This window comes from Macaca nemestrina, chromosome 7, assembly GCF_043159975.1.
Source record: "Macaca nemestrina isolate mMacNem1 chromosome 7, mMacNem.hap1, whole genome shotgun sequence".
NCBI classification, from domain to species: Eukaryota; Metazoa; Chordata; class Mammalia; order Primates; family Cercopithecidae; genus Macaca; species Macaca nemestrina.
In genome coordinates this window covers 1579325-1647257 of record NC_092131.1, presented here as the reverse complement: position 1 = coordinate 1647257, position 67933 = coordinate 1579325, and the positions used below count along the sequence as shown (strand labels likewise).

The following is a 67933-nucleotide window of genomic DNA, read 5'->3' as shown; positions in this document are numbered from 1 at the left end:
ATTGATCCCAAACACCGGTTTATGTAATTCTCTTCACAGGAAAGCAAAAACAGCAAAAGGCCCTGCTCAGGCTCTGCCTGCATCCCCTCTTGCACACTCACCAAAGCTCTTTCCTTGGGGCCTGTGCCAGCTTCCCCAGCTGCCTCTCATTTTCTGTTTACTCTGCTCACTGGCTGGTGGGGTGATGTCTTGGCGGGGAGTCTGGGGCATTTTGTACATTGATGGACACCCCTAGGCCCTATTTCCCAGATGCTGCCCCAGCCCCTAAGTCCCAGAGTGGGTGTGTTTGCAGTAGGGCTTTGGGAATGGGGCTGTGTCACTGTGGGCGTAGCAGACACCACGACTACAATATGCTCACAGTGACACGAGCCCCCACAAAATCCTCCTGTCCCTGCGGTGTCACCGAGTCCCGTCTTGCTGACTCTGGCCTGGCTCTCCTGCTGAGACTGTGCCTCCCAGGGGGTTTTTGTCTGAAACTCAGGGTGCCTTGGAGAGGACTCTGAGCCCAGTGCTGTACAGGGGGCTCCTCCTTTGTCCTGGGGGAGTTTCATGGACCCTGTTTCTGGTCAAGGCAAGCGCTTGCTGGTGGAGGAGACCTTCCCTCCTCTCTTTCTCAGGAACCCCCTCTGATGGTGTTGCCTGGTGTTTCTCAGGGCTGGTTCTGGGGACTTGGCAGAGTCTACCCTGTTCCAGGTGGGACTGTGGGTCTGTTCTGTTTCCACGGGGTGTTGTGGGGCCACCAGTGAGGGGCTCGGGATGTCAGCAGCTAGTCTCTCTCCCTGTGGTCTGGGCTCTGGCTCACAGCTCCCCTGCCCTCCAGGTCAGTCACTGACTCAGTTACTATCCAGCCGGCTCCATGGCTGTTTGGTGGTGGCTGCAGGTCTCTTCCCAGGAGAGGCCTGTGAGAGGACCGGGATGTCTGGGAGCCCTGCATTCTCCCGTGATGTTGCTGCCTGGATCCCTCGTCTTTGAAGGGAGAGCTGAGCCTCCCTGCAGGTGTGGGCGGTGACCGACACAGGCGGACGTGCTCAAGGCGCTGGAGGCCGATTTGTTTCAGTGCCCTCTGCCTGTGGCAAGTCTGAGCTCCCTGCTTCTGTGCACAGGAGGCTGCCCTGTAACCGGGCAGTGAGGGCAAGGGTCCAGGCCTGCATGGCAAAGACTTGGGTGAGACTTTGTCTTGGAAGTGCCAGGGTCGGGCCTGAGAGGGGATCGGGGCTGGAGTGGCCAGGAGGAAGGTGAGGGCATGGGCAGTGTGTGGGTGGGAGTGCAGGGTCAGTGTCATGGCTCAGGGGCCCCCGAAGACGAAGAGATCACTTTGTGGGCAGGTGGGGGCAGGGGGTGGGCACAGGCGGGAGAAACTGAGGCTCTGGCAGCAGGAGAGAGGAGGGCCTGCAGGGGCAGGGTTGGCCTAGTAGGGGTGTCTGGAGTGAGGGACGGGGTCTGGGTGGGGACCAGGGTGGGGACTGCAGGCACCGGGCCGCAGGGTTGTCTGGGTTGGCAGTAAGAGCAGCAGGGTTGGAAGGGCCGAGACAGGGTCGGGTCCCCCCAGGGTGTGGGCTGCAGGGAAGGGCTGCACCGGGTGTTTCCCTGAAGGAGGGAGGAGGGAGGGAGCACAGAGGCACTGGGAGCGAATGGAGAAGGAGATGGCAGTGACCTGAGAGCCAAGTGGTCCCGGTTTGGGGTTGGACTGTGTGGGAACAGCTCGCTGAGCTGTGTGTAAGTGGTCAGGGGAGGCATGGAGGTCTGGGCTACAAGCAGTGGCAGGAAGCCAGGTCCTGGCCCTCGGGGTCTGGAGCTTATCTTCCTCCTGTGAGCTGGGTGTGGGTGGCTCTTGTGGTCAGTGCCCTGACCTGTGGTCTGGTGGAGCCCAGGCTTCCCAGGAATGGCAGTGCTGACTGGGCTGCAGCAGCCTTAGGGGCCAGGTCAGGGTAGCCCTGGGGCCACTGCCTCCAGCTGTGTCCAGCGCTGCAGGGATCTGGGCATGAGGCCTCTTCTCCCAGGATGGGAGGTGCATGAGTGAGACCCTAAGTCCATACCCCATGGGGGCTTGAGCCTCCTGCAGAGGGGCTGAGCAGTGGTACGTGGCTGTGTGCAGATGGGGGGTGGGAGGTGGGAAGCTCAGCCCCTCGAAGACGCACCCGGCTCTGCTCCAGGGTGTGTGCTTGGGCGCTGCAGGATGGCTGGGCCTGGCCTGCCTGGGGTGCCTGAGGTGGCTGCATTCCCAGAGCCGGGACTGAGGCCCAGTGGGGTCTGGGGAGGAGTCTGAAGGGGGCTCCATGGAGGACGTGCCGTGGACGGCACCCCTATCTTGGGGAGGACCTGGGATCCAGTTGGGAGGAACAGGCGTGGACCACCTCCTGGGGGCCTTCCTGGGGCCACTTCAGCCTGGGGGCTCTGTGCTTGGCCACCAGCCAGTAGTTCTTCCCCGGCCAGACCCCAAAGTCTGTGCTGCCTCAGGAAAGGAAGGAAGGGTCTGTGGCCTTGTCAAAGTCGGGGCCCACAGTGGTGTCCCCTAAGCCCGAGTCTGCTCCCAAGTGCTGGCCCCGCAGGAGGCCCTGAGTAAGGGACAGAGACAGGGGCGGGGCCTTTGGTCCTGGTGGACTCTGGGGCGGATTCCAGTGGGGAGACATCAGCGTCAGGGTCCCCCAGGGTATTGAGGCGTCTCTGCTCCTGGAGTCGACTCTGGATGTGGGTTTGTGCCTGGGCTGCCTGGGGTTGATGTTGGGAGGCGCTGCTGATCTCTGACTCTCTGAGGATGTTTGTCAGAAGGGTCAGCTCCAGCCAGGGGCCCTGGGCCAGGGCAGAAGGATGGGATCAAGCCCCTGCCCGGACCTGCCAGAGCCCCCGGCCCTTGTCCTCCCATCCAGTGGGGACACCATGGGGCTCTGGGTGCCGGGGGTCATGGGAGCCGGCAGGACATGGGTTCGGGCGGCTGCTCCCCTCTCTGGCTGGGCCTCCGGCAGTGGCCGGGAGACAGTTTTGGACGCAGCTTTTCTCACAGGGGTCGTTCCAGGTGTTCCTGCTGTGACTCGGGGCTGTTGAGAATCTGAGGAGCTGCCCTGAGCTCTGGGGCCTCCTGGGTGGGGGCTGGGCTGCTGGGCGGGGTCTCCTTCAGGGGCTCATTTTAGGTGTGGGGTGAGCACTGGGAGCCCCAGCTCGCAGAACACGCACAGAGACCGGGGCCTGCACACATTCCGCCCCAGTGTGCGGGCCCAGGCCCCTCCAGGCAGGTCAGCCTCAATGAGGAGGGTGCTCAGGTCCTGCCTGGCTCCTCCTTGGGGGTAGAGGGGGCCCATCTCCTGGCCCTGGACTCCCTCAGGCTGCACCTGTTCTAGTAGGAACGCAGGACAGTGGAGGGTGCCCTGGAGGGGAGACGTGTGCTGGCCTGGGTGTCAGGTGCGGCCTCAGACCCTGAACATGTCCTCCCTGCTCTCTCTGCCTCCGCTGACTAGGGACGGGGTTTCTGGCCCAGCAAGTGTCACTGTGGGACCAGCCACCGCTATACCCCACTGTGACACAGACACCTTCGGAAACCTCCTGGTCTGTTTGGAGGCCTTCCCTTGCTGGGCTCAGCGCCACTTGGTCTTGTCTGGCCTTGACGGAGTGTCCCACAACCCTGGTTCTGGGGGGCCTGCCCCTCTGTCTGGTGTCTGGAGTGGGGGGTCCAAGGCAGAGGCCAACTGCCTCCCAGCCTGCAGGGGCCAGAGACAGGTGTTCCTCCCAGGGTGGGACCGGAGGTCCTGGATGGAGCTGAGGTCTGTGCCTGTATCAGGGGCCCCATATCCTGCTCCTTCATGGCTCTGAGCTCCCCCTGGCAGGACATCATAGGGGTGCTGGGTTCATCCTGTTTGGGAGGGCCTGCTTCCAGGCCCGGCACTGCAGTGCAGGCCTCACTGAAGGGCTTTTGGGTCTGGCCTGAGCCGCTGTGGGGGTATTCCACTGTGAGAGGGTCCTGCAGAGAATCTCCCATCCTGATTGTCCTCCCAGAGCCTGGAGGGGGCTGGATCTGGGGATCCGAGAGGAGGATCCTGGACCCAGGGGAGGGGGCCCTCTTCACTGACCTCCTCTCCTTCCATCCCTCCCTCCCGCAAGCTGGCCTGTTCAGCCCTCCTGCACCCCAGCCTCTGTCTGCACTGGCTCTGCTGGCTCTGGTGTAGGTGGGACTTAGGATGTATGGACAACCTGTGGCCAGGGTGGAGAGGAGGTGGGCAGGTGGGAGAGGAGATGGGTAAAGGGGGAGGCTCAGTGAGGATGGAGGAGCACTCCGTGGGGCCCTGAGCCCTTCCCCACACCGTCCCTGGTCCATCCCCGCAGCCTGCCACTGTGGGAGCCCTTGGCAGGGTGGAGCATACCCTCTAGGAGGCTGGCACTTCCCTGGGTTCACAAAGACGGAGCCTCCCGCCTGGTGGTGCGGCAGCCCTGCTTCTTCCCTCAGCCCTTTCTGATGGCTTCCTGGGGATTCCCGATACCCATGGGATGATGAGAGGAGAGCAGAGGGGAGAAGGGGCAGGACTGTGTCCTGGGGAAGGGGATGCTCGGGTTGGGGTCCCTGGAGAGAAGTTCTGGGTTCCTGGGGGCCAATCAGGCAGGCGTCCTTTGTGTCCACACACTGGCTCCCGGCAGGAGCCAGATGGGAGAACAGTAAGGAGAGGGCCTGTGTCCTGTCCTCCCCAGTCCTCTAGACAGGGTGGGGGCTGAGGGATCCTCCCCAGGGCAGCGCCAGGCAGTGACTGTGATGTGGGGCCCTGGTCGTGGTGGACTGGCTTGGGGGGTGCAGGGTGCAGAGCGGGGGTGCAGACTCTGTTGGGGGATGGCCTGGTCATCCCTGTGTTCATGCCATTTCCTGTCCTGGTCACCAGCAGTGAACCCTGGCAAGGAGGGGCTGGCCTCCCAGCCTGCAGCCTGCCTGGGATCTGCTCTGGCCCTAGAACTGGGGATGGGAGCCATCCTGGCAGTCAGCAGCCTCCTAGGACAGCAGGACACCAGGCCAGCCCCTATCAGGGGAGGCAGTGGGGATTTTGGCAAGGACTGCGTGGTTTCGGAGCCAGTGCCCCACTAGGCACAGTGACAGATACCCCAAGAGTATGTCCTTTCCCCACCAGGCTGCCCACCCTATCTTAGCCGCAGTGTGTAAGGGTGCTGTGCCCCTGGCAGGCCCAGCCCTTGACCTTCCATGCAGGAATGAGGCCCTGGGAAACTGAAAACAGACCTCCTACTGAGGGAACCCTCCCCACAGAGGGCCAAAGGGCAGACAACAGCAGCCTTGAGAGCCCCGGGAGAGGCGGGTGAGCTGGAGGCCTGGGACTGCGCGGCAGGGGCCCATCTACCTGGCCTGGTTGCTGCTATGGGCGGCACCACTGTGGTAACCGTAGCTATATCCACCACAGTCTGACACCCCCTGACAATAACCACACCTGGAACTGGAGGCAGGGCTGTGAGGAGGAGCTTCCCAGGGAACAGGGAGGGTCCAGACAGCTGTGCCAGGGGCCCACAGGGCTGGGGAGGCGGGGGGCTGCTTAAGTACCAGATGCACAGTGTCCCCCTAGAGAGGCCTTTGCAGCCTCCTGGGCTCCGGGACAGGCCTCCGGTCAGCAAGAGGCTGGGTGCTCCCCCAGGATGTGCTCTCCTGTCCTCCTCACCAGTGAGCTCCTATGCTACCCAGTGCGGGCCCAGCTCCAGCATCCACTCCCTGCCTGGCCGAGGGTCCAGGCAGAACTGGGCATGGCTCCTTCTTAGGTCCCTCAGAGACTCTCTACGGTTGTACCTGGGGCTGGGGGCTCCATAAATGGTCTTTGCGAGGTGGGGATGTCAAAGGCAGACATTTCTATAGTGGCAGGTGAGGGGGACTTTCCGGGGCCTGGCCCTACGGAGCACAGTGGCCTCTCAGAGGAGGGTGTGTGGGAGTCCTGCCTGTTGGGAGCCTGGGGGGCGCTGCCCTGTTGATTCCAGCCAGGCAATTGGCAGGAGGTTCTGGAACAAGGCTGGTGTCTACAATGATTCTGGGCCCCAGGAATTGACTGTTGGAACCGGGCCAGCCGTTGGGACAGGGTCTGGTGCAGCTAGCTGGCAGGGAAGGGACCAGGGAACCTGTGGTCATCAGTGAGGTCACCTCAGAGTCCTCTGAAGCCCCTGTTTGGGGGTACACGGTGTGCGGGGCACCAGCCTGTGGGCTGAGATGGCCCGGGTGTCCCTAGAGGCCGAGGGTCTGGGCACAAACCGTTGGGCCTGGCTATCGTGGTCCCGGAGAGCTCCGAGCTGAGGAGTGTGCATGGCCCCTGGGTGTCCGGAGAGTTTTTGCCGCTGGGTTCATCACTGTGGTAGTTACCGTAGTCACACAGTAGGAGGGCCCTTCACAAAAAGCCCCTGAGTGTGGCTAGAGGCCTTTCCCACACAGGCCCTGGTCCAGGCGTCTGGGGCCCCCACTAAGAGTGGTGCTGTGTCCTGGGGATCTCAGGCCTTTCTGAATCTTCCACACCTGCCATCCAGGGCAGGTGGATCTGACTCACCTCCCAGGCTCCTGTCCCCTCCAGGAGGGGCTGAGGTGACATCCGGCCAGAGGGTGTGCAGGAGTCAGGCCTCCTGGAGTTTGAGCCCTGGGGCAGGTGCAGGGGGTGGGACGCCTTTTAGGGGTCTGGGAAGGGCTGGGCTGTGGGGCTGTCCCCATGGGCCATCTTGTGTTCTGGGGGCCGTCCCGATCCAGATGTGGGTTCCCACTGTGATGCCACCAAGGACTGTCCTATAAGAGGGTGGCCACTGGGGAGAGAGAAAGCGATTTCTGGAAGGTTCTTTGTCTCTGACTGTGGGAGGTGAGTCCTCTGTTGGCCTCCCCGGTGAGATCTGGAAACCAGCAGGACTCAGGACGGCCAGGCAGGATGAGTGATGCCCAGTTCCGGCTGTCCCCGGGAATGTCTTCTGTGTTGGAAATGACCCAGGAGAGGCTCAGGCCTCAGGGCCAGGCAGGCCAGGGACCACAGGGGCAGGGACAGTGCACAGGGCCAGTCCCCCATTCCTGTTGTACTCAGACATGGGGGTCTCTCAGGGTCCAGACATGTGGCCCAGCCTTGAGGGAGGGGCTTCCAGGACCGCTGGCCGGACAGCTGCTGATGGTGCTGTGGGGTCGACCCTGTCCCCATCTGGATCGGTGTTGGAGGGCAGCAGCAGTGCGGACCCCTCGCAGCCAGGTCTGGATGACCTTTAGGGTGACCTGGCCATCTGTTTCCTGGTCTCTGGGGCTGGTGGGCTGGAGCCCAGCGTGGCCACTCGTGGGCCTGTCTGTCATGCCTGCTGCCCTGTGGGTTTGGGTCAGGTGTTGTAGTGCTTTGGCAGCCACCACACCTGTGGTGCTGTGACCCCGATAAAACATCCTGTGACAAAGGCACGCAGCAGTGCCCCGCAGGGAGGGCTGTGGCGGGAAGCTCCCAGGGATGGGATTTTGATGGACTCCGTGACACTGTGGTCATAATAATCACCCCAGTACCACAGTGACACAGACCTCACTCCAAACCCACCCAGGCCTGGGGAAACCCAGGATGTCCAGGGCTGACCTGAGGAGGCAGCAAGGCCCCGAGGGGAGGCTGTGGGCCCAGCGCTCTCAGGTCTGCTGCGGGGACACTCGGGTCTGCCCCTCGCTTAGGTGGACAGTGTCCGTGGCCACCTGTGTCCTGGGGTTCCTCCTCAGTCTTGCGTCAGTCGCTACCCGCCCCGTTGCCGTGTCCTTTCGGGTTCATAAATTGCCCACAAGTCACGCAGGCATCACTCTGGGGCTTTTTATGTTCCCAGGGAACCAGGTGCCTCCACCCAGAAAGGTCAGATGTAGGGGAGTTCCAGAGTCATTCCCCAACCCTGGATGGACCCCTGCAGCCTCAGTGCTACTCAGGTTCCAGCCAGACCTGGAGCATGTGCAGGTGAGGCCCCAGGCAAGGTGAATCCCAGGCCAGGTGAGGTCCAGGCCAGTGAGGCCCAGGTCAGGTGATGTCCAGGCCAGGTAAGGTCCCAGCCAGGTGAGGCCCAGGACAGGTGAGGCCAAGGTCAGCTTAAGCCCATGTCAGGTGAGGCCCAAGCCACGTGAGGTCCAGGTCAGGGGAGGCCAGGTGGACGTGTGAGGCTTCTGTAGTTTACCTCTGTGCCGAGCCTTTCTGGTGTCCCTGCCCCTCCTCCCAGCCCACGCTCTGTGCCTGCCAGATGGCAGCCCCTGCCCAGGTGGTGCTGGCTGTGGAGGAGCTGGGCTCTGCCTCCCTGTGCATGGGTGTCCCTCTCGGGCTCTGGCCGGGAGTGTGGCTGAGCTGCTTCTCTCCAGAATGCACCGACTGTGCCGTCATCAGGGGGATACAGCTCTGTGCTTGCTCCACATCAGGCCCCAGGAGCTGCTAGCAGGTACCGGGCTGCCCTGCCACACGGTGAGCCTGCAGCCTGTTCGGGGATGCCCAGGGAGGTGAGTGCTACCACACATCAGGCCTTTTCTCTTTAAAGTCCTTTCTTCAGGGATGCATCATAGATGTCTCATATATTAAATATATGTCTGTATCGTTGTGCAATTGCCTGTGTCATCATTTTATTTATCCCATCTGGGTTAATGTCTTTGCTATTGTGAACAGTGCTGGAGTGAGAATTTTCTAAACACAGCTGTGTGCATTTTCCTCTTCTTGTGATTTAGAAGTTTAACTGGTGTTTTTAAGGTACTGTAATGTGTTTGTTCTGTTCTTGTTAGGAGACTTGCCAACCCTGTGCGTCTCAGTTCATACCCTCTTCCTTCCCCAGTGGAAGTAACCACAACTGTGTTTATGTGATCCTCATTTTCTTGATTTTCCTTGTAGTTTTTCTAGTGGAAAGTTTATCCCTTAAGAAAGTAATTCATTTTGCCGGGTGTAAATTTTATTTAGAAGAAAACATATTGAAAGTATTTTTTGGAGTTTCCTTTGTTACTCCAATTACTCAGCATTGTCATGAACTCAACCACAGAGTCACACGTAACTCTCTACTCTTGTCATTGTCGCTGTCCTAGTTTGCGTTGCATGAACCTGCCATCGTTTATTTGCCTGTTTTCCTTCAGATGGACGTTTGCTTCGTTCTCAGTTTGGGCCTGTGACAGTCAATTTTTCTGCACATCTTTGCCCATGAGGCTCTCAGGGAGGGCTCTGGGGCTGGCATTGCCTGCAGGGTTCTGCTTTGTCATGGGGAGTTCCTGCCAGTGCTTTTCAGAGTGTCTGTGCCCAGCAGCAATGCCTGAAGGTGCCCACTGAACTTTGCCCTTGCATCAGGCACTTTCTGTGTGCTTGCTTCTGTGCTGCTCCACATTGAGGAGAATTTATTCAGGTCTGTGCTGCAAATCCATCCCACTGATTCTCTCTTTAGCTGTGTCTACACCAGCTGTTAAGCATCCCATGATGCAGCAGTGTGGGTACAGGGCAAACTTTCGAATGATGACAGTGTAGGATAGAGGCTGCTCCTCCTTCCCTCTGCCCTTCCCACAGACTGTCCTTCTGGGTTCACTCCCAGCCATTGATCCCAAACTCCAGTTTATGCAATTATCTGCACAGGAAAGCAGAAACAGCAAAAGGCCCTGCTCAGGCTCTGCCAGCATCCCCTCTTGCACACTCACCAAGGCTCTTTCCTTGGGGCCTGTGCAAGCTTCCCAGCTGCCTCTCATTTTCTGTTTACTCTGTCGATGACCGGTGGGGGTAATGTATCGGGGGGGTATGGTGCATTTTGGACATTGATGGACACCCCAGGCCCTACTTCCGAGATGCTGCCCCCAGCCCCTCAGCCCCAGAAGTGGGTGAGTTTGCAGTAGGGCTTAGGGACTGGAGCTGTGTCACTGTGGGAGGAGCAGCCACTATCACTACAGTGTGCTCACAGTGACACGAGCCCCCACAAAATCCTCCTGTCCCTTCGGGTGTCACCGAGTCCCCTCTTTCTGGCTCTGGCCCGGCTCTCCTGCTGAGACTGTGCCTCCCAGAGGATTTTTGTCTGAAACTCAGGGTGCCTTGGAGAGGACTCTGAGCCCAGTGCTGTACAGGGGGTTCCTCCTTTGTCCTGGGGGAGTTGCGTGGACCCTGTTTCTGGTCAAGGGAAGCGCTTGCTGGTGGAGGAGACCTTCCCTCCTCTCTTTCTCAGGAGCCCCCGCTGATGCTGTTGCCTGATGTTTCTCAGGGCTGGTTCTGGGGACTCAGCAGTGTCTGCCCTGTTCCAGTTGGGACTGTAGGTCTATTCTGTCTCCTTGAGGTGTTGTGGGGCAACTAGTGAGGGGCTTGGGACGTCAGCGGCTGGTCTCTGTCCCTGCGGTCTGGGCTCCAGCTCACAGCTCCCCTGCCCTCCAGGTCGGTCACTGACTCAGTTACTATCCAGCTCCATGACTGTTCTGTGGTGGCTGCAGGTCTCTTCCCAGGAGAGGCCTGTGAGAGGACCGGGATGTCTGGGAGCCCTGCATTCTCCCGTGATGTTGCTGCCTGGGTCCCTCATCTTTGAAGGGAGAGCCGAGCCTCCCTGCAGGTGCGGGCGGTGACAGACACAGGCGGACGTGCGTCAAGGCGCTGGAGGCCGATTTGTTTCAGTGCCTTCTGCCTGTGGAAGGGCTGAGCTCCCTGCTTCTGTCACAGGGGGCTGCCCTGTAACCGGGCAGTGAGGGCAAGGGCCCAGGCCTGCATGGCAAAGACTTGGGTGAGCCTTCGTCCTGGAAGTACAACAACTGGGCCTGAGATGTGGGGTACAGGGAGGAGCTGCACAGGGAGTTCTCCCGAAGGAGGGAGGAGGGAGGGAGCACACAGGTGCTGGGAGCAAATGGAGAAGGAAACAGCAGTGACCTGATGGCCAGGCGGTCCCGGTTTGGGATTGAACTGTGTGGGAACGGCTTCCTGGCCTGTGTGTAAGTGAAAGGGGGAGGGTGCCGAGGTCTGGGGCAGGAAGCCGGGGTAGTAACCAGGTCCCGGCCCTGGGGGTCTGGAGCTTATCTTCTTCCTGTGAGCTGTGTGTGGGCGGCACCTGCGGGAGGTGCTCTGGACCTGTGGTCTGGTGGAGCCCAGGCCTCCCAGGGACAGCAGGACAGCCGGGGCTGGAGGAGCCTGAGGGATCAGGTCAGGGTAGCCCTGGGGCACTGCCTCCACCTGTGAATAGTGCTACTGTGGGGATCTGGGCATGAGGCCCCTTCACTCAGGAGGCGTGAGTGAGACCCTAAGTCCGTACCCCATGGGGGGCTCTGACCCTCCTGCAGAGGGGCTGGGCAGGGGTGGGTGGCTGGGTGCAGGTGAGGTGGGGAGCCCAGTCCTTCCCAGACGCACCCTGCTCTGCTCCAGGGTATGTGCTCGGGCACTGCAGGGTGGCTGGGCCTGGGCTGCCTCGTGTGCACGTGGTGGTTGCATTCCCAGAACTGGGACTGAGGCCCAGTGGGATCCGTGGAGGAATCTGAAAGGGGCTCCGCGGAGGACCTGCCTTGGATGACACTCCTATCTTGGGGAAGACATGGGGTCCAGCTGGGAGGAAGGTGAGTGTGAGGGTCTTCCTGGGACCCTCTCAGCCTGGGGGCTCTGTGCTTGGCGACCTCCCAGAAGTTCCCCAGAAGTGGGGAGTCATCAGCGTTGGGGTCCCCCAGGGTATTGGGGCGTCTCTGCGCCTGGAGTCAGCTCTGGATGTGGGTTTGTGCCTGTTCTGCCTGGGGTTGATGTTGGGAGGCGCCGCTGATCCCCGTCTCTCTGAGGACACTTGCAGAAAGGTCAGCTCCAGCCAGGAGCCCTGGGGCCAGGGCAGAAGGATGGGATCAAGCCCCTGCCCCGACCTGCCGGAGCCCCCAGCCCTTGTCCTCCCATCCAGTGGGGACATCGTGGGGCTCTGGGTGCTGGGGGTCATGGGAGCTGGCAGGACATGGGCTCGGGTGGCTGCTCCCCTCTCTGGCTGGGCCTCTGGCAGTGGCCACGGGACAGTTTTGGACACAGCTTTTCGCACAGGGGTCATTCCAGTTATACCCACCGTGACTTGGGGCTGTTCAGAACCTGACGAGGCGCCCTGAGCTCTGGGGCCTTCTGGGTGGGGGCTGGGCTTGTGGGCGGGGTCCCCTGTGGGGGCTCCAGAGGCTGTGACTCGTTTTAAGTATGGGGTGAGCACTGGGAACCCCAGCTAGCGGAGCACCCACAGAACTGGGGCCTGCACACATTCTGCCCAGTGTGTGGGCTGGGCCCAGGCCCCTCTGGGCAGGTCGGCCTCAACGGGGAGGGTGCTCAGGTCCTGCCTGGCTCCTCCTTGGGGTAGAGGGGACCCATCTCCTGGCCCTGGACCTCGTCAGGCTGCCCCTGTTCTTGCAGAAATGCAGGACGGTGGAGAGTGCCCCAGAGGGGAGATGTCTGCTGGCCTGGGTGTCAGGTGCGGCCTCAGATCCTAAACGTGTCCCTGCTCTCTCTGGGTTCTGCTGACTTGGGACGGGGTTTCCGCCCTGGTGAGTGTCACTGTGGTACCAGCCGCTGCTATACCCCACTGTGACACAGACACCTTCAGAAACCTCCTGGTCTGTTTGGGGGCCTTCCCTTACTGGGCTCAGCACCCCCTGGTCTGGTCTGGCCTTGACGGGGCATCCCTGAACTCTGGTTCTGGGGGGCCTGCCCCTCTGTCTGGTGTCTGGAGTGGGGGGTCTGAGGCAGAGGCCAGCTGCCTAATTGCCTGCAGGGACTGGAGACAGGCCTTCCTCCCAGGGCAGGACCAGCGGTCCTGGATGGAGCTGAGGTCTGTGCCTGTATCGGGGCCCCATATCCTGCTCCTTCATGGCTCTGAGCTCCCCCTGGCAGGACCTCCTTGGGGTGCTGGGTTCATCCTGTTTGGGAGGGGCTGCCCCCCAGTCCCAAGACTCTAGCGGAGAGCTCACTGAGGGGCTTTTGGGTCTGGCCTGGGCTGCTGTGGGGCATTCCACTGTGAGAGGGTCCCACAGAGAATCTCCCATCCTGCTTGTCCTCTCAGAGCCTGGAGGGGGCTGGATCTGGGGATCCGAGAGGAGGATCCTGGACCCAGGGGAGGGGGGCCTCTTCACTGACCTCCCCTCCCTCCATCCTTCCCTCCCCGAAGCTGCTCTGGCAGCCCCCCTGCACCCCAGCCTCTGTCTGCACTGGCTCTGCCGGCTCTGGTGTAGGTGGGACTTAGGAAGGTGTGGATGACCTGTGGCTAGGGTGGAAAGGAGGTGGGCAGGTCAGTGGGTCACCGGCCGTGGGGTGGGCTCATCCAGGACAGTGGAGCACCCGTGGAGCCCTGAGCCCTCCCGACACCATCCCTGGTCTTTCTCCGCAGCCTGCCACTGTGGGAGCCCTCGGCAGGGTGGACATACCCTCTAGGAGGCTGGTACTTCCCTGGGTTCATGAAGTCAGAGCCTCCCGCCCAGTGGTGCAGGAGGCTTCATCCCTCCGCCCTTCCTGATGGCTCCCTGGGGATTCCGGATTCCCATGAGTTGATGAGGGGAGAGCAGAGGGGAGGAGGGGCAGGCTGGGTCCTGGGTTAGGGAGCACTCGGGCTGGGGTCCCTGGAAAGAAGTTCCTGGTTCCTGGGGGCCAACCAGGCAGGCGTCCTTTCTGTCCACACACTGAGGGTCCCGGCAGGAGCCACTTGGGGGAATGGTAAGGAGAGGGCCTCTGTCCTGTCCTCCCCAGTCCTCCAGACAGGGTGGGGGCTGAGGGGTCCTCCCCAGGGCAGGGCCAGGCAGTGACTGTGGTGTGGGGTTGTTGGACGTTGTGCACTGGCCTGGGGGGTGCGGGGTGCAGAGCAAGAGGGGCGGACTCAGGTGTGGGATGGCCCGGTCATCCCTGTGTTCATGCCATTTCCTGCCCTGGGCACCTGTACTGAACTGCAGCAAGGATGGGGGTGGCCTCCCAGCCTACAGCCTGCCTGGGATCTGCTCTGGGCCTGGAACTGGGGACAGGAGCCATCCTGGAGGTCAGCAGCCTCCTCGGACAGCAGGAGGAGACCAGGGCCACCCCTAGCAGGGGAGGCAGTGGGGATTTGGGCAGGGACTGTGTTATGGGAGCCAATACCCAGAAGGTACAGTGACAGATGCCCCAGCCGTGCGTCCTGTCCACAGCCGCCTGCCCACCTTGTCTCAGCCGCGGCCTGGGAGGGTGCTGTGTTTCTGGCAGGCCCAGCCCTTGACCTTCCTTGCAGGGATGAGGCCCTGAGAAGCTGAGCTGCTGGTGGTTCTCGAAGAGGTCTCCAGGGTAGGGGGATGGGATTAATTGAGTGGCCTGGGTGGGGTCGGACCCTTCTGCCACTCAGGGTTTGGCATCTCTGGCTGATCCCTGTACCCAGGTACTGCCGGGTACACACAATGCTCCAGGCCCACTGCCTGGGCTCACAGCCTCATTTCCAGGGGGTTGGGTGGTGCTCCAAGCCTCAGTTTCCCCACTGTGGAGGGGATGCTGCTGGAGGGATGAGGATCATAGAGCACAGCCTGGCAGCTTCTGTGCCCGCTGTCCCTGCGGACCTGGGCTGTGGGACGGGCAGGCTTCCCCATCAGGGCTGGGCCTGCCAGGGGCACAGCACCCTCACGTGCCCACACTGGGGGCTCCGTGGCTCTGGCTCCGTAGTGCTGCCTGCACCTCTCAGGGCTGGAAGCTGCCTGTCCCCGCCAGCCTTTGCTTTCTATCTCAGTCATCCCTGCCCTGGAGCACAGACCTCCCACTGAGGGAGCCTCCCCACAGAGGGCCAGAGGGCAGACAGCGGCAGCCTTGAGAGCCCCAGGAGAAGCAGGTGAGCTGGAGGCCTGGGGCTGCGCGGCAGGGGCCCATCTACTTGGCCTGGTTGCTGTTATGGTGGCACCACTGTGGTAACTGTACCCACTGTATCCCCCACAGCCTGACACCCCCTGACAATAACCACACCTGGAACTGGAGGTGAGGCTGTCAGGAGGAGCTTCCCAGGGAACGGGGAGGGTCCAGACAGCTGTGCCAGGACCCCCCAGGGCTGGGGAGGTGGGGGGGCTGCTCAGGTACCAGACATGCACGGTGTCCCCCTGGAGAGGCCTCTACAGCCTTCTGGGCTCTGGGACAGGCCTCCGGTCAGCAAGAGGCTGGGTGCTCCCCCGGCATGTGCTCTCCTGTCTCCTCACCGGTGAGCTCCTATGCAGCCCAGTGCGGGCCCAGCTCCAGCGTCCACTCCTGTCAGCCTGGCTGAGGGTCCAGGCAGAACTGGGCATGAACTCCATTTTAGGGGCCTCGGAGACTCTCTACGGCTCTACCTGGGGCTGGGGGCTCCATGAGTGGTCTTTGCCAGGTGGGGACATCAGTGGCAGGTGTGTCTGTAGTGGCAGGTGAGGGGGACTGTCTGGGGCCTGACCCTACAGAGCACAGTGTCCTCTCAGAGGAGGGAGTGTGGGAGTCCTGCCTGTTGGGAGCCTGGGGGATGCTGTCCTCTTGATTCCAGCCAGGATGGGAATCCAGACAATTGACAGGAGCTGCTGAAAGGGGGCTGGTGTCTATAGCAATTCCAGGCCCCAGGAGTTGGCTGTTGGAACCGGGCCAGCTCTCAGGACAGGGTCTGGTGCAGCTGGCAGGGAAGGGCCAAGACACCTGTGGTCATCAGTGAGGTCACCTCAGAGCCCTCTGAAGCCCCTGTTTGGGGGCATACAGTGTGCGGGGCACCAGCCCACGGGCTGAGATGACCCGGGTGTCCCTAGAGGCCGAGGGTCTGGGCAAAACTCTCAGACCCGGCTCTTCTGGTCCTGGACAGCTCCGAGCCGAGGAGTGTGTGTAAACCCTGGGTGTCCGGCTGGTTTTTGCCACTGGGTTCATCACTGTGGTAGTTGCTACCGTAGTCACACAGTAAGAAGGCCTTTCACAAAAAGCCCCTGAGTGTGGCGAGAGGCCTTTCCCACCCAGGCCTTCTTCCAGGTGTCCGGGGCCCTCATTGACAGTGGTGCTGCATCCTGGGGATCTCAGACCTTTCTGAATCTTTTCCGTCTGCCATCGAGGGCAGGTGGATCTGACTCACCTCCCGAGCTCCTGTCCCCTCCAGGAGAGGCTGAGGTGACGTCCAGTGGAGAGTGTGCAGGAGTCAGGCCTCCTGGAGTTTGAGCCCTGGGGCAGGTGCAGGGGGTGGGACGCCTTTTAGGGGCTGGGAAGGGCTGGGCTGTGGGGCTGTCCCCATGGGCCATCTTGTGCTCTGGGGCCGTCCTGATCCAGATGTGGGTTCCTGCTGTGATGCCACCGAGGACTGTCCTGGAAGAGGGTGACCACTGGGGAGAGAGATTGGGATTTCTGGAAGGTTCTTTGTCTCTGACTGTGGGAGGTGAGTCCTCTGTTGGCCTCCCCGGTGAGGTCAGGAAACGAGCAGGACTCAGGATGGCCGGGCAGGATGAGTGACGCCCAGCTCCGGCTGTCCCCGGGAATGTCTTCTGTGTTGGAAATGACCCAGGAGAGGCTCAGGCATCAGGGCCAGGCAGGCCGGGGACCACAGGGTCAGGGACAGTGCACAGGGCCAGCCCCACCCTCCTGGTGCCCCTACTCAGACATGAGGGGCTCACAGGCTCTACACATGTGGCCCAGCCTTGAGGGAGGGGCTTCCGGGACCGATGGCCGAACGGCAGGAGATGGTGCTGTGGGGCCGGCCCTGTCCCCATCTGGACTGATGTTGGAGGGCAGCAGCGGTGCGGACCCCTTGGAGCAAGGTCTGGCTGACCTGTGGGGTGACCTTGACCATCTGTTTCATGGTCTCTGGGGCTGGCGGGCTGGAGCCCAGTGTGGTCACTCGTGGGCCTGTCCATTGTGCCTGCCGCCCTGTGGGTTTGGGTCACAGGCTGCACTGCTGTGGTGGCCACCACACCCATGGTGCTGTGTCCTTGATCAAAACCCTAACATGGCACGCGGCAGACCTCCGCGGGGAGGGCTGTGGCGGGAGGCTCCCAGGGTTGGGTTTTTGATGGACTCTGTGATGCTGTGGGTGTAATAACCACTACCATAGTAATACCACTGTGACACAGACCTTACTCCAAACCTACCGCCAGGCCCGAGGAAACCCGGGATGTTCAGGGCTGACCTGAGGAGGCAGCGGAGCCCTGAGGGGAGGCTGTGGGCCCAGCGTTCTCAGGTCTGCTGCGGGGACACCCGGGACTGCCCCTCGCTGTGGTGGACAGTGTCCGTGCCCACCTGTGTCCTGAGGCTCCATTTCAGGCTGACATCTGTTCCTACTGTCCCTACCCACCCCATGGCCTTGTCCTTTTGGGTTCATAAATTGCCCACAAATCACGCAGGCATCATTCTGGGGCTTTTTATATTCCGAGGGCCACCAGGTGCCTCCACCCAGAAAGGTGAGATGTGGAAGAGTTCCAGAGTCATTCCCCAACCCTGGATGAGCTTCTGCAGCCTCAGTGCTACTCATGTTTCAGCAAGACCTGGAGCATGTGCAGGTGAGGCCCGAGGCCAGGTGAGTTCCAGTCTGGTGAGGCCCATGCCAGGTGAGTTCCAGGACAGGTTAAACACAGGTCCAGAGAGGTCCAGGTGAGTTGAGGCCCAGGTCAGGTGAAGCTCGGTACAGGCAAGGTCCAGGCCAGGTGAGGCCCAGGTCAGGTGAAGCCCATGTCAAGTGAGGTCCAGGTCAGGGGAGTCTGAGGTGGATGTGTGAGGTTTCTGCAGTTTTCTCTGGGTGCTGACCCTGCCTGGTGTCCCTGCCCCTCCTCCCAGCCCCTGCTCTGTGCCTGCCAGACGGCGGCCCCTGCCCAGGTGGTGCTGGCTGTGGAGGAGCTGGGCTCTGCCTCCCTGTGCACGGGCGTCCCTCTCGGGCTCTGGCGGGGGAGTGTGGCTGAGTTGCTTATCTCTGGAGTTCACTGACTGTGCCATCCTCGGGGATATACATCCTCGGGTTCTGCGCTTGCTCCACGTCAGTCCCCAGGAGCTGCCAGCAGGTACCGGGCTGCCCTGCCACACGGTGAGCCTGCAGCCTGTCCGGGGATGCCCAGGGAGGTGAGTGTTGCCACACATCAGGACATCAGGCCTTTTCTCTTTAAAGTCGTTTCTTTGGGGGATACATCATCGATGACTCATGTACTAAATGTACATCTGTGTCATCGTACAATTGCCTGCGTCATCATTTGTTTATCCAGCCTGGGTTAATGTCTTTATTATGAACAGTGCTGGAGTGAGAATTTTCTAAACACAGCTGTGTGCATTTTCCTCTTGCAATTTAGAAATTTAACTACTGTTTTCAGATACTGTAATGTAATTGTTCTGTTCTTGTTAGGAGACTTGCCAACCCTATGTCTCAGTTCATACCCTCTTCCTTCCCCAGTGGAAGTAACCACTACTTTGATTATGTGATTATTATGTTCTTGGTTTTCTTTATGGTTTTCTAACTGGAAAATGTATCCCTTAAGAAGATAGTTCATTTAGCTGGGCGTACATTTTATTTAGAAGAAATCACATTGAAAGTATTTTTTGGAGTTTCTGTTGTTACTCCAATTACTCAGCATTGTCGTGAACTCAACTGCAGAGTCGCTCATAAGCCTGTACTGTTGTCCTCGTGGCTGTCTGGGTTTGCATTGCATGAACCTGCCATTGTTCATTTGCCTGTTCTCCTTCAGATGAATGTTTGCTTTGTTCTCAATTTGGGCCTATGACAATCAGTTGTTCTGCACATCTTTGCCATGAGGCTCTCAGGGAGGGCTCTGGGGCTGGCATTGCCTGCAGGGTTCTGCTTTGTCACGGGGAGTTCCTGCCAGTGCTTTTCAGAGTGTCTGTGCCCAGCAGCAATGCCTGAAGGTGCCCACTGAACTTTGCTGTTGCATCAGGCACTTTCTGTGTGCTTGCTTCTGTGCTGCTCCACATTCAGGAGAATTTATTCAGATCTGTTCTGCAAATCCACCTCACTGATTCTCTCTTCAGCTGTGTCTACATCAGCTGTTAAGCATCCCATGATGCAGCAGTGTGGGCACAGGGCAAACTTTTGAATGATGACAGCGTAGGATAGAGGCTGCTCCTCCTTCCCCCTGCCCTTCCCACAGACTGTCCTCCTGGGCTCACTCTCAGTCATTGATCCCAAACTGCAGTTTATGGAATTATCTGCACAGGAAAGCAGAAGCAGCAAAAGGCCCTGCTCAGGCTCTGCCAGCATCCCCTCTTGCACACCCACCAAACCTTCCTTGGGGCCTGTGCCATCTTCCCCAGGTGCCTCTCATTTTCTGTTTCCTCGCTGGCTGGTGGGGGTGATATGTGGGGGGGAGTCTGGTGTGTTTTGGGCATTGATGGCCACCCCTAGACCCTACTTCCCGGAAGCTGCCCCCAGCCCCTCAGCCCCAGAAGTGGGTAGTGTTTGCAGTAGGGCTTTGGGACTGGGACTGTGTCACTGTGGGAGGAGCAGTAAGTACTACTACAATATTCTCACAGTGACACGAGCCCCCACAAAATCCTCCTGTTTCTGCGGGTGTCACCGAGTCCCGTCTTGCTGGCTCTGGCCCGGCTCTCCTGCTGAGACTGTGCATTCCAGGGGGTTTTTGTCTGAAACTCGTGTGTCTTAGAGAGGACTCTGAGCCCAGCGCTGTACAGGGGGCTCCTCCTTTGTCCTGGGGGAGTTGCATGGACCCTGTTTCTGGTCAAGGCAAGCGCTTGCTGGTGGAGGAGACCTCCCCTCCTCTGTTCTGCAGGAGCCCCCGCTGATGCCGTTACCTGGTGTTTCTTGGTACTGGTGCTGGGGGCTCAGCAGTCTCCGCCCTGGTCCAGCTGGGAATGTGGGTCTGTCCTGTTTACACGGGTGTTGTGGGGCCACCAGTGAGGGGCTCGGGATGTCAGGCGGCTGGTCTCTGTCCGTATAGTCTGGGCTCCAGCTCACTGCTCCCCTGCCCAGGGTCTGGCAGTGACTCCGTTAGTATCATCCACCTCCAGGGATGTTTTTTGGTGTTAGACTCCGTTGACTGGGTGGCTGCAGGTCTCTTCCCAGGAGAGGCCTGTGAGAGGGCTGGGATTGTCTGGGAGCCCTGCATTCTCCCGTGATGTTGCTGCCTGGGTCCCTCATCTTTGAAGGGAGAGCCGAGCCTCCCTGCAGGTGCGGGCGGTGACAGACACAGGCGGACGTGCGTCAAGGCGCTGGAGGCCGATTTGTTTCAGTGCCTTCTGCCTGTGGAAGGGCTGAGCTCCCTGCTTCTGTGCACAGGAGGCTGCCCTGTAAATGGGCAGCGAGGGCAAGGGCCCAGGCCTGCATGGCAAAGACTTGGGTGAGCCTTTGTCCTGGAAGTACAAGGGCCAGGCCTGAGAGGGGATCGGGGCCGGAGTGGCCGGAGGAAGGTGAGGGCATGGGCAGTGTGTGGGTGGGGAGTGCAGGGTCAGTGCCATGGCTCAGGGGCCCCAGGAGAGGAAGAGCTTGAGTTGTGGACAGGAGGGGGCAAGGGATGGGCACAGGCGGGAGAAACTGAGGCTCTGCAGCAGAACAGGGGAGGGCCTGCAGGTGCAGGGTTGGCCTAGTGGGAGTGTCTGGAGGGAGGACAGGGGTCTGGGTGGAGACCAGGGTGGGGATTACAGGGACAGGACCCCAGGGTTGTCTGTGTGGGCGGCAAGAGCAGTGGGGTAGAAAGGGCTGGGGGCAGCGTCCGGTCTTCTCAGGGTGTGGGCTGCAAGGATGGGACCCCAGGGTTGTCTGTGTGGGCGGCAAGAGCAGTGGGGTAGAAAGGGCTGGGGGCAGGGTTGGGTCTCCCCAGGGTGTGGGCTGCAGGGAGGGGCTGCACAGGGTGCTCCCCCGAAGGAGGGAGGAGGGAGGGAGCACAGAGGCACTGGGAGCAAACGGAGAAGGAAACGGCAGTGACCTGAGTGCCAGGTGGTCCCGGTTTGGGGTTGAACTGTGTGGGAACAGCTTCCTGGCCTGTGTGTAAGTGGAAGGGGGAGGGCGCCGAGGTCTGGGGCAGGAAGCAGTGGTAGCAAGGCAGGTCCTGGCCCTGCGGGTCTGGGGCTTCTCTTCTTCCTGTGAGCTGTGTTGGTGGCTCCTGCGGGTGGTGCCCTGGACCTGTGGTCTGGTGGAGCCCAGGCCTCCCAGGGACAGCAGGGCAGCCTGGGCTGGAGGAACCTTAGGGGCCAGGTCAGGGTGGCCCTGAACCACTGCCTCCACCTGTGACCAGGGCTGCTGTGGGGATCTCGGCATGAGACCCCTTTTCCGAGGAGGGGAGGCACGTGAGTGAGACCCTAAGTCCATACCCCATGGGGGCTTGTCCCCCTGCAGAGCCGCTGGGCAGGGGTGGGTGTGGTGTGCAGGTGGGGGTGGGGGTGGGGAGCCCAGACCCTCCCAGATGCACCCTGCTCTGCTCCAGAGTGTGTGCTTGGGCACTGCAGGGTGGCTGGGCCTGGGCTGCCTGGGGTGCCCGAGGCAGCTGCATTTCCATAGTGGGGACTGAGGCCCAGTGGGGTCTGGGGAGGAGCCTGAAGGGGGCTCTGTGGAGGACCTGCCTCGGATGACACCCCTCTCTTGGGGAGGACATGGGGTCCAGCTGGGAGGAAGGGGAGGGGGCCTCCTCCTGGGGGTCTTCCTGCGGCCACCTCAGCCTGGGGGCTCTGTGCTTGGCGACCTGCCAGAAGTTCCTCCCGGCCCAGACCCCAGAGTCTGTGCTGCACCAGGGCAGGAAGGAAGGGTCTGTGGCCTGGTCGAGGTTGGGGCCACAGTGGTGTCCCCTAAGCCCGAGTCTGCTCCCAAGTGCTCGCCCCGCAGGAGGCCCTGAGTGAGGGACAGAGACAGGGGCGGGGCCTTTGGTCCTGGTGGACTCTGGGGCGGATTCCAGTGGGGAGTCATCAGCGTCGGGGTCCCCCAGGGTATTGGGGCGTCTCTGCTCCTGGAGTCGGCTCTGGATGTGGGTTTGTGCCTGGGCTGCCTGGGGTTGATGTTGGGAGGAGCCGCTGATCCCCGTCTCTCTGAGGACACTTGTCAGAAGGGTCAGCTCCAGCCGGGGGCACTGGCCAGGGCAGAAGGATGGGATCAAGCCCCTGCCCCGACCTGCCGGAGCCCCCGGCCCTTGTCCTCCCATCCAGTGGGACACCGTGGGGCTCTGAGTGCTGGGGGTCACTGGAGCCGGCAGGACGTGGGTTCGGGCGGCTGCTCCCCTCTCTGGCTGGGCCTCCGGCAGTGGTCATGGGACAGTTTTGGACGCAACTTTTCTCATAGGGGTAGTTCCAGTATACCCACCATGACTCGAGACTGTTCAGAATCCAACCAGATGACCTGAGCTTTGGGGCCTCCTGTGGGGGCTGGGCTGCTGGGTGGGGTCTCCTTTGTGGGCTTTGGAGGCTGTGGCTTGTTTTAGGTGTGGGGTGAGCACTGGGGGCCCCAGCTAGCTGGAGACCCACAGAGACCGGGGCCCGCACACATTCCGCCCCAGTGTGTGCAGTTGGCCCAGGCCCCTCCGGGCAGGTCAGCCTCAATGGGGAGGGTGCTCGGGCCCTGCCAGCTCCTCCTTGGGGTAGAGGGGACCCATCTCCTCGCCCTAGATCCCCCCAGGCTGCCCCTGTTCTTGCAGAAATGCAGGACAGGGTGTGGTGCCCTAGAGGGGAGACATCTGATGCCTGGGTGTCAGATGCAGGTCTCAGATCCTAAACCTGTCCTCCCTGCTCTCTCTGCGTTCCGCTGACTTGGAATAGGGTTTCTGGCCCGGCGAGTGTCACTGTGGTTCCAGCTGCCGCTATACCCCACTGTGACACAGACACCTTCAGAAACCTCTTGGTCTGTTTGGGGGCCTTCCCTTGCTGAGCTGCGCCCCTTGGTCTTGTTTGGCCTTGACGAGGGTGTCCCTCAACCCTGGCTCTGGGGTCCTGCCCTTCTGTCTGGTGTCTGCAGTAGGGGTCAGAGGCAGAGGCCAGCTGCCTCTGGGCCTGCAGAGGCTGGAGACAGGCGTTCCTCTCAGGGTGTGGGCTGGGTGGTGACGTCTGTGTTTGTACTGGGGGCCCCATATCCTGCTCCTCCATGGCTCTGAGCACCCCCTGGCAGGACCTCCTCGGGGTGCTGAGTCTGTCCTGTCTGGGAGGGGCTGCTGCCCAGGCCCAGGACTCTAGTGGAGAGCTCACTGAGGGGCTTTTGGGTCTGGCCTGAGCCGCTGTGGGGTATTCCACTGTGAGAGGGTCCCGCAGAGAATCTCCCCCTCTGACCTCCCAGAGCCTGGAGGAGGCGGGACCCAGGGGTCCCATAGGAGGATCCTGGACCCAGGGGAGGAGGCCATGTTCACTGACCTCCCGTCCCTCCATCCTTCCCTCCCCGAAGCTGCCCTGGCGGCCCCCCTGCACCCCAGCCTCTGTCTGCTCTGGCTCTACCAGCTCTGGTGTAGGTGGGGCTTAGGAAGGTGTGGACGACCTGGAGGTGGGAGAGTCAGTGGGTCACCAGCGATGGGGGTTCACTGAGGACGGAGGAGCACCCGTGGAGCCCTGAGCCCTCCTGCACATTGTTGCTGGTCTTTCCCCGCAGACTGCTATGGTGGGAGCCCTTGGCAGGGTGGACATACCCTCCAGGAGGCTGGCACTTCCCTGGGTTCACGAAGACAGAGCCTCCCGCCCAGTGGTGCGGCAGCCCCGCTTCCTCCCTCCGCCCTTCCTGATGGCTTCCTGGGGATTCCAGATTCCCTTGGGGAGATGAGGAGGGCAGAGGGGAGGAGGGGCAGGCTGGGTCCTGGGTTAGGGGGCGCTCGGGCTGGGGTCCCTGGAAAGAAGTTCCTGGTTCCTGGGGGCCAATCAGGCAGGCGTCCTTTCTGTCCACACACTGAGGGTCCCAGCAGGAGCCACGTGGGGGAATGGTAAGGAGAGGGCCTCTGTCCTGTCCTCCCCAGTCCTCCAGACAGGGTGGGGGCTGAGGGGTCCTCCCCAGGGCAGGGCCAGGCACTGACTCTGGTGTGGGGTTGTTGGACGTTGTGCACTGGCCTGGGGGGTGCGCGGTGCAGAGCAGGAGGGGCGGACTCAGGTGTGGGATGGCCCGGTCATCCCTGTGTTCATGCCATTTCCTGCCCTGGGCACCTTCACTGAACTGCAGCAAGGATGGGGGTGTCCTCCCAGCCTGCAGCCTGCCTGGGATCTGCTCTGGGCCTGGAACTGGGGATGGGAGCCATCCTGGAGGTCAGCAGCCTCCTCAGACAGCAGGAGGAGACCAGGACAACCCCAGCAGGGGAGGCAGTGGGGATTTGGGCAGGGTCTGTGCTGTGGGAGCCAATACCCAGAAGGTACAGTGACAGATGCCCCAGCAATATGTCCTGTCCACAGCCGTCTGCCCACCTTGTCTTAGCAGCGGCCTGGGAGGGTGCTGTGTTTCTGGCAGGCCCAGCCCTTGACCTTCCTTGCAGGGATGAGGCCCTGAGAAGCTGAGCTGCTGGTGGTTCTCGAAGAGGTCTCCAGGGTAGGGGGATGGGATTAATCAAGTGGCCTGGGTGGGGTCGGACCCTTCTGCCACTCAGGGTTTGGCATCTCTGGCTGATCCCTGTACCCAGGTACTGCCGGGGTACACACAATGCTCCAGGCCCACTGCCTGGGCTCACAGCCTCGTTTCCAGGGGGTTGGGTGGTGCTCCAAGCCTCAGTTTCCCCACTGTGGAGGGGATGCTGCTGGAGGGATGAGGATCATAGAGCACAGCCTGGCAGCTTCTGTGCCCGCTGTCCCTGCGGACCTGGGCTGTGGGACGGGCGGGCTTCCCCATCAGGGCAGGGCATGCCAGGGGCACAGCACCCTCACATGCCCACACTGGGGGCTCCATGGCTCTGGCTCCGTGGTGCTGCCTGCACCTCTCAGGGCTGGAAGCTGCCTGTCCCGCCAGCCTTTGCTTTCTATCTCAGTCATCCCTGCCCTGGAGCACAGACCTCCCACTGAGGGAGCATCCCCACAGAGGGCCAGAGGGCAGACAGCGGCAGCCTTGAGAGCCCCAGGAGAAGCAGGTGAGCTGGAGGCCTGGGGCTGCGCGGCAGGGGCCTGTCTCGTTGGCCTGGTTGCTGCTATGGGTGGCACCACTGTGGTAACTGTACCCACTGTATCCACCACAGCCTGACACCCCCTGACAATAACCACACCTGGCACCGGAGGCGGGGCTGTCAGGAGGAGCTTCCCAGGGAACGGGGAGGATCCAGACAGCTGTGCCAGGAGCCCCTAGGGCTGGGGAGGTGGGGGGCTGCTCAGGTACCAGACATGCACAGGGTCCCCCTGGAGAGGCGTCTGCAGCCTCCTAGGCTCTGGGATGGGCCTCTGATCAGCAAGAGGCTGGGTGCTCCCCCGGCATGTGCTCTCCTGTCTCCTCACTGGTGAGCTCCTATGCAGCCCAGTGCGGGCCCAGCTCCAGTGTCCACTCCTGTCAGCCTGGCTGAGGGTCCAGGCAGAACTGGGCATGAACTCCATTTTAGGGGCCTCGGAGACTCTCTACGGCTCTACCTGGGGCTGGGGGCTCCATGAGTGGTCTTTGCCAGGTGGGGACATCAGTGGCAGGTGTGTCTGTAGTGGCAGGTGAGGGGGACTGTCTGGGACTTGTCCCTATAGAACACAGTGGCCTCTCAGAGGAGAGTGTGTGGGAGTCCTGCCTGTTGGGAGCCTGGGGGACGCTGTCTTCTTGATTCCAGCCAGGATGGGAATCCAGGCAATTGGCAGGAGGTGCTGGAAGATAGTTGGTGTCTATAGCAATTTCAGGCCCCAGGAATTGGCTGTTGGAACCAGGCCAGCTCTTGGGACAGGGTCTGTTACAGGTGGAGGGAAAGGGGCCAGGACATCTGTTATCAGTGAGGTCACCTCAGAGTCCTCTGAAGCCCCTGTTTGGGGGTACATGGTGTGCGGGGCACCAACCCAGGGGCTGTGATGGCCCAAGTGTCCCTAGAGGCTGAGGGTCTGGGCACAGACCGTTGGGCCCGGCTATTGTGGTCCCGGAGAGCTCTGAGCCGAGGAGTGTGCATGGCCCCTGGGTGTCCGGCCAGTTTTTGTCTCTGGTTTCATCACTGTGGTAGTTACTGTATTCACACAGTAGGAGGGTCCTTCACAAAAAGCCCCTGAGTGTGGCCACAGGCCTTTCCCACACAGGCCGTGGTCCAGGCCTCTGAGGCCCCCATTGACCGTGGTGCTGCGTCCTGGGGATCTCAGGCCTTTCTGAATCTTCCACACCTGCCATCCAGGGTAGGTGGATCTGATTCACCCTCCTGGGCTGCTGTCCCCTCCAGGAGGGGCTGAGGTGACGTCTGTCAGGAGAGTGTGTAGGAGTCAGGCCTCCTGGAGTTTGAGCCCTGGGGCAGGTGCAGGGGGTGGGACGCCTTTTAGGGGTCTGGGAAGGGCTGGACTGTGGAGCTGTCCCCATGGGCCATCTTGTGTTCTGGGGGCCATCCCGATCCAGATGTGGATTCCTGCTGTGATGCCACCAAGGACTGTTCTGGAAGAGGGTGCCCACTGGTGAGTGAGACACAGAATTCTGGAAGGTTCTTTGTCTCTGACTGTGGGAGGTGAGTCCTCTGTTGGCTTCCCTGGTGAGATCTGGAAACCAGCAGGACTCAGGACAGCCAGGTAGGATGAGTGACGCCCAGCTCCGGCTGTCCCCGGGAATGTCTTCTGTGTTGGAAATGACCCAGGAGAGGCTCAGACCTCAGGGCCAGGCAGGCCAGGGACCACCGGGGCAGGGACAGTGCACAGGGCCAGTCCCCCATTCCTGTTGTACTCAGACATGGGGGTCTCTCAGGGTCCAGACATGTGACCCAGCCTTGAGGGAGGGGCTTCCAGGACCGCTGGCCGGACAGCTGCTGATGGTGCTGTGGGGTCGACCCTGTCCCCATCTGGATCGGTGTTGGAGGGCAGCAGCAGTGCGGACCCCTCGCAGCCAGGTCTGGATGACCTTTAGGGTGACCTGGCCATCTGTTTCCTGGTCTCTGGGGCTGGTGGGCTGGAGCCCAGCGTGGCCACTCGTGGGCCTGTCTGTCATGCCTGCTGCCCTGTGGGTTTGGGTCAGGTGTTGTAGTGCTTTGGCAGCCACCACACCTGTGGTGCTGTGACCCCGATAAAACATCCTGTGACAAAGGCACGCGGCAGTGCCCCGCAGGGAGGGCTATGGCAGGAGGCTCCCAGGGATGGGTTTTTGATGGACTCCGTGACACTGTGGTCATAATAATCACTCCAGTACCACAGTGACACAGACCTCACTCCAAACCCACCCAGGCCTGGGGAAACCCAGGATGTCCAGGGCTGACCTGAGGAGGCAGCAAGGCCCCGAGGGGAGGCTGTGGGCCCAGCACTCTCAGGTCTGCTGCGGGGACACTCGGGTCTGCCCCTCGCTTAGGTGGACAGTGTCCGTGGCCACCTGTGTCCTGGGATTCCTCCTCAGTCTTGCGTCAGTCGCTACCCGCCCCATTGCCATGTCCTTTCGGGTTCCTAAATTGCCCACAAGTCACGCAGGCATCGCTCTGGGGCTTTTTATGTTCCCAGGGAACCAGGTGCCTCCACCCAGAAAGGTCAGATGTAGGAGAGTTCCAGAGTCATTCCCCAACCCTGGATGGACCCCTGCAGCCTCAGTGCTACTCAGATTCCAGCCAGACCTGGAGCATGTGCAGGTGAGGCCCCAGGCAAGGTGAATCCCAGGCCAGGTGAGGTCCAGGCCAGTGAGGCCCAGGTTAGGTGATGTCCAGGCCAGGTAAGGTCCCAGCCAGGTGAGGCCCAGGACAGGTGAGGCCAAGGTCAGCTTAAGCCCGTGTCAGGTGAGGCCCAAGCCACGTGAGGTCCAGGTCAGGGGAGGTCAGGTGGACGTGCGAGGCTTCTGTAGTTTACCTCGGTGCCGAGCCTTTCTGGTGTCCCTGCCCCTCCTCCCAGCCCCCGCTCTGTGCCTGCCAGATGGCAGCCACTGCACAGGTGGTGCTGGCTGTGGAGGAGCTGGGCTCTGCCTCCCTGTGCATGAGCGTCCCTCTCAGGCTCTGGCGGGGGAGTGTGGCCGAGTTGCTTCTCTCCAGAATGCACCGACTGTGCCATCCTCGGCGGTATACGTCCTTGGGGGGATACAGCTCTGTGCTTGTTCCACAACAGGCCGCAGGAGCTGCCAGCAGGTACCGGGCTGCCCTGCCACACGGTGAGCCTGCAGCCTGTCCGGGGATGCCCAGGGAGGTGAGTGCTACCACACATCAGGCCTTTTCTCTTTAAAGTCGTTTCTTCGGCGATATATCATCGATGTCTCATATACTAAATATATGTCTGTATCATTGTGCAATTGCCTGTGCCATCGTTTATTTCTCCAGCCTGGGTTAATGTCTTTGCTATTATGAACAGTGCTGGAGTGAGAATTTTCTAAACACAGCTGTGTGCATTTTCCTCTTCTTGCGATTTAGAAGTTTAACTGCTGTTTTCAAGGTACTGTCATATATTTGTTCTATTCTTGTTAGGAGACTTGCCAACCCTGTGCGTCTCAGTTCATACCCTCTTCCTTCCCCAGTGGAAGTAACCACAACTGTGTTTATGTGATCCTCATTTTCTTGATTTTCCTTGTAGTTTTTCTAGTGGAAAGTTTATCCCTTAAGAAGATAGTTCTTTTTGCTGGGTATAAATTTTATTTAGAAGAAATCATATTGAAAGTATTTTTTGGAGTTTCCTTTGTTACTCCAATTACTCAGCATTGTCATGAACTCAACCACAGAGTCACACGTAACTCTCTACTCTTTTCCTTGTCACTGTCCTAGTTTGCATTGCATGAAAGTGCCATTGTTTATTTGCCTGTTTTCCTTCAGATGGACATTTGCTTCGTTCTCAGTTTGGGCCTATGACAATCAGTTTTTCTGCACATCTTTGCCCATGAGGCTCTCAGGGAGGGCTCTGGGGCTGGCATTGCCTGCAGGGTTCTGCTTTGTCACAGGGAGTTCCTGCCAGTTCCTGCAGCAATGCCTGAAGGTGCCCACTGAACTTTGCCCTGGCATCAGGCACTTTCTGTGTGCTTGCTTCTGTGCTGCTCCACATTCAGGAGAATTTATTCAGATCTGTTCTGCAAATTCACCTCACTGATTCTCTCTTCAGCTGTGTCTACACCAGCTGTTAAGCATCCCATGATGCAGCAGTGTGGGCACAGGGCAAACTTTCAAAAGATGACAGCGTAGGATAGCAGCTGCTCCTCCTTCCCTGTGCTCTTCCCACAGACTGTCCTCCTGGGCTCACTCCCAGTCATTGATCCCAACCACCAGTTTATGGAATTATCTGCACAGGAAAGCAGAAACAGCAAAAGGCCCTGCTCAGGCTCTGCCAGCATCCCCTCTTGCACACCCGCCAAAGCTCTTTCCTTGGGGCCTGTGCAAGCTTCCCAGCTGCCTCTCATTTTCTGTTTACTCTGCTCACTGGCTGGTTGGGTGATGTATGGGGGGAGTCTGGGGCATTTGGGACACTGATGGCCACTCCAGGTCCTACTTCCCAGATGCTGCCCCAGCCCTTCAGCCCCAGAAGCAGGTGCGTTTGCCACAGGGCTTTGGGAATGGGGCTGTGTCACTGTGGGCATAGCAACCACTACCAGTACAGTATTCTCACAGTGACACGAGCCCCCACAAAATCCTCCTGTCCCCGCGGGTGTCACCGAGTCCCGTCTTTCTGGCTCTGGCCCGGCTCTCCTGCTGAGACTGTGCCTCCCAGGGGGTTTTTGTCTAAAGCTCAGGGTGCCTTGGAGAGGACTCTGAGCCCAGTGCTGTACAGGGGGCTCCTCCTTTGTCCTGGGGGAGTTGCGTGGACCCTGTTTCTGGTCAAAGCAAGCGCTTGCTGGTGGAGGAGACCTTCCCTCCTCTCTTTCTCAGATGCCGCCTCTGATGGTGTTGCCTGGTGTTTCTCAGGGCTGGTTCTGGGGACTCGGCAGTGTCTGCCCTGTTCCAGGTGGGACTGTGGGTCTGTTCTGTTTCCACAGGGTGTTGTGGAGCCACCAGTGAGGGGCTCGGGATGTCAGCGGCTGTCTCTGTCCCTGCGGTCTGGGCTCGGGCTCACTGCTCCCCTGCCCTCCAGGTCAGTCACTGACTCAGTTACTCTCCAGCCGGCTCCATGACTGTTCCATGGTGGCTGCAGGTCTCTTCCCAGGAGAGGCCTGTGAGAGGACCGGGATGTCTGGGAGCCCTGCTGCCTGGATCCCTCGTCTTTGAAGGGAGAGCCGAGCCTCCCTGCAGGTGTGGGCGGTGACAGACACAGGCAGACGTGCGTCAAGGTGTTGGAGGCCGATTTGTTTCAGTGCCTTCTGCCTGTGGAAGGGCTGAGCTCCCTGCTTCGGTGCACAGGAGGTTGCCCTGTAAATGGGCAGTGAGGGCAAGGGCCCAGGCCTGCATGGCAAAGACTTGGGTGAGCTTTTGTCCTGGAAATACAATAGCCGGGCCTGAGAGGGGAGCAGGGCTGGAGTGACCAGGAGGAAGATGAGGGCATGGGCAGTGTGTGGGTGGGTAGTGCAGGGTCAATGCCATGGCTCAGGGGTCCCAGGAGAGGAGGAGCTTGAGTTGTTTGCAGGAGGAGGTAAGGGGTGGGCACAGACAGGAGAAACTGAGGCTGTGTTGGCAGTAAAGGAGTGGGCCTGCAGGTGCAGAGTTGGCCTGGGAGGGGTGTTTAGAGGGAGGGAGACGGGTGTAGGTAGAGACTTGGGTGAGGGTTATAGGGACAGGACCCCAGGGTTGTCTGGGTGGGTGGCAAGAGCAGTGGGGTAGAAAGGGCTGGAGGCAGGGTCAGGTCTCCCCAGGGCGTGGGCTGAAGTGTTGGGACCCCAGGGTTATCTGGGTGGGTGGCAAGAGCAGCAGGGTAGAAAGGGCTGGAGGCAGGGTCAGGTCTCCCCAGCATGTGGGGTGCAAGGCGGGTCTCCCCAGGATGTGGGGTGCAGGGTCGGGTCCCCCCAGGATGTGGGGTGCAGGGTCGGGTCTCCCCAGGGCGTGGGGTGCAGGATCGGGTCTCTACAGGGTGTGGGATGCAGGATGCGTCTCCCCAGGATGTGGGGTGCAGGGCGGGTCTCCCCAGGGCGTGGGGTACAGGGTGAGTCTCCCCAGGGCGTGGGGTGCAGGGTCGGGTCTCCCCAGGGTGTGGGGTGCAGGAAGGGGCTGCACAGGGTGTTCCCCTGAAGAAGGGAGGAGGGAGGGAGCACAGAGGCACTGGGAGCGAATAGAGAAGGAAATGGTAGCGACCTGAGTGCCAGATGGTCCCAGTTTGGGGTTGGACTGTGTGGGAACAGCTTCCCGACCTGTCTGTAAGTGGACAGGGGAGGGCGCGGAGGTCTGAGGCAGGAAGCAGTGGTAGGAAGGCAGGTCCCTGCCCTGGGGGTCTGGAGCTTATCTTCTTCCTGTGAGCCATGTGTGGTCGGCTCCTGTGGGCTGTGCCGTGGACCTGTGGTCTGGTGGAGCCCAGGCCTCCCAGGGAGAGCAGGGCAGCTGGGGCTGGAGAAACCTGAGGGGCCAGGTCAGGGTGGCCCCTCCACTTGTGACTAGCGCTGCTGTGGGGATCTGGGCATGAGGCCCCTTCACCCAGGTGGGGAGGCACGTGAGTGAGACCCTAAGTCCATACCCCATGGGGGCTCTGACCCTCCTGCAGAGGGTGGCTGTGTGCAGGTGGGGGGTGGGGAGCCCAGCCCCTCCCAGACGCCCCCTGCTCTGCTCCAGGGTATGAGCTTGGGCACGGCAGGGTGGCTGGGCCTGGGCTGGGCCTGGTGTGCCCGAGGCGGCTGCATTCCCAGAGCTGGGACTGAGGCCCAGTGGGGACCTGGGAGGAATCTGAAGGGGGCTCCATAGAGGACCTGCCTTGCATGACACCCCTCTCTTGGGGAGGACATGGGGTCCAGCTGGGCGGAAGGGGCTTGGACCACCTCCTGGGGGTCTTCCTGGGGCCACCTCAGCCAGGGGGCTCTACTCGGCGACCTTCCAGAAGTTCCTCCCGGCCCAGACCCCAGAGTCTGTGCTGCCCAAAGGCAGGAAGGAAGGGCCTGCTCGAGGTCAGGCCACAGTGGTGTCCCCTAAGCCCGAGTCTGCTCCCAAGTGCTCGCCCTGCAGCAGGCCCTGAGTGAGCGACAGAGACGGGGCGGGGTCTTTGGTCCTGGTGGACTCTGGGACAGATTCCAGTGGGGAGTCATCAGCGTCAGGGTCCCCCAGGGTATTGGGGCGTCTCTGCTCCTGGAGTCAGCTCTGGATGTGGGTTTGTGCCTGTTCTGCCTGGCGGTGATATTGGGAGGAGCCGCTGATCCCCGTCTCTCTGAGGACACTTGTCAGAAGGGTCAACTCCAGCCAGGGGCACTGGGCCCAGGGCAGAAGGATATGATCAAGCCCTTGCCCTGACCCGCCGGAGCCCCCGGCCCTTGTCCTCCCATCCAGTGGGGACACCGTGGGGCTCCGGGTGCCGGGGGTCACGGGAGCCGGCAGGACGTGGGTTCGGGCGGCTGCTCCCCTCTCTGGCTGGGCCTCTGGCAGTGGCCACAGGACAGTTTTGGACGCAGCTTTACTCACAGTGGTCGTTCCAGCTATACCCACCGTGACTCGGGGCTGTTCAGAATCCGCCCAGGGTCTCTGAGCTCTGGGGCCTCCTGGGTGGGGGCTGGGCTGCTGGGCGGGGTCTCCTTCAGGGACTCTGATGCTCTGGCTCGTTTTAGGTGTGGGGTGAGCACTGGGAACCCCAGCTAGCGGAGCACCCACAGAGACCGGGGCCTGCACACATTCCGCCCCTGTGTGTGGTGCAGGCCCAGGCCCTCTGGGCAGGTCAACCTCAAAGGGGAGGGTGCTTGGGTCCTGCCTAACTACTTCTCAGGGTGGAGGGGACCCATCTCCTGGCCCCAGACCCCCTCAGGCTGTTGTTGCAGAAATGCAGGACTGGGCAGGGTGACCTGGAAGGGAGACGTCTGCTGGCCTGGGTGTCAGGTGCGGCCTCAGATCCTAAACGTGGCTCTGCTCTCTCGCTGTTCCGTTGACTTGGGATGGGGTATCTGGCCTGGTGAGTGTCACTGTGGGATCTGCCGCTATACCCCACTGTGACACAGACACCTCCAGAAACCTCCTGGTCTATCTGGGGACCTTCCCGTGCTGGGCTCAGCGTCCCTTGGTCTGGTCTGTCCTTGATGGGGCATCCCTCAACTTTGGTTCTGGGGGGCCGGCCCCTCTGTCTGGTGACTGGAGTGGGGGTCTGAGGCAGAGGTCACCTGCCTCCCGGCCTGCAGGGACTGGAGAAAGGGGTTCCTCCCAGGGCGGGACCTGGCGGTCCTGGATGGAGCTGAGGTCTGTGCCTGTATCAGGGGCCCCATATCCTGTTCCTCCATGGCTCTGAGCTCCCCCTGGCAGGACCTCCTCGGGGTGCTGGGTCTGTCCTTTGTGGGAGGGGCTGCCCCCAGGCCTGGCACTGCAGTGGAGAGCTCACTGAGGGGCTTTTGGATCTGGCCTGAGCCGCAGTGGGGGTATTCCACTGTGAGAGGGTCCCGCAGAGAATTTCCCATCCTGCTTGTCCTTCCAGAGCCTGGAGCGGGCGAGTGGGTGGGATCTGGGGGTCCCAGAGGAAGATCCTGGACCCAGGTGAGGGGGGGCCTCTTCACTGACCTCCTCTCCCTCCCTCCACCAAGCTGCCCTGGAGGTCCCCCTGCACCCCAGCATCTGTCTGCACTGGCACTGCCAGCTCTGGTGTAGGTGGGACTTAGGATGGTATGGATGACCTGTGGCCAGGGTGGTGTCCAGGTGGAGAGGAGGTGGGCAGGTCCGTGGGTGAGAGGGCCGGTCTTATCCAAGATGGAGCACCGCGGGGCCCTGAGCCCTCCCCCACACCGTCGCTGGTCTTTCCCCGCAGCCGGCCACTGTGGGAGCCCTCGGCAGAGTGGACCCTTTAGGAGGCTGGCACTTCCCTGGATTCACGAAGACGGAGCCTCCCGCCCGGTGATGCAGCGGTCCCGCTTCCTCACTCAGCCCTTCCTGATGGCTTCCTGGGGATTCCGGATTCCCATGGGGTGATGAGAGGTGGACAGAAGGGAGGAGGGGCAGGGCTGGGTCCCGGAGAAGGGGGTGCCCAGGCTGGGGTCCCTGGAGAGAAGTTCTGGGTTCCTGGGGGCCAATCAGGCAGGTGTCCTTTCTGTCCACCCCCTGAGGATCCCGGCCGGAGACAGGTGGGGGAACCGTAAGGGAGAGGGCCTGTGCCTCTCAGTCCTTTAGACAGAGTAGGGACTGAGGGGTCCTCCCCAGGTTAAGGCCAGGCAGTGACTCTGATGTGGGGACCTGGTTGTCGTGGACTGGCCTGGGGGCTGCGCAGTGCAGAGCAGGAGTGGGTGGACTCTGTTGGGGGATGGCACAGTCATCCCTGTGTTTATGCCATTTCCTGCCCTCATCACCTGCAGTGAACCCTGGCAAGGAGGGGCTGGCCTCCCAGCCTGCGGCCTGCCTGGGATCTGCTCTGGCCCTAGAACTGGGGACAGGAGCCATCCTGGAGGTCAGCAGCCTCCAAGGACAGCAGACCAGGCCAGCCCCTAGCAAGGGAGGCAGTGTGGATTTTGGCGAGGACTATTCTGGGAGCCAGTAACCCACTAGGCACAGTGACAGATACCCCAGGAGTATATCCTGTTCCCAGCCAGGCTGCCCACCCTGTCTTGGCCGTGGCATGTGAGGGTGCTGTGCCCCTGGCAGGCCCAGCCTTTGGCCTTCCATGCAGGAATGAGGCCCTGGGATGCTGACCTCCCATTGAGGGAACCTCCCCACAGAGGGCAGAGTGCAGACAACAGCAGCCTTGAGAGCCCCAGGAGAAGCAGGTGAGCTGGAGGCCTGAGGCTGCAAGTTAGGGGCCAATCTGGTTGGCCTGTTTTCTGCTGTGGGTGGCAAAACTGTGGTAACTGTAGCTGTATCCACCACAACCTGACATCCCCTGACAATAACCGCAGCTGGAACTGGAGGCGGGACTGTCAGGTGTGGGGAAAAGAGAGATCAGACTGTTACTGTGTCTATACAGAAAGAAGTAGACATAAGAGACTCCATTTTGTTCTGTATTTGAGATGCTGTTAATCTGTGACCCTACCCCCAACCCTGTCTTTGCAAGAGACATGTGCTGTGGTGACTCAAGGTTTAATAGGTTTGGGGCTGTGCAGGGTGTGCTTTGTTAAACAAGTGCCTGAAGGCAGCTTGCTTGTGAAAAGTCATCACCATTCTCTTAATCTCAAGTACCCAGGGACACGTACACTGCTGAAGGTCGCAGGGACCTCTGCCTAGGAAAGCTAGGTATTGTCCAAGGTTTCTCCCCATGTGATAGTCTGAAACATGGCCTCGTGGGAAGGGAAAGACCTGATCGTCCCCCAGCCTGACACCCATGAAGGGTCTGTGCTGAGGAGGACTAGTACAAGAGGAAAGAAGGCCTCTGGGCAGTTGAGATAGAGAAAGGCATCTGTCTCCTGCCGGTCCCTGGGCAATGGAACCTCTCGGTGTAAAACCCGATTGTATGTTCTATTTACCGAGAAAGGAGAAAACTGCCTTAGGGCTGAAGGTGGGACGTGCTAACGGCAATGCTGCTCTTTATGCTCTAAAAAGGTTTATGGAGATGTTTATATATGCACATCAAGACACAGCACATTTCCTTAAACTTATTCATGTCACAGAGATCTGTATTCACATGTCTTACTGCTGACCTTCTCCCTACGATGATCCTATTATCCTGCCACTTCCCCTTTTCTAAGGTGGTAAAGATAATAATTAATAAATACTGAGGGAACTCAGAGACTGGTGCCGGCGTGGGTCCTCTGTATGCTGAGCGCCGGTCCCCTGGGCCCACTTTTTCTTTCTCTATACTTTGTCTCTGTGTCTCATTTCTTTTCTCAAGTCTCTTGCTCCACCTAACGAGAAACGCCCACAGGTGTGGAGGGGCAGGCAACCCCTTCAAAGAGGAGCTTCCCAGGGAGCAGGGAGGGTACAGACAGCTGTGCCAGGGGCCCCCAGGACTGGGGACGTGGGGGACTGCTCAGGGACCAGACATGCACAGGGTCCCCCTGGAGAGGCATCTGCAGCCACCTGGGTTCTGGGACGGGCCTGTGCTCTCCTGTCCTCCTCACCAGTGAGCTACTATGCAGCCCAGTGCCGGCCCAGCTCCAGCGTCCACTCCTGTCAGCCTGGCCGAGGGTCCAGGCAGAACTGGGCATGGCTCCTTCTTAGATCCCTCAGGGACTCTCTACAAATATATCATGGGCTGGGGGCTCCATAAGTGGTCTTTGACAGGTGGGGATGTCAACGGCAGGCATTTCTATAGTGGCAGGTGAGGGGGACTGTCCAGGGCCTGGCCCTTCGGAACAGAGTGGCCTCTCAGAGGAGGGTGTGTGGGAGTCCTGCCTGTTGGGATCCTGGGGGACGCTGCCCTGTTGATTCCAGCCAGGATGGGAATCCAGGCAATTGGCAGAAGGTGCTGGAACAAGGCTGGTGTCTACAGTGATTCTGGGCCCCAGGAATTGGCTGATGGAACTGGGGCAGCTATCAGGACAGGGTCTGGTGCAGCTGTTGGGGAAGGGGCCAGGCACCTGTGGTCATCAGTGAGGTCACCTCAGAGCCCTCTGAAGCCCCTGTTTGGAGGCAGACAGTGTGCGGGACACCAGCCCATGGGCTGAGATGGTCTGGGCACAAACGCCGGGCTCTTCTGGTCCTGGAGAGCTCAGAGCTGAGGAGTTTGCATGGCCCTGGGTGTCCGGCCAGTTTCTGCCGCTGGGTTCATCACTGTGGTAGTTACCATAGTCACATGGTGACAGTCACACAGAGGGCCCTTCAAAAAAGCCCTTGAGTGTGGCCAGAGGCCTTTCCCACGCAGGCCCTGGTCCAGGCGTCTGGGGTCCCCACTGACAGTGGTGCTGCTTCCTGGGGATCTCAGGCCTTTCTGAATCTTCCCCGCCTGCCATCCAGGGCAGGTGGATCTGACTCACTGTCCCCTCCAGGAAGGCTGAGGTGACATCCGGCCAGAGGGTGTGCAAGAGTCAGCCTCCTGGAGTTTGAGCCCTGGGGCAGGTGCAGGGGGTGGGACGCCTTTTAGGGGTCTGGGAAGGGCTGGGCTGTGGGGCTGTCCCCATGGGCCATCTTGTGTTCTGGGGCCATCCCGATCCAGATGTGGGTTCCCGCTGTGATGCCACTGAGGACTGTCCTGGAAGAGGGTGGCCACTGGGGAGAGAGACAGGGATTTCTGGAAGGTTCTTTGTCTCTGACTGTGGGAGGTGAGTCCTCTGTTGGCTTCCCCGGTGAGGTCAGGAAACGAGCAGGACTCAGGACGGCCGGGCAGGATGAGGGACGCCCAGCTCCGGCTGTCCCCGGGAATGTCTTCTGTGTTGGAAATGACCCAGGAGAGGCTCAGGCCTCAGGGCCAGGCAGGCCGGGGACCACAGGGGCAGGAACAGTGCACAGGACCATCTCCCCCATCCTGGTGCCCGTACTCAGACATGGGGGCTCTCAGGGTCCACACATGTGGCCCAGCCTTGAGGGAGGGGCTTCCGGGACCGCTGGCCGGACGGCAGCAGATGGTGCTGTGGGGCCGGCCCTGTCCCCATCTGGACTGGGGTTGGAGGGCAGCAGCGGTGCGGACCCCTTGGAGCAAGGTCTGGCTGACCTGTGGGGTGATCTTGACCATCTGTTTCATGGTCTCCGGGGCTGGCGGGCTGGAGCCCAGTGTGGTCACTCGTGGGCCTGTCCATTGTGCCTGCCGCCCTGTGCGTTTGGGTCACAGGCTGCACTGCTGTGGTGGCCACCACACCCATGGTGCTGTGTCCTTGATCAAAACCCTAACATGGCACGCGGCGGACCTCCGCGGGGAGGGCTGTGGCGGGAGGCTCCCAGGGATGGGTTTTTGATGGACTCTGTGACGCTGTGGTAGTAATAACTACCACTATAGTAATACCACAGTGACACAGACCTCACTTCAAACCTACCCAGGCCTAGGGAAACCCAGGATGTTCAGGGCTGACCTGAGGAGGCAGCGGAGCCCTGAGGGGAGGCTGTGGGCCCAGCGTTCTCAGGTCTGCTGCGGGGACACCCGGGACTGCCCCTCACTGTGGTGGACAGTGTCCGTGCCCACCTGTGTCCTGAGGCTGCATTTCAGGCTGACATCTGTTCCTACTGTCCCTACCCACCCCATGGCCTCGTCCTTTCGGGTTCATAAATTGCCCACAAATCACGCAGGCGTCATTCTGGGGCTTTTTATATTCCCAGGGCCACCAGGTGCCTCCACCCAGAAAGGTGAGATGTGGGAGAGTTCCAGAGTCATTCCCCAACCCTGGACGAGCTTCTGCAGCCTCAGTGCTACTCAGGTTCCAGCAAGACCTGGAACTGATACAAGTGAGGCCCAAGGCCAGGTGAGTTCCAGTCCGGTGAGGCCCATGCCAGGTGAGTTCCAGCACAGGTTAAACCCAGGTCAGGAGAGGTCCAGGTGAGTTGAGGCCCAGGTCAGGTGAAGCTCGGGACAGGCCAGGTCCAGGCCAGGTGAGCCAGGGTCAGGTGAAGCTCAGGTCAAGTGAGGTCCAGGCCAGGTGAGGCCCAGGCCAGGTGGGGCCCAGGCCAGGTGAGGTCCAGGTCAGGGGAGGCTGAGGTGGATGTGTGAGGTTTCTGCAGTTTTCTCTGGGTGCTGACCCTGCCTGGTGTCCCTGCCGCTCCTCCCAGCCCCTGCTCTGTGCCTGCCAGATGGCAGCCACTGCCCAGGTGGTGCTGGCTGTGGAGGAGCTGGGCTCTGCCTCCCTGCTCTCTCTCGAGAGGGACGAGATGGGCGTCCCTCTTGGGCTCTGGCGGGGGAGTGTGGCTGAGTTGCTTCTCTCTGGAATTCACTGACTGTGCCGTCCTCAGGGGTATATGCCCTCGGGGCTCTGTGCTTACTCCACGTCAGGCCATAGGAGCTGCCAGCAGGTAACGGGCTGCCCTGCCGTGCAGTGAACCTGCAGCCTGTCCGGGGATGCCCAGAGACGTGAGTGCTACCACACATCAGACCTTTTCTCTTTAAAGTCATTTCTTTGGGGGATACATCATCGATGTCTCATATACTAAATATATGTCTGTATCGTTGTGCAATTGCCTGCATCATCGTTTATTTCTCCAATCTGGGTTAATGTCTTTGCTATTATGAACAGTGCTGGAGTGAGAATTTTCTAAACACAGCTGTGTGCATTTTCCTCTTCTTGCGATTTAGAAGTTTAACTGCTGATTTCAAGGTACTGTCATGTATTTGTTCTGTTCTTGTTAGGAGACTTGCCAACCCTGTGTGTCTGAGTTCATACCCTCTTCCTTCCCCAGTAGAAGTAACCACTACTTTGATTATGTGATTATCATGTTCTTGGTTTTCTTTATGGTTTTCTAACTGGGAAATGTATCCCTCAGGAAGACAGTTCATTTTGCTGGCTGTACATTTTATTTAGAAGAAATCACATTGAAAATTTTTCTTGGAGTTTCTGTTGTTACTCCAATTATTCAGCATTGTCATGAACTTAACCGCAGAATCGCTCATAACCCTGTACTGTTGTCCTCGTGGCTGTCTGGGTTTGCATTGCATGAACCTGCCACTGTTTATTTGCCTGTTCTCCTTCAGATGGACATTTGCTTCACCCTCAGTTTGGGGCTAGGAGAAGCACCTGTTCTGCACATCTTTGCCCATGAGGCTCTCAGGGAGGGCTCTGGGGCTGGCATTGCCTGCAGGGTTCTGCTTTCTCACGGGGAGTTCCTGCCAGTGCTTTTCAGAGTGTCTGTGCCCAGCAGCAATGCCTGAAGGTGCCCACTGAACTTTGCCCTGGCATCAGGCACTTTCTGTGTGCTTGCTTCTGTGCTGCTCCACATTCAGGAGAATTTATTCAGTTCTGTGCTGCAAATCCATCTTGCTGATTTTCTCTTTAGCTGTGTCTACATCAGCTGTTAAGCATCCCATGATGCAGCAGTGTGGGCACAGGGCAAACTTTCGAAAGATGGCAGCGTAGGATAGTGGCTGCTCCTCCTTCCCCCTGCCCTTCCCACAGACTGTCCTCCTGGGCTCACTCCCAGCTATTGATCCCAAACACCAGTTTATGGAACTCTCTGCACAGGAAAGCAGAAACAGCAAAAGGCCCTGCTCAGGCTCTGCCTGCATCCCCTCTTGCACTCCTGCCAAAGCTCTTTCCCTGGGGCCTGTGCCATCTTCCCCACTTCCCCAGCTTTCTTCTCATTTTCTATTTACTCTGCTCGCTGGATGATGCCTCAGGGGGAGTGCGGTATGTATTGGACATTTGTGGACACCCCAGGTCCTACTTCCCAGTTGCTGCCCCAGCCTCTCATCCCCAGAAGTGGGTACGTTTGCAGTAGGGCTTTGGGACTGGGGCTGTGTCACTGTGGGAGGAGCAGTAAGTACCACTACAATATGCTCACAGTGACACGAGCCCCCACAAAATCCTCCTGTCCCTGCGGTGTCACCGAGTCCCGTCTTGCTGGCTCTGGCCCGGCTCTCCTGCTGACACTGTGCATTCCAGGGGGTTTTTGTCTGAAACTCGTGTGTCTTGGGGAGGACTCCGAGCCCAGCGCTGTACAGGGGGCTCCTCCTTTGTCCTGGGGGAGTTTCATGGACCCTGTTTCTGGTCAAGGCAAGCGCTTGCTGGTGGAGGAGACCTCCCTCCTCTGTTCTGCAGGAGCCGCCGCTGATGCCGTTACCTGCTGTTTCTTGGTGCTGGTGCTGGGGGCTCAGCAGTCTCCGCCCTCGTCCAGCTGGGACTGTGGGTCTGTCCTGTTTACACGGGTGTTGTGGGGCCACCAGTGAGGGGCTCGGGATGTCAGCGGCTGGTCTCTGTCCGTATAGTCTGGGCTCCAGCTCACTGCTCCCCTGCCCAGGGTCTGGCAGTGACTCCGTTACCATCCATTGGCCTCCGGGTCTGGCAGTGACTCCGTTAGTATCATCCACCTCCAGGGATGTTTGGTGTTAGACTCCGTTGACGGGATGGCTGCAGGTCTCTTCCCAGGAGAGGCCTGTGAGAGGGCTGGGATGTCTGGGAGCCCTGCATTCTCCCGTGATGTTGCTGCCTGGGTCCCTCGTCTTTAAAGGGAGAGCTGAGCCTCCCTGTAGGTGCGGGTGGTGAGAGACACAGGCGGACGTGCGTCAAGGCGCTGGAGGCCGATTTGTTTCAGTGCCTTCAGCCTGTGGAAGGGCTGAGCTCCCTGCTTCTGTGCACAGGAGGCTGCCCTGTAAATGGGCAGTGAGGGCAAGGGCCCAGGCCTGCATGGGAAAGACTTGGGTGAGCCTTTGTCCTGGAAATACAACAGCCGGGCCTGAGAGGGGAGCGGGGCTGGAGTGGCCGGAGGAAGGTGAGGGCATGGGCAGTGTGTGGGTGGGAGTGCAGGGTCAGTGCCATGGCTCAGGGGCCCCAGGAGACAAAGAACTTGAGTTGTGAGCAGGAGGAGGCAGGGGATGGGCATAGGCGGGAGAAACTGAGGCTGTCGCGGCAGAAGAGGGGAGGGTCTGCAGGTGCAGGGAGGGCTTGGTAGGGGTGTCTGGAGGGAGGACAGGGGTCTGGGTGGAGACCAGGGTGGGGACTGCAGGGACGGGACCCCAGGGTTGTCTGTGTGGGCGGCAAGAACAGCGGGGGAGAAAGGGCCGAAGGCAGGGTCGGGTCTCCCCAGGGTGTGGGCTGCAGGGAGGGGCTGCACAGGGTGCTCCCCCGAAGGAGGGAGGAGGGAGGGAGCACGGAGGCGCTGGGAGTAAACGGAGAAGGAAACGGCAGTGACCTGAGTGCCAGGTGGTCCCGGTTTGGGGTTGAACTGTGTGGGAACAGCTTCCTGGCCTGTGTGTAAGTGGAAGGGGGAGGGCGCCGAGGTCTGGGGCAGGAAGCAGTGGTAGCAAGGCAGGTCCTGGCCCTGGGGGTCTGGGGCTTCTCTTCTTCCTGTGAGCTGTGTTGGTGGCTCCTGCGGGTGGTGCCCTGGACCTGTGGTCTGGTGGAGCCCAGGCCTCCCAGGGACAGCAGGGCAGCCTGGGCTGGAGGAACCTTAGGGGCCAGGTCAGGGTGGCCCTGAACCACTGCCTCCACCTGTGACCAGGGCTGCTGTGGGGATCTCGGCATGAGACCCCTTTTCCGAGGAGGGAGGCACGTGAGTGAGACCCTAAGTCCATACCCCATGGGGGCTTGTCCCCCTGCAGAGCCGCTGGACAGGGGTGGGAGGGGTGTGTAGGTGGGGGTGGGGGTGGGGAGCCCAGACCCTCCCAGACGCACCCTGCTCTGCTCCACGGTGTGTGCTTGGGCACTGCAGGGTGGCTGGGCCTGGGCTGCCTGGGGTGCTTGAGGTGGCTGCATTCCCAGAGCCGGGACTGAGGCCCAGTGGGGTCCGGGGAGGAGCCTGAAGGGGGCTCCGTGGAGGACCTGCCTCGGATGACACCCCTCTCTTGGGGAGGACATGGGGTCCAGCTGGGAGGAAGGGGCGTGGGCCACCTCCTTGGGATCCTCCTGCGGCCACCTCAGCCCGGGGGGCTCTGTGCTTGGCGACCTGCCAGAAGTTCCTCCCGGCCCAGACCCCAGAGTCTGTGCTGCACCAGGGCAGGGAGGAAGGGCCTGTGGCCTGCTCGAGGTCGGGCCCACAGTGGTGTCCCCTAAGCCCGAGTCTGCTCCCAAGCGCTCGCCCCGCAGCAGGCCCCGAGTGAGGACAGAGATGGGACGGGAGTCATCAGCGTCGGGTCCCTCAGGGTATTGCGGCGTCTCTCTTCCTGGAGTCGGCTCTGGATGTGGGTTTGTGCCTGGGCTGCCTGGGGTTGATGTTGGGAGGCGCCGCTGATCCCCGTCTCTCTGAGGACACTTGTCAGAAGGGTCAACTCCAGCCCGGGGCCCTGGGCCAGGCAGAAGGATGGGATCAAGCCCCTGCCCCGACCCGCCAGAGCCCCCGGCCCTTGTCCTCCCATCCAGTGGGGACACCGTGGGGCTCCGGGTGCCGGGGGTCACGGGAGCCGGCAGGACGTGGGTTTGGGCGGCTGCTCCCCTCTCTGGCTGGGCCTCCGGCAGTGGTCATGGAACAGTTTTGGACGCAGCTTTTCTCACAGTGGTCGTTCCAGCTATACCCACCGTGACTCGGGGCTGTTCAGAATCCGCCCAGGGTCCCTGAGCTCTGGGGCCTCCGGGGTGGGGGCTGGGCTGCTGGGCGGGGACTCCTTCAGGGACTCTGATGCTGTGGCTCGTTTTAGGTGTGGGGTGAGCACCGGGAACCCCAGCTAGCGGAGCACCCACAGAGATCAGGGCCTGTACACATTCCATCCCGCTGTGTGGTGCGGGCCCAGGCCCCTCTGGCAGTTCAGCCTCAAAGGGGAGGGTATTGGGATCCTATCTGGCTCCTTCTCTGGGTAGAGGGGACCCATTTCCTGGCCCTGGACCCCCTCAGGCTGCCCCTGTTCTTGCAGAAACACAGGACATGGCAGGGCGCCGTGGAGGGGAGACGTCTGCTGACCTGGGTGTCAGGTGTGGCCTCAGATATTAAATGTTTCCTTCCTGCTCTCTCTGCATTCCACTGACTAGGAATGGGGTTTCTGGCCCGGTGAGTGTCACTGTGGGACCAGCTGCTATACCCCACTGTGACACAGACACCTTCAGAAACCTCCTTGTCTGTTTGGGGGCCTTCCCTTACTGAGCTCAGCGCCCCTTGGGTTTGGCTGGCCTTGACAGGGTGTCCTCAGCCCTGGTTCTGGGGGGCCTGCTCCTCTGTCTGGTGTCTGGAATGGGGGTCCAAGTCAGAGGTCAGCTGCCTCCCGGCCTGCAGGGACCGGAGAACGGGGTTCCTCGCAGGGCAGGACCTGGCGGTCCTGAATGGAGCTGAGGTCTGTGCCTGTATCGGGGCCCAATATCCTGCTCCTCCATGGCTCTGAGCTCCCGCTGGCAGGACCTCCTTGGGGTGCTGGGTTCATCTTGTCTGGGAGGGGCTGCCGCCTAGGCCTGACACTGCAGTGGAGAGCTCACTGAGGGGCTTTTGGGTCTGGCCTGGGCCGCTGTGGGGGCATTCCACTGTGAGAGGGTCCTGCAGAGAATCTCCCATCCTGCTTGTTCTCCCAGAGCCTGGAGAGTTGGGATCTGGGGTTCCCAGAGGAGGATCCTCAACTCAGGGGAGGGAGGCCTCTTCACTGACCTCCCCTCCCTCCATCCTTCCCTCCCCGAAGCTGCCCTGGTGGCCCCCCTGCACCCAGCCTCTGTCTGCACTGGCTCTGCCGGCTCTGGTGTAGGTGGGACTTAGGATGGTGTGGACGACGTGTGACCAGGGCGTTGAATGGGTAGAAAGGAGGTGGGCGGATCCGTGGGTGAGAGGGGTGGGCTCATCCAAGATGGAGCACCCGTGGGGCCCTGAGCCCTCTCACAGACTATCGCTGGTCTTTCCCCGCAGCCTGCCACTGTGGGAGCCCTCGGCAGGGTGGACCATACCTCTAGGAGGCTGGCACTTCCCTGGGTTCACGAAGACGGAGCCTCCCGCCCAGTGGTGCAGCAGCCCTGCGTCCTCCCTCAGCCCTTCCTGATGGCTTCCTGGGGATTCCTGATTCCCATGGGGTGATGAGAGGAAAGCAGAGGGAGGAGGGGCAGGACTGTGTCCTGGAGAAGGGGGTGCTCGGACTGGGGTCCCTGGAGAGCTCTGGGCTCCTGGAGGCCAATCAGGCAGGCATCCTTTCTGTCCAACCCCACAAAGGTCCCGGTAAGAGCCAGGTGGGGGAACCATAAGGAGAGGGCCTGTGTCCTGTCCCCCTAAGTCCTCTAGACAGGGTGGGGGATGAGGGATCCTCCCCAGGGCAGGTCAGGCAGTCGCTCTGAGGTGGGGCCCTGGTCATGGTGGACTGGCCAGGGAGGTGTGGGGTGCAGAGCAGGAGGGGGTGGACTCAGGTGGGGCATGGCCTGGTCATCCCTGTGTTCATGCCATTTCCTGCCCTCATCACCTGCAGTGAGCCCTGGCAGGGTAGGGCTGGCCTCCCAGCCTGCAGCCTGCCTGGGATCTGCTCTGTCCCTGGAACTGGGGACGGGAGCCATTCTGGAGGTCAGCAGCCTCCTAGGACAGCAGGAGACCAGGCCAGCCCCTATCAGGGGAGGCAGGGGGGATTTTGGCAAGGACTGCGTTGTTTGGGAGCCAGTGCCCCACTAGGGACAGTGAAAGATGCCCCAGCAATATGTCCTGTCCACTGCCAGGCTACCCACCGTATCTTAGCTACGGCATGTGAGGGTGCCCAGCCCTTGACCTTCCTTGCAGGAATGAGGCCCTGGGTAGATGAGAACAGACGTCCCACTGAGGGAACCTCCCCACAGAGGGCCAAAGGGCAGACAACAGCAGCCTTGAGAGCCCCGGGAGAGGCAGGTGAGCTGGAGGCCTGGGGCTGGGCGGCAGGGGCCCATCTACTTGGCCTGGTTGCTGCTATGGGCGGCACCACTGTGGTAACCGTAGCTATATCCACCACAGTCTGACACCCCCTGACAATAACCACACCTGGAACTGGAGGTGGGGCTGTCAGGAGGAGCTTCCCAGGGAACAGGGCGGGCCCAGACAGCTGTGCCAGGGGCCCCCAGGGCTGGGGAGGCGGGGGGCTGCTTAAGTACCAGATGCACAGTGTCCCCCTGGAGAGGCCTCTGCAGCCTCCTGGGCTCCGGGACAGTCCTCTGGTCAGCAGGAGGCTGGGTGCTCACCCGCCATGTGCTCTCCTGTCTTCCTCACTGGTGAGCTCATATGCGACCCAGTGCGGGCCCAGCTCCAGCGTCCACTCCTGTCAGCCTGTTTGAGGGTCCAGGCAGAACTGGGCATGGGTCCCTTCTCAGGTCCCTCAGGGACTCTCTCTCTCTGACTGTATCAGGGGCTGGGGGCTCCATAAATGGTCTTTGCAAGGTGGGGATGTCAAAGGCAGATATTTCTATAGTGGCAGGTGAGGGGGACTGTCTGGGGCCTGGCCCTACAGAACACAGTGGCCTCTCGGAGGAGGGTGTGTGGGAGTCCTGCCTGTTGGGAGCCTGGGGGACTCTGCCCTGTTGATTCCAGACAGGATGGGAATCCAGGCAATTGGCAGGAGGTGCTGGAATGAGGCTGGTGTCTACAATGATTCTGGGCCCCAGGAATTGACTGTTGGAACCGGGCCAGCTGTCGGGACAGGGTCTGGTGCAGCTGGCAGGGAAGAGACCAGGGTACCTGTGGTCATCAGTGAGGTCACCTCAGAGCGCTCTGAAGCCCCTGTTTGGGGGCACATGGTGTGCGGGGCACCAGCCCATGGGCTGAGATGGCCCGGGTGTCCCTAGAGGGTCTGGGCACAAACCCTCAGGCCTGGCTTTTCTGGTCCTGGGGAGCTCTGAGCCGAGAAGAGTGCATAAACCTTGCGTTTCTGGCCAGTTTCTGCCGCTGGGTTCATCACTGTGGTAGTTACCGTAGTCACACAGTAGGAGGGCCCTTCAGAAAAAGCCCCTGAGTGTGGCCAGAGGCCTTTCCCACGCAGGCCCTGGTCCAGGCGTCTGCGGCCCCCATTGACAGTGGTGCTGCGTCCTGGGGATCTCAGGCCTTTCTGAATCTTCTCCGCCTGCCATTCAGGGCAGGTGGATCTGACTCACCCTGCCAGGCTCCTGTCCCCTCCAGGAGGGGCTGAGGTGACATCTGGCCAGAGGGTGTGCAGGAGTCAGGCCTCCTGGAGTTTGAGCCCTGGGGCAGGTACATGGGGTGGGATTCCTTTCAGGGGTCTGGGAAGGGCTGGTCTGTGAGGCTGTCCCCATGGGCCATCTTGTGTTCTGGGGCTGTCCCAATCCAGATGTGGGTTCCCGCTGTGATACCACCAAGGACTGTCCTGGAAGAGGGTGGCCACTGGGGAGAGAGACAGGGATTTCTGGAAGGTTCTTTGTCTCTGACTGTGGGAGGTGAGTCCTCTGTTGGCCTCCCCGGTGAGATCTGGAACTCAGGACGGCCGGGCAGGATGAGTGACGCCCAGTTCCGGCTGTCCCCGGGAATGTCTTCTGTCTTGGAAATGACCCGGGAGAGGCTCAGGCATCAGGGCCAGGCAGGCCAGGGACCACAGGGGCAAGGACAGTGCACAGGATCAGCCCTGCTCTCCTGGTGCCCCTACTCAGACATGGGGGGCTCTCAGGGTCCACTCATGTGGCCCAGCCTTGAGGGAGGGGCTTCTGGGACCGATGGCCGTACTGCAGCAGATGGTGCTGTGGGGCCGGCCCTGTCCCCATCTGGACTGGTGTTGGAGGGCAGCAGCAGTGCAGACCCCTCGGAGCCAGATCTGGATGACCTGTGGGGTGACCTTGGCCGTCTGTTTCATGGTCTCTGGGGCTGGCGGGCAGGATCTCAGGGTGGTCACTCGTGGGCCTGTCCATCGTGCCTGCCGCCCTGTGTGTTTGGGTCACGGGCTGCACTGCTGTGGTGGCCACCACACCCATGGTGCTGTGTCCTTGATCAATATCCTAACATGGCACGCGGCGGTCCCCCACCAGGAGGGCTGTGGCGGGAGGCTCCCGGGAATGGGTTTTTGATGGACTCTGTGACGCTGTGTGTGTAATACTAACCCGTAATCATCCTCGTAATACCACAGTGACACAGACCTCACTCCAATCCTACCGCTAGGCCTGGGGATACCTGAGATGTCCAGGGCTGACCTGAGGAGGCAGCAGGGCCCCGAGGGGAGGCTGTGGGCCCAGCCCTCTCAGGTCTGCTGCAGGGACCCTCTGGTCTGCCCCTCGCTTACGTGGACAGTGTCCGTGTCCACATGTGTCCTGAGGGTCCACCTCAGGCTGGCATCTGTCCCTACCTACCCCATGGTCATGTCCTTTTGAGTCCATAAATTGCCCCCAAATCATGCAGGCATCATTCTGGGGCTTTTTATATTCCCTGGGCCACCAGGTGCCTCCACCCAGAAAGGTGAGATGTGGGAGAGTTCCAGAGTCATTCCCTAACCCTGGACGAGCTTCTGCAGCCTCAGTGCTACTCAGGTTCCAGCAAGACCTGGAGCCGGTACAAGTGAGGCCCGAGGCCAGGTGAAGCCCAGGCCAGGTGAGTTCCAGTCCAATGAGGCCCCGGACAGGTGAGGCCCAGGACGGGTGAAATTCGGGACAGGTGAGTTTCAGGCCAGGTTAAACCCAGGTCAGGAGAGGTCCAGGTGAGTTGAGGTCCAGGTCAGGTGAAGCTCCTAATAGATGATAGGCGAGGCCGAGCTCAGGTGAAGCCCAGGTCAGCGGAGGCCCAGGTCAGGGGAGGCCCAGGTCAGGGGAGGCTGAGGTTGATATGTGAGGCTTCTGTAGTTTTCTCTTGGTGCGAATCCTGCCTGGTGTCCCTGCCCCTCCTCCCAGCCCCCGCTCTGTGCCTGCCAGATGGCAGCCGCTGCACAGGTGGTGCTGGCTGTGGAGGAGCTGGGCTCTGTCTCCCTGTGCATGGGCGTCCCTCTCGGGCTCTGGCCGGGAGTGTGGCTGAGTTGCTTCTCTCCAGAATGCACCGACTGTGCTGTCCTCGGCGGTATATGTCCTCGGGGGTATATGGTCCTACGCTTGCTCCACATCAGGCCGCAGGAGCTGCCAGCAGGTACCGCCCTGCCCTGCCACACGGTGAGCCTGCAGCCTGTCCGGGGATGCCCAGGGAGGTGAGTGCTCCACACATCAGGCCTTTCCTCTTTAGAGTCTTTTCTTCAGGGAAACATCATCGATGTCTCATATACTAAATATATGTCTGTATCATTGTGCAATTGCCTGCATCATTGTTTATTTCCCCAACCTGGGTTAATGTCTTTGCTATTGTGAACAGTGCTGGAGTGAGAATTTTCTAAACACAGCTGTGTGCATTTTCCTCTTCTTGAGATTTAGAAGTTTAACTGCTGTTTTCAAGGTACTGTAATAAATTTGTTCTATTCTTGTTAGGAGACTTGCCAACCCTGTGCGTCTCAGTTCATACCCTCTTCCTTCCCCAGTAGAAGTAACTACTACTTTGATTATGTGATTATCATGTTCTTGGTTTTCTTTATGGTTTTCTAACTGGGAAACGTATCCTTTAAGAAGATAGTTCATTTTGCCGGGTGTAAATTTTATTTAGAAGAAATCACATTGAGTATTTTTTGGAGTTTCTGTTGTTACTCCAGTTACTCAGCATTGTCATGAACTCAACCACAGAGCCGCTCATAGCCCTGTACTCTTATCCTTGTGACTGTCCTAGTTTGTGTTGCATGAACCTGCCATCGTTTATTCATCTGTTCTCCTTCAGATGGACGTTTGCTTCGTTCTCAGTTTGGGGCTATGACAATCAGATGTTCTGCACATCTTTGCCCATGAGGCTCTCAGGGAGGGCTCTGGGGCTGGCATTGCCTGCAGGGTTCTGCTTTGTCAGAGGCAGCTCCTGCCAGTGCTTTTCAGAGTGTCTGTGCCCAGCAGCAATGCCTGAAGGTGCCCACTGAACTTTGCCCTGGCATCAGGCACTTTCTGTGTGCTTGCTTCTGTGCTGCTCCACATTCAGGAGAATTTATTCAGATCTGTGCTGCAAATCCATCTCACGGATTCCGTCTTTAGCTGTGTCTACACCAACTGTTAAGCATCCCTGATGCAGCAGTGTGGGTACAGGGCAAGCTTTTGGAAGATGACAGCGTAGGATAGCAGCTGCTCCTCCTTCCCTGTGCTCTTCCCACAGACTGTCCTCCTGGGCTCACTCCCAGCCATTGATCCCAAACACCAGTTTATGGAATTCTCTGCACAGGAAAGCAGAAGCAGCAAAAGGTCCTGCTCAGGCTCTGCCGGCATCCCCTCTTGCACACTCACCAAAGCTCTTTCCTTGGGGCCTGTGCCAGCTTCCCCAGCTGCCTCTCATTTTCCGTTTACTCTGCTTGCTGGCCGGTGGGGTGATGTCTTGAGGGGAGTCTAGCGTGTTTTGAACTTGATGGCCACCCCTAGGCCCTACTTCCCAGACGCTGCCCCAAGGCCGTCAGCCCCAGAAGTGGGTGCGTTTGCAGTAGGGCTTTGGGAATGGGGCTGTGTCACTGTGGGCATAGCAGACACCACCACTACAATATCCTCACAGTGACACGAGCCCCCACAAAATCCTCCTGTCCCTGCGGTGTCACTGAGTCCCATCTTTCTGGCTCTGGCCCGGCTCTCCTGCTGAGACTGTGCCTCCCAGGGGATTTTTGTCTGAAACTCAGGGTGTCTTGGAGAGGACTCTGAGCCCAGTGCTGTACAGGCGGCTCCTCCTTTGTCCTGGGGGAGTTGCGTGGACCCTGTTTTTGGTCAAGGGAAGCACTTGCTGGTGGAGACCTTCCCTCCTCTTACTCAGATGCCGCCTCTGATGGTGTTGCCTGGTGTTTCTCAGGGCTGGTTCTGGGGGCTCGGCAGTGTCTGCCCTGTTCCAGTTGGGACTGTGGGTCTGTCCTTTTTCCACGGGGTGTTGTGGGGCCACCAGTGAGGGGCTTGGGATGTCAGCAGCTGGTCTCTGTCCCTGCGGTCTGAGCTCCGGCTCACAGCTCCCCTGCCCTCCAGGTCGGTCACTGACTCAGTTACTATCCAGCGGCCTCCCTGACTGTTCTGTGGTGGCTGCAGGTCTCTTCCCAGGAGAGGCCTGTGAGAGGGCTGGGATGTCTGGGAGCCCTGCATTCTCCCGTGATGTTGCTGCCTGGATCCCTCGTCTTTAAAGGGAGAGCCGAGCCTCCCTGCAGGTGCGGGCGGTGACAGACACAGGCGGACGTGTGTCAAGGCGCTGGAGGCCGATTTGTTTCAGTGCCTTCTGCCTGTGGAAGGGCTGAGCTCCCTGCTTCTGTGCACAGGAGGCTGCCCTGTAACCGGGCAGTGAGGGCAAGGGCCCAGGCCTGCATGGCAAAGACTTGGGTGAGCCTTTGTCCTGGAAATACAACAGCCGGGCTGAGAGGGGAGCGGGGCCAGAGTGGCCGGAGGAAGGTGAGGGCATGGGCAGTGTGTGGGTGGGAGTGCAGGGTCACTGCCATGGCTCAGGGGCTCCAGGAGAGGAAGAGCTCAAGTTTTGGGCAGGAGGGGGCAGGGGGTGGGCACAGGCGGGAGAAACTGAGGCTGTCGCGTCAGGAGAGGGGAGGGTCTGCAGGTGCAGGGAGGGCCTGGTAGGGGTGTCTGGAGGGAGGACAGGGGTCTGGGTGGAGACCAGGGTGGGGACTACAGGGACAGGACCCCAGGGTTGTCTGTGTGGGCGGCAAGAGCAGCGGGGGAGAAAGGGCCGAAGGCAGGGTCGGGTCTCCCCAGGGTGTGGGGTGCAGGGTCGGGTCTCCCCAGGGTGTGGGCTGCAGGGAGGGGCTGCACAGGGTGCTCCCCCGAAGGAGGGAGGAGGGAGGGAGCACGGAGGCGCTGGGAGTAAACGGAGAAGGAAACGGCAGTGACCTGAGTGCCAGGTGGTCCCGGTTTGGGGTTGAACTGTGTGGGAACAGCTTCCTGGCCTGGTGTAAGTGGAAGGGGGAGGGCGCCGAGGTCTGGGGCAGGAAGCAGTGGTAGCAAGGCAGGTCCTGGCCCTGGGGGTCTGGGGCTTCTCTTCTTCCTGTGAGCTGTGTTGGTGGCTCCTGTGTGCGGTGTCCCGGACCTGTGGTCTGGTGGAGCTCAGGCCTCCCAGGGACAGCAGGGCAGCCGGGGTTGGATGAACCTGAGGGGCAGATCAGTGTGTTTCTGGGGCCACTGCCTCCACTTGTGACCAGCATTGCTGTGGGGATCTGGACATGAGGCCCCTTCAGGGGAAGCACGTGAGTGAGACCGTAAGTCCATACCCCATGGGGGCTCTGACCTTCCTGTAGAGCCGCTGGGCAGGGGTGGGTAGGAGTGTGCAGGTGGGGGTGGGGGTGGGGAGCCCAGCCCCTCCCAGATGCACCCTGCTCTGCTCCACGGTGTGTGCTTGGGCACCGCAGGGTGGCTGGGCCTGGGCTGCCTGGGGTGCCTGAGGTGGCTGCATTCCCAGAGCCGGGACTGAGGCCCAGTGGGGTCTGGGGAGGAGCCTGAATGGGGCTCCATGGAGGAACTGCCTTGGATGACACCCCTCTCTTGGGGAGGACATGGGGTCCAGCTGGGAGGAAGGGGAGTGGGCCACCTCCTTGGGATCCTCCTGGGGCCACCTCAGCCCGGGGGCTCTGTGCTTGGCGACCTGCCAGAAGTTCCTCCCGGCCCAGACCCCAGAGTCTGTGCTGCACCAGGGCAGGAAGGAAGGGCCTGTGTCCCGCTCGAGGTCGGGCCCACAGTGGTGTCCCCTAAGCCCGAGTCTGCTCCCAAGTGCTCGCCCCGCAGCAGGCCCTGAGTGAGCGACAGAGACAGGGGCGGGGCCTTTGGACCTGGTGGCCTCTGGGGCGGATTCCAGTGGGGAGTCATCAGCGTCGGGGTCCTCCAGGGTATAGGGGCGTCTCTCTTCCTGGAGTCGGCTCTGGATGTGGGTTTGTGCTTGGGCTGCCTGGGGTTGATGTTGGGAGGAGCCGCTGATCCCCGTCTCTCTGAGGACACTTGTCAGAAGGGTCAGCTCCAGCCAGGGGCACTGAGGCCAGGGCAGAAGGATGAGATCAAGCGCCTGCCCTGACCCACCGGAGCCCCCGACCCTTGTCCTTCCATCCAGTGGGGACACCGTGGGGCTCCGGGTGCCGGGGGTCACGGGAGCCGGCAGGACGTGGGTTCGGGCGGCTGCTCCCCTCTCTGGCTGGGCCTCCGGCAGCGGCCACGGGACAATTTTGGATGCAGCTTTTCTCACAGGGGTCGTTCCAGCTATACCCATTGTGACTCGGGGCTGTTCAGAATCCGCCCAGGGTCCCTGAGCTCTGGGGCCTCCGGGCTGGGCGCTGGGCTGCTGGGCGGGGTCTCCTTCAGGGGCTCTGAGGCTGTGGCTCGTTTTAGGTGTGGGGTGAGGAGTGGGGGCCCAGCTAGCGGAGCACCCGCGGAGACCGGGGCCTGCACACATTCCGCCCAGTGTGTGGGCTGGGCCCAGGCCCCTCTGGGCAGGTCGGCCTCAATGAGGAGGGTGCTTGGGTCCTGCCTGGCTCCTCCTTGGGGTAGAGGGGACCCATCTCCTGGCCCCAGACCCCCTCAGGCTGCCTCTGTTCTTGCAGAAATGCAGGACGGTGGAGGGTGCCCCGGAGGGGAGACGTCTGCTGGCCTGGGTGTCAGGTGAGGCCTCAGATCCTAAACGTGTCCCTGCTCTCTCTGGGTTCTGCTGACTTGGGACGGGGTTTCCGCCCTGGCGAGTGTCACTGTGGTACCAGCCGCTGCTATACCCCACTGTGACACAGACACCTTCAGAAACCTCCTGGTCTGTTTGGGGGCCTTCCCTTGCTGGGCTCAGAGCCCCTTGGTCTGGTCTGGCCTTGACGGGGCGTCCCTCAATCCTGGCTCTGGGGGGCCTGCCCCTCTGTCTGGTGTTTGGAGTAGGGGGTCTGAGGCAGAGACCAGCTGCCTCCGGGCCTGCAGGGGCTGCAGACAGGCCTTCCTCTCAGGCCGGGGGCTGGGCGGTCCTGCATGGAGCTGAAGTCTGCCTGTATCCTGTATCGGGGCCCCCTATCCTTCCTCCATGGCTCTGAGCTCCCTCTGGCAGGACCTCCTCACGGTACTGGGTTTGTCCTGTTTGGGAGGGGCTGCCCCCAGGCCCGGCACTGCAGTGCAGAGCTCACTGAGGGGCTTTTGGGTCTGGCCTGGGCCGCTGTGGGGGTATTCCACTGTGAGAGGGTCCCGCAGAGAATCTCCCATCCTGCTTGTTCTCCCAGAGCCTGGAGGGGGGGATCCGGGGTTCCCAGAGGAGGATCCTGGAGCGGGGGCCTCTTCACTGACTTCCCCTCCCTCATGCTTCCCTTCCCCAAGCTGCCCTGTTGTCCCCCACTGCACCCCAGCCTCTGTGTGCACTGGCTCTGCTGGCTCTGTTGTAGGTGAGACTTAGGATGGTGTGGACGACCTGTGGCCAGTGTGCTGCCTGGGTGGAGAGGAGGTGGGCGGGTCCCTGGGTCCGTGGGTCCGTGGGTCCAGGGTGGGGGTTGCTCACTGAGGACAGAGGAGCACCTGGGGGCCCTGAGCCCTCCCCGACACTGTCGCTGGTGTTTCCCCACAGCCTGCCACTGTGGGAGCCCTCGGCAGGGTGGACCATACCCTCCAGGAGGCTGGCACTTCCCTGGGTTCACGAAGACGGAGCCTCCTGCCTGGTGGTGCGGCAGCCCCACTTCCTCCCTCAGCCCTTCCTGATTGATGGCTTCCTGGGGATTCAGGATTCGAATGGGGTGATGAGAGGAGAGCAGAGGGGAGGAGGGGCAGGGCTGGGTCCTGGGTTAGGGGGCCCTCGGGCTGGGGTCCCTGGAGAGAAGTTCCTGGCTCCTGGGGGCCAATCAGGCAGGCGTACTTTCTGTCCACACCCTGAGGGTCCTGGCAGGAGCCAGATGGGAGAACGGTAAGGAGAGGGCCTGTGTCCTGTCTCCCCCAGTCCTCCAGACAGGGTGGGGGCTGAGGGATCCTTCCCAGGGTAGCGCCAGGAAGTGACTCTGGTGCTGGGTTATTGGACGTCATGGGCTGGCCTGGGGAGTGGGGGGTGCAGAGCAGGAGGGGCGGACTCATGTATGGCATGGCCTGGTCATCCATGTGTTCATGCCATTTCCTGCCCTGGGTAACTGCACTGAACCCCGGCAAGGACAGGGGTGGCTTCTCAGCCTGCAGCCTGCCTGGGATCTGCTCTGGGCCTGGAACTGAGGACGGGAGTCATCCTGGAGGTCAGCAGCCTCCCAGGACAGCAGGAGGAGACCAGGCCAGCCCCTCACAGGGGAGGCAGTGGGGATTTTGGCAGGGTCTGCATTGAGAGCCAGTACCCAGTAGTCACAGAGCCAGATGCCCCAGCAATACGTCGTGTCCACAGCCGTCTGCCCACCCTGTCTTAGCCGGGACAAGGGAGATTGCTGTGCCCCTGGCAGGCCCAGCCTTTTTCCTTCCTTGAATGGCTGAGGCCCTGGGAAGCCGAGCTGTTGATGGCGCTGGGGAGAGGTGTCCAGGGCAGAGGGATGGCACTCAATCGAATGGCCTGGGTGGGGCCAGGTCCTCCTGCAGGCTGCAACTCAGGTTTGGCATCTCTGGCTGATCCCCATGCCCAGGTTCTGCCAGGGTACACACAATGCCTGGGCTCACAGCCTCGTTTCCAGGGGGTTGGGTGGTGCTCCAAGCCTCAGTTTCCCCACTGTGGAGGGGATGTTGCTGGAGGGATGAGGATCATAGAGCACAGCCTGGCAGCTTCTGTGCCCGCTGTCCCTGCGGACCTGGGCTGTGGGACGGGCAGGCTTCCCCATCAGGGCTGGGTCTGCCAGGGGCACAGCACCCTCACGTGCCCATACTGGGGGCTCCGTGGCTCTGTGACTCCGTGGTGCTGCCTGCACCTCTCAGGGCTGGAAGCTGCCTGTCCCCGCCAGCCTTTGGTTTCTATCTCAGTCATCCCTACCCTGGAGCACAGACTTCCCACTGAGGGAGCCTCCCCACAGAGGGCCAGAGGGCAGACAGCGGCAGCCTTGAGAACCCCAGGAGAAGCAGGTGAGCTGGAGGCCTGGGGCTGCGCGGCAGGGGCCTGTCTAGTTGGCCTGGTTGCTGCTATGGGTGGCACCACTGTGGTAACTGTACCCACTGTATCCCCCACAGCCTGACACCCCCTGACAATAACCACACCTGGAACTGGAGGCGGGGCTGTCAGGAGGAGCTTCCCAGGGAACAGGGAGAGTCCAGACAGCTGTGCCAGGGGCCCCCAGGGCTAGGGATTAAGGGGGGCTGCTCAGGTACCAGATGTGCACAGTGTCCCCCTTGGAGAGGCTTCTGCAGCCTCCTGGGCTCTGGGACAGGCCTCCGGTCGGCAGGAGGCTGGGTGCTCCCCTGGCATGTGCTCTCCTGTCTCCTCACTGGTGAGCTCCTATGCGACCCAGTGCAGGCCCAGCTCCAGCGTCCACTCCTGTCAGCCTGGCTGAGGGTCCAGGCAGAACTGGATATGGGCTCCTTCTTAGGGGCCTCGGAGACTCTACGGCTATACCTGGGGCTGGGGGCTCCATGAGTGGTCTTTGCCAGGTGGGGATGACAATGGCAGGAGTTTCTACATGGGCAGGTGAGGGGGACTTTCCGGGGCCTGGCCCTGCGGAGCACAGTGTCCTCTCAGAGGAGGGTGTGTAGGAGTCCTGCCTGTTGGGAGCCTGGGGGACGCTGTCCTCTTGATTCCAGCCAGGATGGGAATCCAGACAATTGGCAGGAGGTGTTGGAACAACACTGGTGTCTACAGGGATTCCAGGCCCCAGGAATTGGCTGTTAGAATCGGGGTATCTGTCGGGACAGGGTCTGGCACAGCTGGCAGGGAAGGGACCAGGACACCTGCGGACATCAGTGAGGTCACCTCAGAGCCCTCTGCAGCCCCTGTTTGGGGGCACACGGTGTGCGGGGCACCAGCCCATGGGCTGAGATGTCCCGGGTGTCCCTAGAATCCGAGGGTCTGGGCACAAACCCTCAGGCCTGGCTCTTGTGGTCCTGGAGAGCTCTGAGCCGAGGAGTGTGCATGGCCCCTGGGTGTCTGGTCAGTTTTTGTCTCTGGTTTCATCACTGTGGTAGCTACCATAGTCACACAGTAGGAGGGCCCTTCACAAAAAGCCCCTGAGTGTGGCCAGAGGCCTTTCCCACGCAGGCCCTGGTCCAGTATCTGGGGCCTCCATTGACAGTGGTGCTGCGTCCTGGGGATCTCAGGCCTTTCTGAATCTTCTCCGCCTGCCATAGAGGGCAGGAGGGTCTGACCCACCCTGCCGGGCTCCTGTCCCCTACAGGAGGGGCTGAGGTGACGTCCGGCCAGAGGGTGTGCAGGAGTCAGGTCTCCTGGAGTTTGAGCCCTGGGGCAGATGCAGGGGGTGGGACACCTTTTAGGGGCTGGGAAGTGCTGGACTGTGGGGCTATCCCCACGGGCCATCTTGTGTTCTGGGGGCCGTCCCGATCCAGATGTGGATTCCTGCTGTGATGCCACCAAGGACTGTCCTGGAAGAGGGTGGCCACTGGGGAGAGAGACAGGGATTTCTGGAAGGTTCTTTGTCTCTGTCTGTGGGGGTGAGTCCTCTGTTGGCTTCCCCGGTGAGATCTGGAAAGGAGCAGGACTCAGGACAGTCGGGCAGGATGAGTGACGCCCAGCTCCGGTTGTCCCCGGAAATGTCTTCTGTCTTAGAAAAGACCCAGGAGAGGCTCAGGTGTCAGGGCCAGGCAGTCCAGGGACCAAAAAACAGTGCACAGGGCCAGCGCCACCCTCCTGGTGCCCCTACTCTGACATGGGGTGCTTGCAGGGTCCACACATGTGGCCCAGCCTTAGGGGAGGGGCTTCCGGGACTGCCAGCCCGACAGAAGCAGATGGTGCCGTGGGGCCGACCCTGTCCCCGTCTGGACTGGGGTTGGAGGGCAGCAGCGATGCAGACCCATTGGAGTCAGGTCTCCTGACCTGTGGGATGATCCTGGCCATCTGCTTCATGGTCTCTATGGCTGGCGGGCAGGATCTCAGGGTGGTCACTCGTGGGCCTGTCCATCGTGCCTGCCGCCCTGTGTGTCTGGGTCACGGGCTGCACTGCTGTGGTGGCCACCACACCCATGGTGCTGTGTCCTTGATCAAAATCCTAACATGGCACGCCGCAGTCCTCTGCAGGGAGGGCTGTGGCGGGAGGCTCCCAGGGATGGGTTTTTGATGGACTCTGTGACACTGGGTATAATAACCAGTGAAAATATTGTAATACCACAGTGACACAGACCTCACTTCAAACCTACTGCCAGGCCTGGTGAAACCCAGGATGTCCAGAGCTGACCTGAGGAGGCAGCAAGGCCCAGAGGGGAGGCTGTGGGCCCAGCGCTCTCAGGTCTGCTGCGGGGACACTCAGGTCTGCCCCTTGCTTAGGTGGACAGTGACCGTGCCCACCTGTGTCCTGAGGCTCCACTTCAGGCTGGTATCTGTCTGTACTGTCCCTACCCGCCCCATGGCCATGTCCTTTTGGTTGTATAAATTGCCTCCAAATCATGCAGGTATCATTCTGGGGCTTTTTGTATTCCCTGGGCCACCAGGTGCCTCCACCCAGAAAGGTGAGATGTGGGAGAGTTCCAGAGTCATTCCCCAACCCCGGATGAGCTTCTGCAGCCTCAGTGCTACTCAGGTTCCAGCAAGACCTGGAGGAGGTGCAGCTGAGGCCCGAGGCCAGGTGAAGACCAGGCCAGGTGAAGCCCAGGCCAGGTGAGGTCCAGGCCAAGTGAGGTCCAGGTCAGGTGAGGCCCAGGTCAGGTGAGGCCCAGATCATGTGAGCTCAGGACAGGTGAGGTCCCAGTCAGGTGAGGCTGAGGTCAGCTGAAGCCTATAGGTGAGGTCCAGGCCAGGTGAGGCCCAGGCCAGGTGAGGTCCAGGTCAAGTGAGGTCCGGGTTAGGTGAGGCTGAGGTGGATGTATGAGACTTCTGTAATTTTCAGTGAGTGCCAACCCTGCCTGGTGTCCCTGCTCCTCCTCCCAGCGCCTGCTCTGTGCCTGCCAGATGGTGCCCCCTGCACAGGTGGTGCTGCAGGCTGTGGAGGAGCTGGGCTCTGCCTCCCTGTGCATGAGCGTCCCTCTTGGGCTCTGGCCTGGGAGTGTCGCTGAGCTGCTTGTCTCCAGAATGCACTGACAGTGCCATCCTCGGCGGTATACGTCCTCTGGGGGATATGGCTCTGTGCTTGCTCCACGTCAGGCCCCAGGAGCTGCCAGCAGGTACCAGCCTGCCCTGCCACAGGGTGAGCCTGCAACCTGTCCGTGGATGCCCAGGGAGGTGAGTGCTCCACACATCAGGCCTTTTCTCTTTAAAGTCATTTCTTTGGGGATACATCATCGATGTCTCATATACTAAATATATGTCTGTATCATTGTGCAATTGCCTGTGTCATTATTTATTTATCCAACCTGGGTTAATGTCTTTGCTATTATGAACAGTGCCGGAGTGAGAATTTTCTAAACACAGCTGTGTGCATTTTCCTCTTCTTGCGATTTAGAAGTTTAACTGCTGTTTTTAAGGTACTGTAGTAAATTTGTTCTATTCTTGTTAGGAGACTTGCCAACCCTGTGCGTCTCAGTTCATGCCCTCTTCCTTCCCCAGTGGAAGTAACCACAACTGTGTTTATGTGATCTTCATTTTCTTCATTTTCCTTGTAGTTTTTCTAGTGGAAAGTTTATCACTTAAGAAGATAGTTCCTTGTGCCATGTGTAAATTTTATTCAGAAGAAGTCATAGTGAAAGTATTTTTTGGAGTTTCTGTTGTTACTCCAATTACTCAGCATTGTCATGAACTCATCTGCAGAGTTGCCTGCAACCTCTATTGTTGTCCTCGTGACTGCATGAACCTGCCATCTTTTATATGCCGTTTTCCTTCAGGTGGACATTTGCTTCGTTCTCAATTTGGGGCTATGACAATCAGATGTTCTGCACATCTTTGCCTATGAGGCTCTCAGGGAGGGCTCTAGGGCTGGCATTGCCTGTAGGGTTCTGCTTTGTCACAGGGAGTTCCTGCCAGTGCTTTTCAGAGTGTGTGTGCCCAGCAGCAATGCCTGAAGGTGCCCACTGAACTTTGCTCTTGCATCAGGCACTTTCTGTGTGCTTGCTTCTGTGCTGCCCCACATTCAGGAGAATTTATTCAGATCTGTGCTGCAAATCCACCTCACTGATTCTCTCTTCAGCTGTGTCTACATCAGCTCTTAAGCATCCCATGATGCAGCCGTGTGGGCACAGGGCAAACTTTCGAATGATGACAGCATAGGATAGCGGCTGCTCCTCCTTCCCTCTGCCCTTTCCACAGACTGTCCTCCTGGGCTCACTCCCAGCTATTGATCCCAAACACCAGTTTATGGAACTCTCTGCACGGGAAAGCAGAAACAGCAAAGGGCCCTGCTCAGGCTCTGCCTGCATCCCCTCTTTCATACCCACCAAAGCTGTTTCCCTGGGGCCTATGCAAGCTTCCCAGCTGCCTCTCATTTTCTGTTTACTCTGCTCGCTGCCCGGTGCGGATGATATATGGGGAGGAGTCTGGTGTGTTTTGGGTGTTGATGGACACCCCTAGGCCCTACTTCTCAGACGCTTCCCCCAGCCCCTCAGCCCCAGAAGTAGGAGCCTTTACAGCAGGGTTTTGGGACTGGGGCTGTGTCACTGTGGGCATAGCAAGTAGTACTAGTACAATATCCTCACAGTGACACGAGCCCCCACAAAATCCTCCTGTCCCTGCAGGTGTCACCGAGTCCCCCCCTTGCTGTCTCTGGCCAGTTATCCTGCTGAGACTGTGATTTCCAGGGGGTTTTTGTCTGAAACTCATGTGTCTTGGAGAGGACTCTGAGCCCAGTGCTGTACAGGGGGCTCCTCCTTTGTCCTGGGGGAGTTGCATGGACCCTGTTTTTGCGTCCACCCTGTTTTGCTGGTGGAGGAGACCTTCCCTCCTCTCTTTCTCGGGAGCCCCCGCTGATGCTGTTGCCTGGTGTTTCTCAGGGCTGGTTCTGGGGGCTCGGCAGAGTCTGCCCCGTTCCAGGTGGGACTGTGGGTCTGTTCTGTTTCCACAGGGTGTGGTTCGTCCGCCAGTGGGGGGCTCAGGATGTCAGCAGCTGGTCTCTGCCCCTATGGTGTAGGCTCCGGCTCACAGCTCCCCTGCCCTCCAGGTCGGTCACTGACTCAGTTACTATCCAGCGGCCTCCATGGCTGTTCCGTGGTGGCTGCAGGTCTATTCCCAGGAGAGGCCTGTGAGAGGGCTGGGATGTCTGGGAGCCCTGCATTCTCCCGTGATGTTGCTGCCTGAATCCCTCGTCTTTAAAGGGAGAGCCGAGCCTCCCTGCAGGTGCGGGCGGTGACAGACACAGGCGGACGTGTGTCAAGGCGCTGGAGGCCGATTTGTTTCAGTGCCTTCTGCCTGTGGAAGGGCTGAGCTCCCTGCTTCTGTGCTCAGGATGCTGCCCTGTAAATGGGCAGTGAGGGCAAGGGCCCAGGCCTGCATGGGAAAGACTTGGGTGAGCCTTTGTCCTGGAAGTACAAGGGCCAGGCCTGAGAGGGGAGCGGGGCTGGAGTGACTGGAGGAAGGTGAGGGCAGGGGCAACCTGTGGGTGGGTAGTGCAGGGTCAGTGTCATGGCTCAGGGGCCCCAGGAGACAAAACTTGAGTTGTGGGCAGGAGGAGGCAGGGGGTGGGCACACGCGGGAGAAACTGAGGCTGTCACAGCAGAAGAGGGTAGGGCCTGCAGGTGCAGGGAGGGCTTGGTAGGGGTGTCTGGAGGGAGGACAGGGGTCTGGGTGGAGACCAGGGTGGGGACTGCAGGGACAGGACCCCAGGGTTGTCTGTGTGGGCAAGAGCAGCGGGGGAGAAAGGGCCGAAGGCAGGGTCGGGTCTCCCCAGGGTGTGGGCTGCAGGGAGGGGCTGCACAGGGTGCTCCCCCGAAGGAGGGAGGAGGGAGGGAGCACGGAGGCGCTGGGAGTAAATGGAGAAGGAAATGGCAGTGACCTGAGTGCCAGGTGGTCCCGGTTTGGCGTTGAACTGTGTGGGAACAGCTTCCTGGCCTGGTGTAAGAGGAAGGGGGAGGGCGCTAAGGGCTGGGGCAGGAAGCAGTGGTAGCAAGGCAGGTCCTGGCCCTGGGGGTCTGGGGCTTCTCTTCTTCCTGTGAGCTGTGTTGGTGGCTCCTGTGTGCGGTGTCCCGGACCTGTGGTCTGGTGGAGCTCAGGCCTCCCAGGGACAGCAGGGCAGCTGGGGCTGGATGAACCTGAGGGGCAGATCAGGGTGTCCCTGGGGCCACTGCCTCCACCTGTGACCAGCATTGCTGTGGGGATCTCGGCATGAGACCCCTTTTCCGAGGAGGGGAGGCACGTGAGTGAGACCCTAAGTCCATACCCCATGGGGGCTTGTCCCCCCTGCAGAGCCGCTGGGCAGGGGTGGGGGGGGTGTGCAGGTGGGGGTGGGGGTGGGGAGCCCAGACCCTCCCAGACGCACCCTGCTCTGCTCCACGGTGTGTGCTTGGGCACTGCAGGGTGGCTGGGCCTGGGTGGCCTGGGATGCCCGAGGTGGCTGCATTTCCATAGTGGGGACTGAGGCCCAGTGGGGTCCGGGGAGGAGCCTGAAGGGGGCTCCGTGGAGGAACTGCCTTTGATGACACCCCTCTCTTGGGGAGGACATGGGGTCCAGCTGGGAGGAAGGGGCGTGGGCCACCTCCTGGGGGTCTTCCTGGGGCCACCTCAGCCCGGGGGCTCTGTGCTTGGTGACCTGCCAGAAGTTCCTCCCGGCCCAGACCCCAGAGTCCGTGCTGCACCAGGGCAGGAAGGAAGGGTCTGCGGCCTGGGCGAGGTTGGGGCCACAGTGGTGTCCCCTAAGCCCGAGTCTGCTCCCAAGCGCTCGCTCTGCAGGAGGCCCTGAGTGACGGACAGAGACAGGGGCGGGGCCTTTGGTCCTGGTGGACTCTGGGGTGGATTCCAGTGGGGAGTCATCAGCGTCAGGGTCCCCCAGGGTATTGGGGCGTCTCTGCTCCTGGAGTCGGCTCTGGATGTGGGTTTGTGCCTGGGCTGCCTGGGGTTGATGTTGGGAGGAGCTGCTGATCCCCGTCTCTCTGAGGACACTTGTCAGAAGGGTCAGCTCCAGCCGGGGGCCCTGGGCCAGGGCAGAAGGATGGGATCAAGCCCCTGCCCCGACCCGCCGGAGCCCCCGGCCCTTGTCCTCCCATCCAGTGGGGACAGCGTGGGGCTCTGGGTGCCGGGGGTCATGGGAGCCGGCAGGACATGGGTTCGGGCGGCTGCTCCCCTCTCTGGCTGGGCCTCCAGCAGTGGCCACGGGACAGTTTTGGACGCAGCTTTTCTCACAGTGGTAGTTCCAGTTATACCCACCGTGACTCGGGGCTGTTCAGAATCCAACCAGGCTCCCTGAGCTCTGGGGCCTCCGGGGTGGGGGCTGGGCTGCTGGGCGGGGTCTCCTTCAGGGGCTCTGAGGCTGTGGCTCGTTTTAGGTGTGGGGTGGGCACTGGGCACCCCAGCTAGCGGAGCACCCACAGAGACCGGGGCCTGTACACATTCCGCCCCTGTGTGTGGTGCGGGCCCAGGCCCCTCTGGGCAGGTCAGCCTCAAAGGGGAGGGTGCTTGGGTCCTGCCTGGCTCCTCCTTGGGGTAGAGGGGACCCATCTCCTGGCCCTGGACCTCGTCAGGCTGCCCCTGTTCTTGCAGACATTCCAGACAGTGGAGAGTGCCCCGGAGGGGAGACGTCTGCTGGCCTGGGTGTCAGGTGCGGCCTCAGATCCTAAACGTGTCCCTGCTCTCTCTGGGTTCTGCTGACTTGGGACGGGGTTTCCGCCCTGGCGAGTGTCACTGTGGTACCAGCCGCTGCTATACCCCACTGTGACACAGACACCTTCAGAAACCTCCTGGTCTGTTTGGGGGCCTTCCCTTACTGGGCTCAGCACCCCCTGGTCTGGTCTGGCCTTGACGGGGTGTCCCTCAATCCTGGCTCTGGGGGGCCTGCCCCTCTGTCTGGTGTTTGGAGTGGGGGGTCTGAGGCAGAGGCCAGCTGCCTCCGGGCCTGCAGGGGCTGCAGACAGGCCTTCCTCTCAGGCCAGGGGCTGGGCGGTCCTGCATGGAGCTGAAGTCTGCCTGTATCCTGTATCGGGGCCCCCTATCCTTCCTCCATGGCTCTGAGCTCCCTCTGGCAGGACCTCCTCACGGTACTGGGTTTGTCCTGTTTGGGAGGGGCTGCCCCCAGGCCCGGCACTGCAGCGCAGAGCTCACTGAGGGGCTTTTGGGTCTGGCCTGGGCCGCTGTGGGGGTATTCCACTGTGAGAGGGTCCCGCAGAGAATCTCCCATCCTGCTTGTCCTCCCAGAGCCTGGAGGGGGGGATCCGGGGTTCCCAGAGGAGGATCCTGGAGGGGGGGCCTCTTCACTGACTTCCCCTCCCTTATCCTTGCCTTCTGCAAGCTGCCCTGTTGTCCCCCACTGCACCCCAGCCTCTGTGTGCACTGGCTCTGCTGGCTCTGTTGTAGGTGGGACTTAGGATGGTGTGGACGACCTCTGGCCAGCGTGCTGCCTGGGTGGAGAGGATGTGGGCGGGTCCGTGGGTCCGTGGGTCCAGGGTGGGGGTTGCTCACTGAGGACAGAGGAGCACCTGGGGGCCCTGAGCCCTCCCCGACACTGTCGCTGGTGTTTCCCCACAGCCTGCCACTGTGGGAGCCCTTGGCAGGGTGGACATTACCCTCTAGGAGGCTGGCACTTCTCTGGGTTCACGAAGACGGAGCCTCCTGCCTGGTGGTGCGGCAGCCCCACTCCCTCCTCAGCCCTTCCTGATTGATGGCTTCCTGGGGATTCAGGATTCCCATGGGGTGATGAGAGGAGAGCAGAGGGGAGGAGGGGCAGGGCTGGGTCCTGGGTTAGGGGGCGCTCGGGCTGGGGTCCCTGGAGAGAAGTTCCTGGCTCCTGGAGGCCAATCAGGCAGGTGTCCTTTCTGTCCATACCCTGAGGGTCCCAGCAGGAGCCAGATGGGAGAACGGTAAGGAGAGGGCCTGTGTCCTGTCTTCCCCAGTCCTCTAGACAGGGTGGGGGCTGAGGGATCCTCCCCAGGGCAGCGCCAGGCAGTGACTCTGGTGCTGGGTTATTGGACGTCATGGGCTGGCCTGGGGAGTGGGGGGTGCAGAGCAGGAGGGGCGGACTCAGGTAGGGCATGGCCTGGTCATCCCTGTGTTCATGCCATTTCCTGCCCTGGGTAACTGCACTGAACCCCGTCAAGGACAGGGGTGGCTTCTCAGCCTGCAGCCTGCCTGGGATCTGCTCTGGCACTAGAACTGAGGACGGGAGTCATCCTGGAGGTCAGCAGCCTCCTAGGACAGCAGGAGGAGACCAGGCCAGCCCCTCGCAGGGGAGGCAGTGGGGATTTTGGCAGGGTCTGCATCGAGAGCCGGTACCCAGTAGTCACAGAGCCAGATGCCCCAGCAATATGTTGTGTCCACAGCCGTCTGCCCACCCTGTCTTAGCCGGGACAAGGGAGATTGCTGTGCCCCTGGCAGGCCCAGCCTTTTTCCTTCCTTGAATGGCTGAGGCTCTGGGAAGCCGAGCTGTTGGTGGCGCTAGGGAGAGGTGTCCACGGGAGAGGGATGGCGCTTAATCGAATGGCCTGGGTGGGGCCAGGTCCTCCTGCAGGCTGCAACCCAGGTTTGGCATCTCTGGCTGATCCCTGTGACCAGGTTCTGCCGGGTACACACAACGCTCTGGACCCACTGCCTCGTTTCCAGGGGGTTGGGTGGTGCTCCAAGCCTCAGTTTCCCCACTGTGGAGGAGATGCTGCTGAAGAGATGAGGATCATAGAGCACAGCCTGGCAGCTTCTATGCCCACTGTCCCTGTGGACCTGGGCTGTGGGACAGGCGGGCTTCCCCATCAGGGCTGGGCCTGCCAGGGGCACAGCACCCTCACATGCCCACACTGGGGACTCCGTGGCTCTGTGACCCCGTGGCTCTGTGACTCCGTGGCTCCGTGGTGCTGCCTGCACCTCTTAGGGCTGGAAGCTGCCTGTCCCGCCAGCCTTTGGTTTCTATCTCAGTCATCCCTGCCCTGGAGCACAGACCTCCCACTGAGGGAACCTCCCTACAGAGGGCCAGAGGGCAGATAGGAGCAGCCTTGAGAGCCCCAGGAGAAGCAGGTGAGCTGGAGGCCTGGGGCTGCGCAGCAGGGGTCTGTCTAGTTGGCCTGGTTGCTGCTATGGGCGGCACCACTGTGGTAACTGTACCCACTGTATCCCCCACAGCCTGACACCCCCTGACAATAACCACACCTGGCACTGGAGGCGGGGCTGTCAGGAGGAGCTTCCCAGGGAACAGGGACGGTCCAGACAGCTGTGCCAGGAGCCCCCAGGGCTGGGGAGGTGGGGGGCTGCTCAGGGACCAGACATGCACAGTGTCCCCCTGGAGAGGCCTCTGCAGCCTTCTGGGCTCTGGGACAGGTCTCCGGTCAGCAGGAGGCTGGGTGCTCCCCCGGCATGTGCTCTCCTGTGCTCCTCACTGGTGAGCTCATATGCGACCCAGTGCAGGCCCAGCTCCAGTGTCCACAGCTGTCGGCCCGGCCGAGGGTCCAGGCAGAACTGGGCATGGGTCCTTCTTAGGGGCCTCAGAGACTCCCTATGGCTCTACCTGGGGCTGGGGGCTCCATGAGTGGTCTTTGCCAGGTGGGGACATCAGTGGCAGGTGTGTCTGTAGTGGCAGGTGAGGGGGACTGTCTGGGGCCTGGCCCTATAGAACACAGTGGCCTCTCAGAGGAGGGTGTGTGGGAGTCCTGCCTGTTGGGAGCCTGGGGGACGCTGTCCTCTTGATTCCAGCCAGGATGGGAATCCAGGCAATTGGCAGGAGGTGTTGGAACGAGGCTGGTGTCTACAGGGATTCCTGGCCCCAGGAATTGGCTGTTGGAACCGGGACAACTGTCGGGACAGGGTCTGGCGCAGCTGGCAGGGAAGGGGCCAGGGCACCTGTGAACATCAGTGAGGTCACCTCAGAGCCCTCTGCAGCCCCTGTTTGGGGGCACACGGTGTGCGGGGCACCAGCCCATGGGCTGAGATGTCCTGCGTGTCCCTAAAATCCGAGGGTCTTGGCACAAACCCTCAGGCCTGGCTCTTCTGGTCCTGGGGAGCTCTGAGCCGAGAAGTGTGCATAAACCTTGCGTTTCTGGCCAGTTTCTGCCGCTGGGTTCATCACTGTGGTAGTTACCATAGTCACACAGTAGGAGGGCCCTTCACAAAAAGCCCTTGAGTGTGGCCAGAGGCCTTTCCCACACAGGCCCTGGTCCAGCGTCTGGGGCCTCCATTGACAGTGGTGCTGCGTCCTGGGGATCTCAGGCCTTTCTGAATCTTCTCCGCCTGCCATAGAGGGCAGGAGGGTCTGACTCACCCTGCCAGGCTCCTGTCCCCTCCAGGAGGGGCTGAGGTGACATCCGGCCAGAGGGTGTGCAGGAGTCAGGCCTCCTGGAGTTTGAGCCCTGGGGCAGGTGCAGGGGGTGGGACACCTTTTAGGGACTGGGAAGGGCTGGGCTGTGGGGCTATCCCCATGGACCATCTTGTGTTCTGGGGGCCATCCCGATCCAGATGTGGGTTCCCACTGTGATGCCACCAAGGACTCTCCTGGAAGAGGGTGGCCACTGGGGAGAGAGACAGGGATTTCTGGAAGGTTCTTTGTCTCTGACTGTGGGAGGTGAATCCTCTGTTGGCCTCCCCGGTGAGATCTGGAAACAGGCATGACTTAGGACAGTCAGTCAGGATGAGCGACGCCCAGCTCTGGCTGTCCCCGGAAATGTCTTCTGTCTTAGAAAAAACGCAGGAGGCCGGGCGCGGTGGCTCAAGCCTGTAATCCCAGCACTTTGGGAGGCCGAGACAGGCGGATCACGAGGTCAGCAGATCGAGACCATCCTGGCTAACCCGGTGAAACCCCGTCTCTACTAAAAAATAGAAGAAAAAACTAGCCGGGCAAGGTGGTGGGCGCCTGTAGTCCCAGCTACTCGGGAGGCTGAGGCAGGAGAATGGCGGGAACCCGGGAGGCGGAGCTTGCAGTGAGCTGAGATCCGGCCACTGCACTCCAGCCTGGGCAACAGAGCGAGACTCTGTCTCAAAAAAAAAAAAAAAAAAAAAAGACCCAGGAGAGGCTCAGGCGTCAGGGACACGCAGTCCAGGGACCAAAAAACAGTGCACAGGGCCAGCCCCGCCCTCCTGGTGCCCCTGCTCTGACATGGGGCTCTCAGGGTCCACACATGTGGCCCAGCCTTAAGGGACGGGCTTCCGGGACTGCCGGCCCGACAGAAGCAGATGGTGCTGTGGGGCCGGCCCTGTCCCCGTCTGGACTGGGGTTGGAGGGCAGCAGCGATGCCGACCCATTGGAGTCAGGTCTCCTGACCTGTGGGATGATCCTGGCCATCTGCTTCATGGTCTCTGGGGCTGGCGGGCAGGATCTCAGGGTGGTCACTCGTGGGCCTGTCCATCGTGCCTGCCACCCTGTGTGTCTGGGTCACGGGCTGCACTGCTGTGGTGGCCACCACACCCATGGTGCTGTGTCCTCGATCAAAATCTTAGCATGGCACGCGGCGGTCCCCTGCAGGGAGGGCTGTGGCGGGAGGCTCCCAGGGATGGGTTTTTGATGGACTCTGTGACACTGTGGGTGTAATAACCACTCCAAAAATTGTAATACCACAGTGACACAGACCTCACTTCAAACCTACTGCCAGGCCTGGTGAAACCCAGGATGTCCAG

General features: G+C 60.8%; 1 protein-coding gene across 9 annotated transcripts; it reads left to right on the top strand.

Annotated features, from left to right (window-relative positions):
• Window positions 1–11258: 11258 nt before the first annotated feature.
• LOC105489905 (uncharacterized) lies at window positions 11259–41952 on the top strand. 9 transcript variants are annotated; one of them, XR_011625231.1, is made up of 6 exons: window positions 21222–24826; window positions 26257–26312; window positions 27336–27460; window positions 27927–28004; window positions 29773–29867; window positions 33648–35622. XR_011625231.1 is itself a non-coding variant. In XM_071099266.1 (5 exons), exons 1-5 carry the CDS (start codon window positions 24406–24408, stop codon window positions 33685–33687), a joined length of 759 nt encoding a protein of 252 aa, XP_070955367.1. In that variant the 5' UTR covers window positions 21222–24405; the 3' UTR covers window positions 33688–35622. The 9 variants fall into 9 exon arrangements, 2 of the variants coding, with proteins under 2 accessions (XP_070955367.1, XP_011753393.1); XR_011625230.1 differs by lacking the exons at window positions 26257–26312; window positions 33648–35622 and adding an exon at window positions 38012–41952 and having other exon boundaries at window positions 29773–30194; XR_011625228.1 differs by lacking the exon at window positions 26257–26312 and adding an exon at window positions 38012–41952 and having other exon boundaries at window positions 29773–34596.
• The last annotated feature ends 25981 nt before the right edge of the window (window positions 41953–67933 follow it).

What these genes read in the sequence shown, in the direction of transcription:
- LOC105489905 (XM_071099266.1), top strand. Translation starts at nt 24,406, where the DNA reads ATGCTCCAGGCCCACTGCCTGGGCTCACAGCCTCGTTTCCAGGGGGTT. An exon ending in GAGAGCCCCAGGAGAAGCAG is followed by an intron (nt 24,827 to 27,335) that starts GTGAGCTGGAGG and finishes TTATGTTCCCAG; the next exon opens with GGAACCAGGTGCCTCCACCC. An exon ending in ACTGCTCCCCTGCCCTCCAG is followed by an intron (nt 29,868 to 33,647) that starts GTCAGTCACTGA and finishes CTTTCCCCGCAG; the next exon opens with CCGGCCACTGTGGGAGCCCT.